Here is a 69,734-nt window from a genome sequence, read left to right as displayed (position 1 = left end):
CAAAGGGATACGGGAGGATTAAAGTCTCACAGCACCTTACTAATGCAAATGTGGCAGCCCACCACATCTTACTTGGAGGCAGCGATTCATTTGCGTACTTGAGCATGTACTTCTGCCCAGATGAGGAGCTTTAGGGCAGATGAGGGTGTGATATTGTTGCTAGCACTACAGCAGGGAAGGGGAGGACTCAAGCAAGAGCCCTGGCTATTCTCACAGCATGGGCACAGAAACAAAGCTGGGGGACAAGCTAGAATGGGGAATAGAGCCACTGAATAAATGGATATTTGCAGCAAAAAACCAACGGTAGCATATATTTTATATTTTAGTGAGCTACTGTCCTGAAAAGCAATGTGTCAAATTTTGGAATTCAGATCATGGATCGGGTTTGGAATTCCTCACCCTTACAAGTGACCAAAGAGTGACCATTTACAAGAGCAACTTTACATTTTCCCTACCAGGCAGCCACAGCAGGCTCAAAGCCCTCCAACCTAAGAAACACAGGTTGTAATTTTGCTATTTAGTAGGTTTTAATAAAAGGCTCTGTCTAGCATGAATGTGGAAGACATTAATATTTATGCCCAACTGTTAGTGCCATTCATCTACTGAACACCTTAATCTCTCTAGTCACTACTGCTCATCTTTCTTTTCTTTAAGTTTAACTGCCTTTCTTGCTGTGACCTATTTTCTAGAGAACATATATTCAGCTAATGCTGGTAGATCAAATCAAAACTGTAGCTATGCTTCCTTTGAACAGAGATACATCCTTTGCATTTGAAATAAAACACGTCAGGTTTTTTCTGGCATTTATTTCTAAATGGAAACACTAGATCTGATGGGTTGCCTAGCTTAATCTGAGAATCAGTTATCCTTATTGCCAAAAGTATTTTTGGATTACAGCAACAAAAGCTCATTGTTTTCCTCAAAAAAGGCTGGGATACCTCTGCAAGTAACTCAATTGCTATCTCTTGTCCACAATACCCAATAAAAAGCAGATGGGAATAGCCCTGCTGATCTGATTTTTGATACATTTGTCCCCTCCTCTGCCTCTGTGGGTTTGCTTGCTGCTTCTGAAGCCTGTTAGACTCTCACCAAATATATTAAACTAAATGATAAAGCTAAACCCAGTGGGAGGAAATACCTTTGTGATTCTTCCTACAGTCAGCTCCGCACAAGACATGCTCAGCTCTGCTTCAGCACCTGGTTACAGCTCAGAGTCTTTCTACCCTTTAACATATCGCAAAAGAGTATTTACCTTCATTGCCCAGCAGCAGCCTGTGGCCTACGCAATGTATATTCCTCTGTCAGTATGTATCCTGGGAGGACCAAGAGTTCATTTCATCCGGCAAGCCCAGCAGAGCACTTTGAGGTGAGGACCGTATGCTGTGCTCCCCCTCACTGCAGGAGAGCTGCTAAACCCTTCCAGAGGAACTGCAGGAGCTCCGCAGGTACCAAACCGTCCTGCACAGGGACAAGGTGCTGCTGATGGGAGCAGTGATTTGCAGAGGCGCCAGCCTGACCCGCAGCAGCTGCAGGAACCTGGAAGCAGCTTGCAGCAACAGGGTGTCCACTTGCAGGGGTCCAACAGAAGCTAGGGTCCATCTTCCCACAGAAACCAGCTTCTCCTGAGGAACACAATCTTGCCTCTCAGATATGACTTGGGGCTTGTCTTTATTTCAACGGCTCCAGGTTAGGTGGTCTAAGTCACACCCTGTGGGGATCCCCAGTCTTCCAGAATACATGCATTGTCCCCGGTTTAAGCCATGACATGGAGGCTGTGTGTTGGAAAGGGAGATCCAGGATGGGTTCTGGCAGGTGAGTAGCGGCAAGGTTCTGTCTGGCAAAGTCAAACCTTTATATCTCTCACTGCTGAGCTTGGCCATATGTTGCAACACCAACAGTACTGATCCTTAATGGCTTTAACAGAGCAGGTTTTCTCATTTAATAGCTGCTCCTTGTGCCTTTAGAAGGCCTATTTCCACTATTTCCCCCTATAGACTGTGCTTTTTATAGGCTTATACACACAGAACTCTCGATCCCTAAAAGTCTGGAGTTATTTTAATAATACCTCTTCCCCATTTCCCCCAAAAGGGCACTGTTGATAACCTGTTAACTGTACACATTAGAAAACAAAGTTATTGTATAGACAAAGAAGTCAGAGCAAACCTAGCTGCTGCAAAAGACTCCATTAAAATCTTTTGTCATGAGCCAAGAGTCACATCTAAAGCTCTTCTCACATTAATGGGCATCTTTCCACTTGCTTCACTAAGAGCTGGACCAAGTCATTGGCTTTCATCCAAGAGCCCCTACACTGAAAACTGCACCGAACTTTTTATCTGCTGCAACTGAATTGACCCTGCAAAAATTTGTAGCCAAGCTTCAGGGCAGAAAGGTAAGCACATTGATGGAACAAGAGCAGTCATGCATTCATATTCTCTTTCTATCAGCTCTAAGTTCTACAGATTATTCTATACACCTAGATATTTTTTCATATTTGCTTTCAGAATTGCAATTTTAAAAATATTTCAATTAGAAAAAAGGAAATTGTGTTTTTATGGGGCTTTGACTCGATTGGGACAATATTCAGCTTGCACACATATACATAAAAATTCAAATGTTTGAAAAAATTTCTGTAAAAAAGACATTTAAAGCATTCAAAAAAATTAACTTTTTTCTGTGCCAGAGGAAAAAGTCAGGTCTTTTATACTAGGCTAGCTGGAAAAGGTGGAATTTCTTCTTGTTTGTACAAAGCAAGATTCAAGTTTTCTAATGCAGTGTTATGCTCTGAATCACAACTGTACATGCTTTAGTACCAATTTTGATGGATTTCCTTCTATTCAATATTGGATGCATCTTAAAAAAGTTTTCTGTAAATTGAAAATAAGGAGCTTTTTCCTCTTTCCACATGATTTCCAGTGCAGACCAGATCACAGCTTGACAGCCTTGAAAAATTTGATGCAATGGATTTACCATACAGCTGCAGACATCCATTGCAATCTTGACCTTCTAGTGCTTCAGTGACCATCTTTCAAGTGAATTATAAGGATCCTCATATTCAAAAAGTAGTAGCACAGAGGAGTGAGGGTCAGTAGGAATGAAAAAAAATAAAGCTATCCTTACTATGTTCTGCAGTTTTGCCTTTAGACAACCATAAGACCTTCTAACAAGACAGTCTTCTGCCACAGGGAATTTGGAACACAGCTTATGAGTGAGAAACTCAAGTACTGCAGGTTCATTTGGGTGGACACTCTTGAAAGGAGGCGGATTTGATTCTGGAACAGTGACTCAGTTTTCAAGTACAATACTTCTCCAGAACAGAGTCATCCGTGTTTCAGAGGAGGGAGCAAGCCCGAAGAAAGGAGCTAGCTGACGGAAACCCATCACATTACCCTGGTGGTAGCCAAACTCATTATAGCAGAATAACACACTTAAGCCACTCCACAGCTCCAGTGCAGCCAGGTCTGTGTCCCAGTTTACAAAAGTAGCCACTGCTACTGCTGTTTGCATGCCATTTCAGTCCAATGAAATGCTTCTCTGGCTCTAAGCTGCTTTTGGAAAAGCAGATGTGAGCTCCTCAGTCACTTAGGTATTACTAAACATTCTACCCTGCTCATATTAATTAAGAGGAGAATAACACTCATTACACATCCTAATTAGCACTAGATTTGGCAGAGGGTTCTGTATCATATATGTGCGATGTTTAATGAGTATGTGGCAGATGTTAGTCATCTCATTTAACATACAGCTGGCAGAGGGTCCTCTCAGAACAGAGTAGGATGGTGAAGAGGAACCAACCACAAATACTGCTTGGACCTAAACTGTCCTTTGCAGAAGTGTTTCTGGGTCCCTTGCTGACCTGCCTATTCTCTGCTCCCCCCCGCCCCGCCCCACCACCACTGATTCCTAGAGGTCCACCTTGATTTTTGTGGAGCTAGCATATCCCCACATTTTTCCAGGGCTGCTACATGTCTCAAAGATGAAAGCAAAGCTGTAAGAGGTTATTTTCATGAAGTAAAAGGGATATAACCCCACAGAGCCAGCCAAATGCTAGTTGACAGAGGCACACATACAATTACTACTGGATATCTCAGAGCAGTCCCAATTCTCTCCAGATTTGGTTTGACTAGAGCTGTGCCCCATGACTGCCAGCAGTGTAAGAAGTGACCACCACAGACACCTCCATCAGGTGAACACCAATAAATATGTGCCAAAAATTCTCCCCATCAAGGGGCCACTGCCTTGTCAGCAGAGCCTCATGACTGGCAGGTGGCTGTTGTGGTGGCCGAGCATCACCAGCAAACTGTGCCCAGCCACATGCTCAGCTGAAACCCATCCATCACAGCAAGTAGTTCCTTAACTCTTCAGCACTGGCAGCATTACAAGAGCACTTTATTAAATATGAATATCCTACAGTGTTAAGCTGCCACCTGCTATAAATAGCGAGGCATTCATTTTAACCATTTTATTGGAATATGGAAGCCTGGAAATGTCTTGCTTTGGGATTTGAATATTTATTGCCTTTTGCAATGTTCTACTGCTCAGTAAGCTCCCCATAATGGTTAGCCGCTTCTTCCATCAAAAACTCATTTTATTTTTCTTGAGTACTGCAGAGCTGTAATGTAGAAATTGCAAACAGAAAGACACCTGCAACTTAAGCTTTATGAGAAAAACACATTTAAAAAATGGGGTGGCTTTTTGTGTATTTAGCCAAAAGGCTCATTTTTAACTGTAGTTAAATTAAGGATCTATAACAATTAATGAAAATAAAACAAATTAGAATAAATCCTGTGACAGCCTTGCCTGGAACATCAGTTAGTCCCCCAAGTGCTTTTATCAGCATCCATGACAGGCACCTTGGAAATTTTGTTGATGCTTGCTCAAATAAACAGTTCTGTGTTAAAGTGGTAAAGAACTACAGTTAAACACTATGGAGGAGGAGAACAAGAGAAGTCACCAAGTTTAATTAGTGATGTAAGATTTTTCTTCTTTTATTGCTTTTTCTTTCCCCATTCTCTTCATTACTGTCAGGACTTGCAGGAGAGCACTAACCAAAGTTACCTGATTGGCAATTACCACTCCAGATTAAATTCTTTTTGTAAAGGGTGGCTTAGTTATTCCCTAGCTCCTCACTCCAGCCTACAAATGTATGCAGAGGCTCTGTGCTGGCCTTTTCAGAAAAGCCTGCTAACTTGCCCTCTGTGTTTGTAGTGAAGGCTTCCTCAAATTTTGTAGCAGAGGCAATGAGTTCTTCAGTAACAGTCATGGGACCAAGGCTTGCTTCAGGTTTACAGCAACCTGTGTGTGACAATACAGCTTCTTATGATTTTTGTGCATAGTAACAGCATGCCCTGCACTCCTGTAGATATGACAAACACTATTCCTGGGTTCAAAAAAGCAAGTGCTGTACAGAGCTGGTCAGAGCCACGAGTACTTGTCAATGCTACCAAGGAGTGTAAAGGCAAGGAGAGAACTATTGCACGTCTCCCCAAACCCTGGACTTCTCCTCCATTTTATTTCGAGGAAAGAACAAAATGGAAGTCTACAATTCTGAATAAGAGGGAGAAAGCACTTTTCTTTCTTACACAAGAAAATTGCACAACTTTGTTTAGTAGCATATTTTGCAACATAGCCTGTTTCCTGCCCTTTAACGCTCAAGAGACCACAGAAATCAGACTGCTTTCAGCAATCTAAGACGACCTAATGGTAAAAGAGCGTGCTACATTTCACAGTAAGACAAAGTGGTTAAGAATAACATCTATTCTCCCAATTTCACATGCTTTTACCTAGGGTGGAACGGCCATTACAGATACAAAGCACATTTCCCCTGTCCCGGATGCACTGGTTTATGTATTTGCTCTCTGCAGATTTCTCACTCCAAGAGCAGCCATATCCTCGTAACCATGGAAACCGCTCGTGGCAAATTCCCTCAAAACACAAAAGCAGAATGATGGAAAGGAACAAACATTTTAAGAAGGTTGTACACAAAGAGCAAGACAGCATCTTATCTTCAGAGAAGTGTTCCCAATGGCTTGGGAAATACCCAGGACAGGAGAAAAGCACAGTTTCTTGGTGCTAGAGGGTCCGCTGTCAGGCTGCTTACCTTCCTCACTGGACAATAAAACAGAGGACTTTGTCTAATGCTTTTCTTTAGCATCACAGTTGTACTCTGTGAAGACTTGCACGCTTGTGATGTCAAAGCTTTTCTGAACATTTGGTGGATCAAAGGACTCAATACTGAATTTTCATGACAGCCTATAACAACCTTGCATAATGCCTAGGACAGATGCACTTTGAATTAAAAAAAGTAACTCAGATTTTTGTCTTCAAAAGTAAAAAATAAAGGTATGCTCCTGTGTAAAATTATAACAACAAAGGAAGAGTCATATCTGAGCAAACCTTGGTCCACCTAGTTCAGTTTTCTGCCTCCAACAGTGCCTGTAAATGAGCAAAAGTAAGTACCACTTGGGAGGCACTTTAACCCAAATACTCTCCCCCTGTCTAACCCTCCTGAGCCTCAGGGGACTCCCTGAGCCTGTTGTAGATTGTCTAGATAGTAAACCCCAAAGAAGCTCTATTCCAAACACTTTTCCAGGCTCCTTTCCAAACCGTCCTTTGGCAGGCAGTACAACAAGCCTCATTCACTCCACGTGAACAACCACCTCCTGTTTGCATTGAGCCTACCACCTACTAGAGTCATTTGATGGCCCCCTGTTCTCCTGCCAGAAGAAATAACAAACAGTCGATCTCTATTCACCCCTCCCATGTCACTCAAGATTTTGTAGATCTCTATCATATCACCCATCCATCCTTGGAAAAGGACAACAAAGTTCAGCCTACTTAACTGTTCCTTGAACAGATCACCCCATACGTTTGCTCACACACACTGCCTTTCTTCAGACTTTCTCCTGCTGTAATACATCTTGAGATGAGAGGACCAGAACTGCATGGAGAGGGTGAATCTTGGAGTCACACAGTGGCTTTTTTATCTCTATTCTCTTTCCACAATGTAATAGTATTTAATCTTTTTTCCATTGCTACAGAGTGCTAAGCTGTTGGTTTCATAGAACTATCATAAACCCACAGACTCACTCTTAACTGACAATAATGAAGTCATAGCTCAGAATATTATATGTGAGGCCAGGATTACTTTTACCCAGGGGTTACATTCACCTCCACTGAATTTCACCTGCAATCTTACTATCCATTTCTCAAGTTCAGCAGATCATTCTTCTGTCTACCCTTGAGCTCCTCCAGAATGCTTGGGTGATTAGCACCAGCCCTGGCAATCAGTTAATTTTCATTTTATTTATTTGTACCTCAGCCTGTTCCATAATTACTTCAAATTTCAGGCTGATCTTTTGCCAAATCACTGCTAAAAAGAATGGCACAGGGAATCTCCCCAGCTCCTACAGCAAAAAGACACAAATAATTATCTTCTCTGCAGTAGTCTTGTCCACATGGCTATCAGATGGCCCCATGAACTTTCTGGTGGACTTTTTGTTCTTGGCGCTAAGCCCTGCAGTCTCTCCTCCCCCTCCCAGGGCCGTGATAGCCATTGCTCAAGGCCAGCTCTGATACGGTGCAGCAGCGTGACCTTGGACCCGACTGCTGGGAGCAGAGCTGGGAGAAGCCTTACTGGGAACCTCTGCTCCTTCCAGGGCATTTAATCTCAAGCCCTGGCCCTTGGTCCCTGCCCAAGCTATGCTGTAGGTGGCCCTGTGCCCACCCTTCCTCCTCACCAACCCAGACCCTGACCCAATGATTTAACTTCCCAGCCTTGGACCTGCTTCTCACTACGGACTCCTCTGGCAAGCTGGACTCCTGGCTGCCCCAGGTCACTGCCACCTGACCCATGCTGCTCTCTCTGCCTGGGCACTGTGGGACCCATCACGAGGACACGGTCCTACCTGCTTTGCTTCACCTTCACTCCTGGCCACCCTTCCCCTATGGAGCAGCCTCAGCCCCATTGCTGCCCAGCATACAGGATAGAAGAAGGATCAGTTCCTTTACCTAGCTGACCCTTGGGTGTGGATTTGCATTATGGTATCACGATATATTTCAAACTCATGATGACCAAAGCGGAGGAATGTTTTTTTGAGAGAAATGTGGAGAGGAGGAGAAACAGGGGCCTCCAGTTTATCCCGATGTTAGCGGAGGAGGCTCGGCAGCTGCGTACCCACACACATTCCCTCTGCACGACCTCGATCTGGTTGCTTAACTGCTCCCTGGTAGTTTCTTTTGCTCTAAAAAGGGATTAAACTTTCCTCCAGAGAACAAAAGAACACTCCTTCCTCCCTCCCTGTAACAAATACCAACGGCAATGGCCCTGACTGGAGCTGGGAAAACTTGGAAGTTTGCCATTAACTTTAGCAAGTTAAGAAAGAGGCTTCATTTACGGAGCAGGGACAAGATGAACTACAGAAAAGTGTTTGGTCCTCCTGTGTTCAACATGTATAAACACTCTAGCACATGAGGCTGGGCATCAGATATCATTCCTAAGCCTTGTAAAAATACAGTTACAAACTTGCAGAAAGCAGCTTTTCATTCTGAAGCACCAAAAATTTACTAGGGAGTGTAATGCATTAAATGGCTTGTGTCAATGTAGCCAGCTTGTAGCCTCAGCTAGCAGGCTTTCCTTTTTAAAAATCTGTATTTTGGCAACAATTTTACTATGCCAAGTTACAAAGGAGATGACCCACAGAGTCTTCCACTCACTATGCTTTAGAAAAAAAAATCTCTCCTACAATACTAATTATCAATATGGCCTTCAACAAGAACACTAATGAAGTTTTTATAACTGTGTGTTGAGGTACACATAGAAGCACAGAAAGTTAGACATAAAACTCAATCTAAGCTCTATAGTCATGTTTCAGCAAGCTGTAAATGAAGTTCTACAGGGGGAACAAAGGCAGAGAGAGCACCTCAGAAAGGCAGCAAGTCAGAACACCAGGTTTTACTGGCATAAAATCCACCTGTGATATTTTAATACCTTGTCATTTTTCCTGATTCCATTTAAGAAAACTATAGCAGTTTTACAGTGCTCTACAATTTAATTGGTATGGTTTTTCCCTTCTCTCCTTACTCTCTCTTGTTGTACCTTACTTAGTGGTAAAGTGACAAGAGAAGAGTAGGGAGAAAAGCAGGGATACAAATATCAGGGGGAGGAAATGGAAAATAAGAATATGTCTTATTATAATGAAACTGTTCAGGGTGAAAGCTGCTTTAAAAAACCCACCTTGCCATAATGGTATAGGAATACATGGAAAACCAGGCCTAGAGGCTGAAACTATTTGTGGGTTGTTTTGTTTTAAACCAATAGATATAGTTGGTAAAATTTTTGGGAACATAGTAGAGCTTACGAAGGAAGTCTGTTCCTAAAAGCTTCACCTTCTCTTCCCTGATTGATATCAGTTGCTCTTAATAAAACATAACTCCCTACAAATTTTGCCTCTTAAAAAAACTTGGCATACCTACATTCACATCTATTTATGTTTAGCTCAGCTGCCTAAAATGTTTATCTTGAATCAGATTCCAGTGTCATCTCTAAGATTAAGCAGCACTGGCATTAACAGGATAAAATGAAAACAAGCATGGTAATTTCCTCACTTTCAATGTTTAACATTTGTCCTGCATTTGAGTGTCCCAACTTGACTTCTGAACAGGGAATTCCATACAGCATCAACCCAGAGTATGGGAAAGGTTATTGATAATAATAATTGCAATGGATCACAAGACACTCCTCAGCTCTGCAGATTAAATGGAATAAGGACTTGGAATCCTGGTCCAAAAGGCTCCCAGAAAGGTCATAATATTTACTACATAAACTTAGGCAACAGGTCATAGTCAAAGGAGAAGGCCTTAAGGAATCAGTATAGTTCATTGCATGCCACATCCTTTCTCCCAGGCCCTTGCTGTTCCAAAGGTTTAAATTGTTGCACTGAATCTAAAGAGAGAGATAAACAGCCTTACCTTAAATCTGCAAGGTGGTGCATGAAAGGCAGTGCATCTACACTGGGTGACTGAGTAGCAGACCTTGCTACAAGCCCTGTTGCTGACACTAATTCAGAGGTGGCTTATTTGGGAATAGCTTGGTTATTTAAATAGCATGCAGTAGTGTGCAGAGGCAGAGATATCAAGTCCTGATCTAAGCAGAAATTCAATTTCACCACTTTTTGAAGTGTGGCAACAGCCAGGTGGGAAGCTGGCTTTTCCCACCTGGGGAAATTATTCCTACACTCTGGAAAGCTCGCTACAGGTTTCAATTGCTCAGAGTACCACTTCCAAATGCATGCTGCATACATCTCCTTTAAGCAAGAATTCAACATTCATAAGTGCTGTCGGTGTCAATGTTTCTAGGCTGTAACCATAGCCTCTGCTGCAGTTGTAAGCAGTAGGCAGCTATTTTTAGCACAGCAGCCTGGAGTCCCATTTGTGTGTTATGTTGGAGGCTGCTTCATCAACCAGAATGATAACAGTACCATACACAGGGAGCATATTTTCCCTCTTCAGGCTAATTAAATGTATTAGGGGAGGTTCCTGAGTGAGAGCATCTAACTGCATATAAAATATGAAAGATATCCATCGTCCTTTGCAGCTCTTAATGAATCACTGTTTAGATGCCTAATAAACTTGCACATTAAATTCTAATCGCATCCTGCTTCCCTCATTAACCTGAAGCACTCTATTGGTGAAGAACCTATTGTTCTAGGAGGCACTACAGTGCCCGATACTCCCTGATCAGGCTAAAGCCCTGAATCTGGATCTGCAATCTCAGAGCCACCTAAAGTTTTAATTCCATCTTTGCTATTTATCATGGCCATGCAACTACTCTGCAACTCTCTTCTTTCTCACTGAGCTATATATTTCTCTGCCCTGTTCCTTGCTTCATAAAAATCCTGTCTGGCCCTGTAGCTCTGTGGAAAATAATGTCTGTTTTCCATGTAAATACTTCAGACATCTTAAGTCAAAGCCCAGGAAGTTCATTATATATTGCTATAGTACCTGTTACTATATCCCTTGACTGGCATTCTTGCTCCCATTTCACTAACATCTGCTTACAGCCATTAGCAGCCAGCTTTTTCTCCTCTCAGTCATGTATCTAATCACCCATCCTCCACAGCTGGCTTGTCTCCTTCATCATTTCTCAGGTTGTTAAGCACAAAGGAGACAAATTTAATCACAAGTCTTCTTACAGCTTAGAAACTTGAGTTCTGCACGTTTCAGTACAGATTGATTAAATGACCCTGTTGTCTCCTCAACTGGAGGAGTGGGACTCCCAGCCCCCTTAACCTGTTCACAACCAAACCCCAGGGTGCTATGATATTTTCCCATCTGCACTTCAGTAGTGATTAAGTAGAAAGGAGATCAAAATTGTTCTTCCTGAAAAGCATACTGCTTGCACATTCAACACGACCAGCACCAGCAGTGTTTGTGGAGACTCCATAGTGACATCCCACCTATCAAAACCCTGACCTTTATGGACCACTTGCCAGGGGACACCTCCACTCTTCCTCCTGCAATGATCATATTTACCACCGGGAGCCACAGAATACATGGCCAATACGGGTTCAAATTTGTGATTACTATAATGCCAACTTGTTTGCTGGATTGGATATTTGCTCAGTCTACAGAGAGAAGATGCCAATAAACCATTTCAAGTGAACTGCCCATTGATAAAGTTTCTACCAATACAGGCTAGAATCAGAATTGAAGCACAAGCAAAGGTCCCAATCATCAAAGCCTATAAATTGATTATTTCTGGAAGTTACATGTGAACAGATTTTGTCATTTTATTCTAAAAGCCAGAGCATCATTAATTCATCATAAATATCAATGTCACATCTATTGTTTTCTAGCAGCTGAGCCATCAAGCAGCTATACGCTCCAAAACAAGCTAACTACACTATTAACTCATGTGTTGTACAAAGACTATATTCCCAAGCACGTAGTCTTTTTAGACATCTCTGGGAAGTGCTCCCTTATAACAGGAAAGCTCATGCTCGTATCAGGAAATGCTTGTAAAGATGAGGTTTGTTACAATAAGTGGAACAGGGAAACTCACTGTGAGCAGAGCAGGGTGGTGACAGTGATGGGTCCCATCAGTCATCCCATGAGCATCAGGCAACACACACGTCACGTCATAGAGCAGCCTAGGAAATCCCCCAAATGACTCAGAAGCAGGGCTAAGGGCAACCACTCTTGTAGCCCATCTTAGGAGAGGACTAAAGGCCCTGGGCTGAGCTGAAGTAGAGCGGCTGGTGAGAGGGTGTGGGTGGGCTCCCAGGTGAGGATGGTCAGGGCAATTAAAGCTTGTTAGTGCCCTCACATCCTCACACCTGCAACCATGCACATTTTTAGTCCTAAAATATGGAAATGGAGCATGCAGTGTAAGATGCATGGGGGACTAATTGAAACAGAAGCTGAATTGCTAAACCCTTTACATTAGCTGTGTGGTGCTTTAAAGGGAGAATCACAATAAATTTTGTCACTTAAAAATGTTTGTTTCCAAAAAGTTCAGCATGCTCATTTTATACAAGGGCTCCTGATCAGACACAGCTATCTCTTCCTTTCAACAAAACCAATCAGGACTCATACCGTTCCTTGCAGGGTAACGGGTGAGGAACAGCGTGATTCAGTGCCCAGACACTGCCAGTACAAGAGCACACAAACCCACCCTCACTCTGACAAAGATGACTTATTGCAGCCTCAAAACTGAAACTATCCCTGGAGATCTCCTCTGTTTGCACTACAATCCTTCCCTTATTTCTCCATCCCTCTCCCTCCAAGCCATCCCTGTGCCTCCTGCCCCCCCTTACACATACACCCACTGCTTGCTTTTCTATCTGAAGGTCACTTCAAGACAGCTGAATGCAGCATGTGGTATCACTGCGCTCGACCGCTGAAGCCAGCTCCCATGAGACAAAAGGAAACTTGGCAAAATTTGGGAAATTTCTGTTTTGAAAAGAGCGTATGTTCATTCAGAAGTCATGGATTCTGTTCAACTTAATTTTAACAGCTACAAGGGAAAATAATGAACAATGGTTGTTTTGCTAGTGGTGCTGCTGATGGTTTTTTTTCTCATTTTACATAACAAAGTTGGCTTCTGGTACATGTAATTATTTCTATCTCCAGCCTGCCTGGTACAAGGTGATACATCTAAACAAGAGGTTGTGATTACTTGCAGATGGTTTCCAAACTAAACTGCAATGCTAAACGAAGCTAACTTACTAAAATGGAAATTACTAAAGCTGCTTGGAACCCCCGCAGAATGCTGGAGGCATTTTAAGGTTACGGCACAGAGCTTTGTATAGAGGGCCAGCGCCTCCGTAGAGTTGAGAGCCTCCTGGGAGATGCCAGAGGAGCCGAAGGAAGCCCAGTGGCTCACAGACCTTATAAACACACATGCTGCAACTGGGGCCAAGTATTTATTTTTGCCAGGTTGTGTCAGAAATAGCTGTACCAGAGGGACATGCAAGGTCTTATGTGGAGCGCCAACATACGCTATAAACGATTTGAGAGAAGACTCCTCTATTTTTTGAAGTTCACTTGAAAAAACACACATGGAGCTGGGATGCTTTTAATCAAGATGCAGTGTTCACATTTGAGTTTTTTTCTTGCCAGTATATCAGCTGTCATTTCTACCTAAAAGTTTCTGAAAATTGTTTAGCAGAATTTGAGGACTAGAAGATGGGTGTTGAAGGCATCTCTGCAGCCCAGGATGGGGCTGGGGTCTAATCCAGTCCTTTCTGGCAGTAGCAGGCCCTCGTCCAGCTGAGAGCTGATCTGGAACCAGCCAGCTCTTCAGTTCAGACATGTAGGTAGCCTCAGCAGACAGCAGAAAATGAATTTTACTACTATGCAAGGTTTGACACGGCATATTTAGAGAACAAGGAGCTTTCCTCTAAATCCTTACCTGAGCAGGTTCCCTTAATAGCAGCCTTTGTAGTGAAGAACAACCACCTAAACCTCTGTAGCAACTCCCATCCTATGGTGTAAGGCACCCGTCTGCTAGATGTCCTGCTAGGACAAAAACCTAAGCACTGCAAAATTCTGTCTCAGTCACCTCTTGGTGTCCCATCTCCCCTTCTGTGATATGAAAGTTCAAGCTGTTCTCTCTCTCACCAGAGCATGGTGGGTTTATATACATTAACTGTAAGAGACACAGACATGATAACAGGGATTGGGAAACGCCAAGCAATTTCTACATCTTCACTGCTGCTATGGACTTTAAGGTGAATGCAAATTCCCTGTTTATTAAATCTAGATATATTATGTATAATACTACCTTGGTATTTTTCCCTTACATAAATCCCCTAGTGTATGTATGACTAGCAATGTTAATTATAACGAGAATGGTTTTAGAACAAGAAGAAATTACCTGACAATGCTGAAAATGGGAATGCTCTGTGTGCTATAAAACTTGGGAACTGCACTTCAGGGTGTGAATATTTCCATAAGAAAGCAATTACATTGATGAAAGCTGACTAGTAAAATAGCCTGAATAATTTGTGTATGTGTGGGGAAGGGAGTTCAGAGATAGCTGACAGGAAAAGGAATGGACATTATTATAGGAAGCAATTAGAAAACATTTATGTATTTTTTTTAAAGAAAAAGTATGTGCTATAACAAAAAAATAACAAAAAGACTGGTGGACAAGACATGGCACAGTGTGATACCCTTTCTCTTCCCTAACTCTCTTAAGATTTGGCAACGTTAGAATGCCAGCGTATTTCATGACTTGAAAAATAAAAACCAAATGATTTTGTCATCGCTATTCCTCCCAAGAGACACATACCGCTTGCTCCTTCACTAGATACCAGCATACTTCAACTCTATTCCGCTCATGCAGCTAATAGCAAGGACTGGTACACACAATCCCCATGCAGTGTGCTAAAGGCAGAAGACAAAGTTGCAGAAAAAGTAAACCCCAGCTTTTTAACAACACGGCTTACGTAGGAATTGGCTTTGCATTGCAGAAAGGGGTTTGGGGAAAAAATCCTTGTGCCGCTCATTTCTGTTAGAATCATCAGTAGGTTATCTAATGAATAATGCTGAAAACTACATGTTCATTGTTAGGTTCCTGAAGAAACGCACCACTGAGATGGATGGCAGCACTTGACATCCCCCGAGGTATTTTTCGCAGGGTTCTGCAGACCTGGGCATGGGGGATTTTACCAGCTACAATGTGTTCACAGGGGAGATGTCTTGTTTAGAAATCTGAGATGGAATTTTATTTCAGCTACATTTTTCTTAAATGATGAAAGACCGGTGGTTGTTTGTCTGGGGTGGTTTTTGCATGCAAGAACCGCACCATGTTTCATGTCCCCAGAATACCAGGGTACCTGTTTAACTGCGGCAAAAATAAACGTACCTCCGAAACACCCAAGACAAAAATCCTGAGCATCCAGCATCTGGGCCCCAAGGGCACCCACAGGCCTGGCTGTCCCTGCCTGCCCCTGGGCTTCCCCCACCTGCCCACAGCCCACGTCAGCCCCCCCCCGACCATCAGCCCCTGGCCCAGCTCCCCACAGCAGACCCCCGTCCTGGCCCATCCCCAGGGAGATGCCCGGCGCCTGCGGCTGCCCCGGTGCCCCCAGTGCCGCCCCCAGTTTGGAAGAAAACCGAACATGTCCAAACAATGAGAGGGAAAAACAGTTACCATAGCGTATGTTAAGCCCGTAAGCAAAGGACCGCAAGGGGTGTTTGATCCCTGATTGATTTATAAATTGTTTTGCTGGCAGCAGCCGCAGAGACCCTTTCCGTGCAAACCTGGCCAGGCTAGGCACGAGGTCCTCCCTCAGGCACGGAGCCCGGCGTTAGTTCGGGCCCCACATGCCCTTCCCGGGAGCCAGGACACTGGGGCACTGGTAAAAACCAGGCACAAGGCAGCTGTGGCAGCCGCCACGGCCCCGGCAAGCCCACGGAGGGAAGCCCCGCACGCTCAGCCTGCTTTTGAGATGTTCCTTTCCAGTTAACACGGCAGCTGCTGAGCAGCAACACTGGCACTGTGCCTTCCCAATAGCTTTTGCCCGTGTGTTTATGCCCTCTGTACGTCGAGAGGATAGTTTATATACAATGATATAAATGGGCAGAGCATCCCCAAACAGGCAGATGCGCATGAACTGTCCACCACCACGGCTACAAGCCCTGTATAAACAGACCCCCTTATTCCTTTTCGGCAGGACTGGCTGATGGAAATGGCCACGTCCCCACCAGCTACCGTGAAACAGGGGAGGGGAGAGCCTGCCTGTGCTCCAGGACCCCCTGCCCCTGCCTGGGCATCGGTTTGTGCCTGGCAACCCAGCCAAGGATCTCTGTAGACACACGCTTTTTCCAACAGATGGGATCCACAAAGGAGTGCCGGCAGCCCAGTGACAACCAGCCATGGACAAAAATTAAGGCAAATCCCCGAAGCAGAGAGATTTCAGGAGGAATCCCTATTTGTCCAGACCTTTTTTTTTTTTATGCCCCCAACACAGAAGCAGCTGCAAGAAGATAGGAGCATTTTTTTGCAGTTGCAAAGGTGAAAGAAGAGGAAGTAGCTAAGATGTGGTTTAGGTATTTGCTTTGTTGAAAAATAATTTTCTTCTGTGAGGGGCTCTGTTGTGACACAAATCCTCTGGCTTAAAAATTTCCCAAAAGGTCTCTGTGGAAGGAAAAAATGCATGAAACCCTTCTACCCCTCAACAGATGTTTGAAAGGCTTTTTTGGAAGAGAGTCACTCCAAAAGAAGAAACACATTTGACCCACAGACTGAGCACTTGGGGTTCTGCTTTGCCATCTTTTACTTGCTTCTGAGCACTCGATGCTTCAGCTGAGGCAGGTCCAGGTCTCCTGGCACTCCTGTGCAATGCCAAGGACATTACCGGGAAGCCAAAAAGAGTGGCCCAACCCTCGGTGAAGGGCTGGCAGGACACAGCAGAAGGTACGTGTCTGCTCTGCAGCGCTCTTGTGCTCCCTGGCATGGTGGGCGAACCGCGTGCCAGTCCAGCCCCACAGAGTAATTCAGAGTATTATAAAAAGTGAGCTGGAGAACTGCTGGCCCAGAACAGAAGAGGGACAATACCAGTACATGGCAAGGGTGAACATTTCAGCTGGAGCATTCCTTTTCTCAGCAGAGGAAGAACTGCTCGTACAGGCTCCCTGGTCCCCCAAAAACTCTCCAGGAGGGCCAGGTCTACTTTCTCATCACTAACACATAAGCTTAGGGCTATTTTATCTTTAATGAGCAATAGGGTTACATCTTAGTACACTATTTACAACTCACATGCATTTGTAGTTGTTCATACATTTTTACCTCATACCTGTTAGCCCTTTATCACACTATATTGACTGAGAAATATCTTTACTCCTCAGCACTGGCTTAACCAATCACATTTTTAACCATAAGCTTTACACCAAGGCCTTATTCTGACTCGATGGCAAAACATTCTCTTCTGACTGCAGGTTTTTCATAACTACCTACGTTTAAACTGCTACACTACAGGCCTATCCTCTGGATCCAACATCCCATTCACACCTAAAGCATTTGGAATTACTAACCCATATGGTGTTGTAAGGATTGCTCTCTTTATAAAATTGCCATGATATTCTACCAAACAGAATGGAAACTGAAGCACAGTTGGAAAAGTTGACCATTCTGCTACATCAAAAGACAAAATTTAATGGAATGATATCTGGACAATGAGTTTAGACTATCTCCTTGGAGGATATTACTAGTCTAACTAAACCTGGTTGAAAAGAAAAAGAAAAAAAAAAAGAAACCTTTCTATGTTCTTTTTCAATCATGTGTTCAAACTAAGATTTTTTTTTTGATCAACAGTAAGGTATCTGTACGTATGAATTGACCATACGCATAATTCATACTTTGAACCTCTCACAGTTCTAGAGACCTGATCCACATAAGAAAGTTGCAGTGATTTAACCAAAGAATGGTTTTTAAATTGACTCTATGGACAAAGTAATACACATAGACATTTGCATTCCTTTGATTTATCAAATAAACATATTTCAGCTAAGAGAAATAAAACGTATGACATCATCTCTGGAAAATACTTAATCAAAATGGCTTTTGAAAAGTCCAAGTAAAATGGGTGCACCTTCTGTTTGTAGATTAGTTTCTATGCATTAGACTCCCCTTTCCTGTGCATGCAGCTTAGCTGGTTTTCATATGAGGAATGTGGTTGTACATTTTAAAAATTAGCAATACTTCTCTATTTAGTTTTTAATCCATGTATTTTAAAGTGCTTTAAAAAAGATAAGTAGTTATCATGTGGTTAAAAATTCATAGGAAAATTCAAATGAATCAGGGACAATAATGCATCAAAAGCCAATGACACTTGGTGCTTTTCAAAATATTACTCAAGGAAAAATCAGGGATAGGGAGATGAAGTAGAATTACCCAAAGTAACATGGTAGGCTGACAGCAGGGCCCAGAATTTAAATCAAATGTTCCAATTCCCAGTTCAATGCACATGTTTACTAGATGTTATTTCTACCTCATCAAGGTTAACTAAAAGCACTGACTGAAGAGTTAAAACTAATCAAAAAGTAAAGCAAACAAACAAACAAAAAACCTTCCCAATTCTAATTCAAGAGGCTGCTCAGAAAGCCTTTGTGTGAGTAAGAACATATCCCTTTCTATTCCAGAAGCTGCTTTATCTTCAAAAGAATAACTGCCAGATTTGATTTCAGTTACTGTCTTGAAAATGCAGAATTCCTCCACCAAACTTAGTGGATTAAACCACATACACCTAGACACAAGATCAACAGTTAGGCAGAGAGGTTTCACATGGTATACACCATATCTACAGTATGGGCAACACATGGAGCACAGACAGACTTGCCAAAACTCAGCATATTTCCAAAACTAATAGAAAAAGAAAGAGGATTTTACATGGCTGGGAAAGAATCCTCAAATGAAAAAAAAAAAAAAAAAAAAAAAAAGAAGCCACTTTTTTAAGCTGCAAAAGTGTACTGAAGGTGAGTTATATTTTATTTAATTAAAATATATTTTAAAAACATACTGTGTAAAAGAATTAGGATTCTCAATAATTTATTATTTACATTAGCAAATTCTGTTTGACTGTTACTCTGTAGATAGAAATGAAAAGTCTGCAGAAGGGAGTTGTATCAACTTCTTCAGGACCAAGCAAGCCCCTTTACCAAGAAACAAGTCCAAAATGCATTCCTTCCCATTTCGATCCCTTCAAATTCATGTTTGCAAACAGATCGCAAAAAGCTCAATGAAAGGTCACATTGGCGAGTGTTGAGCACTCACAGTGAGAGCCGGGATTTTGGAGCACTCTGCAAGAGAGAAAGCCCGAGGAGATTTTAATGTTGCACTTCTCAGTAGTCAAGAGGCTGCATGGTCCAATCCCACTCTTGCTCCCACTATCCTACCTCCACCGAAATCCATGGCATTACATGACAACGAGGCCTGCACCTGGCCCTGCAGGCAGATCTTGGAAAGCTAGACAGACCCCTTGAGCCAGGCTGGCAGTAGAGAGAGTGTTTTTCCTACCACTGTAGACACACTGTAGCTTATCATTCTTTTTCAGTCCAAACAGAACATAAATCTCATCGTCTTCCTCTCCATCCTCTGGAGAGAAATATGCATAGGGAATTATCTCTCTGATGTAAACTACTGTAAGCACCATTCACATTTGCTGGTCCACGTGAAAAAAAAATCATATCCAAGTCCCTGCCACAGCCTTGACCCTTTTCTCAGCAGGGCAGCTCAGCTTTCCACGAGCTTTCCCGATCTCTGAAATCACACGGGTACCCAAACATCATGCACAGTCCATTGCAACGCCAGCTGCTGTCTGCTTTACTATTACAGGAAAGAGTAGTCGCCTCTTCAGTGATTATGTAAAAACTCATGATTAAAAGAAGTAAAGCTGTCAGCTCATGTGTTTTGTTTCCTGGAGGCACTCAGTGGTATTTCTGACATCTCGTGTAAGGCACCAGTCATCCGGTAGCTGAGCAAAAAGTGACTCACAAGACCTCCATTAAGCAACTGCAGAGGGAACCGACGAAATTCAGCTGGTTTGCTCACCTTCTCACTTACATGGCATAAAAAGTGTGGTCACGCCATTTGGGGAAGTTTCTGGTGGTATCCTAAAAGAGGAAGCCTCAACTTGCACTGCAAGCCAAAGAGCATGGGCTACAGCACAAGTTTCCGATGGCTGCGTCAGAGTGGCAATTCCCACAGACATAGCAGAGATTTCCTTGAGCCCCAAGAGGCCTCTGCTGCCTTGCTTTCACAGAAAATGAATTTGTTGTCAACAGCAAAGCAGTCACCTCCTTACAAGATGTCTCCATAACACCCAGCGGAAGGCCAGACTACAAAACCAGCTTTGTGGTATACTTGCTGCAACTTCTCTGCTGTTGGTCTTGCCCACACAGCCTTATTCACAGAGATGCAACGCCGGAGATAGCAGAGCCTATGGACGAAGAGGTCGGCTGGATGCTGGCTGACTGCATCACTGAGCAGCCTCAGTCCAGAATATCAGTCTCAAATGGGACCAGGTGGTAGTATGTCAAATTGGTGACATAAGCTGTTGGATCATCACTGTCTTCTAGCTCTGAGGTAAAGTCACTAACACTTTCGAACCTACGGAGAAATAAAAAAACAAAAAACACCAAAAGGCATTAAGTCATTAATGTTCATTTAGGAAATCAAAGTCAAAGGAATTGGAAGAAAAGTACTGAGGAAGAGAAAGAAGGCTAGGATATCTGAAGACTGACCCCTGTAAATTTTGAGAAAAGATGTGAGGGGATTACTTGGAAAAAAGGCTGCAGGCAAGAATGCTTCCGCTCGTACTGCAAGTTAAAGTTCTGAGTAAATGTAATATGTGGACTTGCTTCACACCAGAGCTGTGTTGCATTAGAACTGTTTCTAATGCTGGTTTGCAGCTTAGCTTTGTGAAGCTCAGTTTGCAGGACAAAGATCTAGAGTCCCAACTCTTTTTCCAAAGTGTCAGTACCTCTCTCCCTCTCTTGGCAGCCTGAAATTTGAATTCATACTAGAAGCTGTCAAGGAATGTCCATGCAGATCAACTATGAATCATGAAGCTATAGTTTCTCTGAGATCAGCCTATGTATCATTATGCTAGCATAACCTACTGGAGACACCAGCAATGGCATCTACTGTCACTTTCATAAACCAAGATTCAACACTTCCTAGTCAGAGTTGAGAGTAAATGGAAACCGTTGCTCTCCATGTCCTTAAATAAACAGAAAGCCTGCTTCTTTATAACCTATGGAAATGAATGGGCTGAAGGTTCTGCTTTCAGTACACCTGGATGGCTATTCCTTTTAGAACTGCTAAAACACAGCTGTGCAGCACACTAGGAGAGCAAGTTCTCATTTCTTTAGATAGCAGTCTTCAGCAAAAGGGACTTTCATGACTCCTCTCCAGTATGACACTGTCTCTTCACAGCACTTGTCATTATAATACCCGAACTTCATATCTCAAGACACCTGGCTACCACACTGCATTTAAGATGAGCTGGATCAAAAACATTGTTTTTGTGGTTTTTTTTCAGGCCCCAGGCCTCCCCTCCTACTAACAAATGAATGATTTGGTGGGACACAGCCTTTCTTGTCAGGCAGTTCTGGATACCTCTACAAAGAGATTTTTATGAGTCTAGAAGAGCTTTCACTGTGGTATGGAAAATCTTCACAGAAAGTACTCGGAGCTGATCCCATCCACACGTCCTCCTCCCCACACCCATGTGTATATGAATAAATCACAGGCCAATGAGAACCATGGTGAGTGCAAGCAAATCATCGTTACCGCTGACTTTCAAAGCTGCTAGTGAGGAAGGAAGGAAGGAAGCAGCAAGTGAGCTCTGGAAGAGTGAATCGTGCAGCTGAGGTCCACATCCTTCCATTTTGTTCTCACAGCATGTGGCAGCAACATGAAATGCCTCAGTTCCTACACAAAAGTGGAAAGGAAACTGCCTTTGTTTCCCGTCTGAACTTGGACTCTCACCCTTTCACTTCACAGGTACCTTCTCCGGGTTTGCCTTTTGTATGAGGCCAAATGTCCAACAGAAATAGAAAACAATGACTACAGTGTCCTTTCTCTGGATTCCTCCCTATGGCACAAGATTTAGGTTTTGACAAGAAGAGAATATCTGAATATAAAGAGATTCCTAAATTTAGTTTCATTTGTTTTGGTATTTTCCTTACCACTTCTAACTCCTGTGTTATAACCTGAGCTTTTGCAAGAACTACCTGCTGTCTCACGCCTACTCTCAATGAGAAGGCATCAACTTGTTAAAATCTACACTTTCTTCAGTTACACACATTCTTGTTCCAAGGAGGCTTGAATTTCTGCCGTAAGAAAACATTTTACTTCTTTCCAGACAGCCTAGCAGTTAAAGGCAGTCACTGCAGGCCAAGGATTAAATCTCATTTCAGTTCAAGCAAGGGACTTGAAGAACTATCAAGTTTCTTTTTCTCACACTGTTTCTTTAAAATTTTGAAAGAACTTGCATTCATTCTTATAAAGTGAGAAAAAAATGAAATAGAAACTGAAAAATTGCACAAGATGGAAAAAGAAATCCTAACCTAGCTCTTGACTATAGGACGTGTCTTTATCAACTTTTTAGGCTGGCATAGTTCAGCTCTCTGAATAGCAGATAAGCAGATGAAGCTAGAAAATAATTTGGTTTAAAACTGCATCTCACCTACACATGAACTACTTAGGCTCCTTTAGTTAAGTGAGGCAACTGCAGACATCCCTCTAACCTCACCCTAGAGAGCCCTAAGAGTCAGGTATTTCAGAGTACCTGAATAAGCGTGGTAGGGTAAACAAACAGATAAATCTCCCACTCCCATCTCTCCCCAAAACTTTCTTTAGAAGCATCACAGATTATTGGATAGCATAGTCTATACATCCTGCAATGCACGGACACAGCTCTGTCTTTTCCACACTCCCACCTGGTCCTTCTCATCTCTTTTTTAACTGAGGACCACAACATTTTTTGAGCAGAAACTCATGGGTTTTCTCCTGCAGTGCTGTTGCTATGCTCTTTACTTACAACGAAACAGAAATGAGACTGAACTTTGAATGTTTATTACCCTCATTCCTCTACTCCCTCCAGGCTGTTTGCTTGCCTGCATGTGTGGGAACATGTGCAGAAGGGAGTTGACTTGGTATCTTGCAAACACTTCACAGATCACATTGTGCTGTCTTACAGACTGCTAGTGATCCAGAAACAACAGATTATGAAATACCAGTGGGACAGACAGAATGGAGCAGAAGAGGAGTCAAGAAGGCTATTCAGATTCTGCTCTCCTTCTCTTGTCAATTGTATAAAACTAGATTTTTGCAACTGGAAGGCCCCACAGATTTTGTGGTTCTTCAGCCTCACTGATAGGGTACTACAAGCAGTATGTGAGGTACAAAGCAGTGGCATTCACATGCTGTGGTTACACAGAAAGCTTTCCTTGCCACTAAAAAGGAAGCATGGGCACAGAAGTCTGCAAGGCACTGCTCTAGAGCGCTCATACGAAACCAAACCCAGTAAACCAGGACTGTTTACTACAGCTAGCAGCTGTATAGGACACCCAACAGTCAAAATGCTTTTGTGCTGTTACCAACAGGTCTTTTTTCCAAAATAAACGCTGCAAACTACTATGGACATGCAGATTCCTAAATGCCCAAACTGCCGCCCTTGCTATTTTTCCCTCAAAGTACCTTGACAGATACACCATCCTTCACAAGGGCCTACTTCTTGTGCTATAAGACAACCTTCTTTATCATTTTAACCTCTGTTAACCCATTAGAGTTTCTGCTCACATTTGCCAGAAGAAGAGGGAAACAAGGTACATAGAAGCTGATGCCTTGGACAGGCATACTCTTCACTAGGTAAAAAACTGGCTGGATGGCTGGGCCCAAAGAGTGGTGGTGAATGGAGTTAAATCCAGTTGGTGACCAGTCACAAGTGGTGTTCCCTGGGGCTCAGTAGGGGGGGCCAGTTCTGTTTAATATCTTTATTAATGATCTGGATGAGATCAAGTGCACCCTCAGCAAGTTTGCGGATGATGCCAAGTTGGGAGGGAGGGTTGATCTGCTGGAGGGTAGGAAGGCTCTACAGAGAGATCTGGACAGGCTGGATCGATGGGCTGAGGCCAATTGTATGAGGTTCAACAAGGCCAAGTGCCGGGTCCTGCACTTGGGTCACAGCAACCCCATGGAGCGCTACAGGCTTGGGGAAGAGTGGCTGGAAAGCTGCCTGGTGGAAAAGGACCTGGCGGCATTGGTCAACTGCCAGCTGAATATGAGACAGTTTAGATTGGATATTAGGAAAAATTTCTTCATGGAAAAGGTGCCCAGCACTAGAACAGGTTGCCCGGAAAAGTGGTTGAGTCACCATCCCTGGAGGTATTTAAAAGATGTGTAGATGTGGTGCTTAGGGACATAGTTTAGTGGTGGACTTGGTAGTGTTAGGTTTACTCAGTTAGGTTGGACTCGATGATCTTAGAGGTCTTTTCCAACCTAAATGGTTCTATAATGCTTCTCGTTAACTCACAGGAGTAACCCCAGTGTAAACATGGTGTGAGGCAACAGCCCAGCTCCTCTCATCACCTTATGTACAAGTAGTACCTGAACAGATGTCCTCCCATCTAAGACTAAAAAGCACAAGGGAAGAATTTTCTTTTCCTGTCAAGAGTAGGATTTTGTTTTCCTGGAAAAATGCTGTATCTAGTTTCACCATCTCTGTGCTGCTTTTGCATCACTACCTGTAGAGAGTCTCTCCCATGGACCACAAGATGCTTGTGACAATGGTAGCACTGTCCAGAAAACGCACATCTAGTACTGGAGTGAATTTGCCAAAAAGGCAGCAGGTCCAATGCCACAGCTTCTGCTGCTGGCCTGAAAGACTGAAGTGCAAACAGTCCTGGCAGGGGAAGGCACCTCTGTAATAAAACCAAAGCATAAGCTAGAATGCATTTATTTACCATCTTTCCTTTCAAAAGGACTGCAGAGTATTCCAAGAACCACGTATAAAAGGACTATTTATGCCACATGGATGCTGAGGACACTGGGTTCACCACATTTTGCAATAGTATGGTGTACTGCCAGCTCGAATTAGAGAGAAAATGAAGGAAGCAGAAAGCAACTACTTCAGAGTAAGCAACTCCAACTTGCAAAAATGCTATAGTTTCTTTTGCAACAAGTATGAGTCTTTTCAGCTGTTGGACCACTGGGTAGGTAGCACTGCAGGCTACAACAGCTAACCAGTGCAGTGGGACCTTGGGGACTGAATGCTACCTGCTGAAGCTCCAAGTGCTTCTATCCAAAAAATAGAAGTTTTCTTCACAAAATGTCTGATTCAAGTACATCAGCAGCCAAAATCCAGAAGTCATACAGAGTTTAATGTTGCTGAAAGGAAAAGAGTTCCCATCTGAGGATATACAAGTCCACAAGGAATTAACTCTGATTTCAGAATAGAAAAGACCAATCCCATTAATCCAATTTTACAGAGACCAAAAAGGAACTGCATAGCATTTTGAAAGATTTTAAAGCATCCTTTCTGGGCTACTAACCTACATTTAAAGCAAAAGTATAGAAATGCTTTTAAAAAAAGATCAATTTTTACAAAACAGCTGTGCTACACAAGTGCCATTATCTCCTAGCTATTACCTCTCAGCTATAAAATACAGCCACAGGATGGGCAAATTTAGGGTACCATGTAAAACAGCCATTTGAAATTTATTAACTTCTTGACTCTTCGTTTAACTTTCTTCATGGAAGTTAAAATACAAATGCACAGCAGGCTGTTATCCTAGATTTATTTCTTCCACCACAGTTTCTGGGAAACCATGCCTACCATACAGTTTTTATCATATTTGTATTTTCTGGCCTTAACAGTCTCTGACTTCAATGGGATGACAGTTAGATGGTGGCAGTTTCTGATCCTAGACCAGTAAGTTTTGCTTGGGCTCCAGTACATTTTTAAAATTGAAGTTAGATTTTAATATTTTTTTATCAGTTTTTTTCAAATTATCACAATAATGCAGGAAAAGGCTTTTTTAGTAATTTGCTCCTATTGATTTGTCACTCTCAGTACTAAAGAGTGATCTACTATGAACTATGACAACTTTAATTTCCAGACATTGGCCTTACAGAATCACCTCCAGTGTGTCACTTCAGCCTCATTAATACAAGCTTACAAGCTTAAATGCTGTTAGCAAGGTCAATGTTCAAAACACTAAGTGGTAAGTTAATAGAAATTACTCTGGAGCCAGAGATACACTCCAGCCCCTGACAAAAGCTTGTCAAGCTCTAAACCTTTCCACAGACCGGCAATAACCACATTTCAAATGTGGGAAGACAGAGTACTGCATTCAAAGATAAAGTCTCCATAACGCTTTTAGTATTCTGTTTCCATCATTTTGACTGCTCTAATGAAAAACTGGGTCAATGTTTCTCATTAAAAATATTTAAGTGCTTCACTACCTGAAGCTCATTGAAATATCAATCACTTGCCATGACAGAAATCTGTAGGAGCAGATTTCCATCAACACCCATCTGTCAATACAGTCGCTGACTTAAGACATACATGAAAGGCCTCCTGGTTACAGGTCTCTGACCCCAGAATACCTACATGCATTAGGAGGCAGAATTTACAAATTAGACTAGTCTAACTTCCCTCTCCCCTAATGAAATGCACGTGCTTCACCAAGACCTAGCATGCCACAGCACCTAAGCAGCTGCTGAGCTTCCTTCGATTACGTTCAGGGGTGTGTTCCCCTCCGAGGGTGGCGTTTTGCTTCCCAAATAAAGCATACCATTTATAGTAGGATATTCCATTTGTAAGGGTGTTGGAGTTTCCAAATTTGGGCTCAAACCAGCTCTCATCACAGTCATGAGAGAAAACAAAAACTCTTCTATTCTCACCTGGCAGGACCCCATGACAACCACAGCTTTTTTTCTTCCACAGAGCACTAAGCTCCTTGGGGTCAATCATTCTCACTGACAGCCATTTTATCCATTTTAATAGGAAGAGCTGTGAAGCGTTAGCAATCAGGCCCAGTAATCCTTAACGAGTCAGAATGACAGCTGTACTAGTCTTGCTCCTAGACAGAGGATAACATTTTGCTGGGGGGGGCAGGAAAGCTACAGTTTATCCAAAGCTGACAGCGTTACTCATTCACACGCGCCACTTACAAGTGTTCTGCTGAATCTACGTCCAGGTGCTTCTCTTTTCCATTGGGTATACTGTGGTCAATGACTATTGTTTCAGTGTTGGCTAAACAAAATCCATTTGATCGCATGATTTCTGTTGGGAGAAGAAAGAAAACAAGATGAAAATCCAAAAAAAGCTGGAAAACCACTGCATATCATATGTAATTGACACAGTTATGAACTGAGATGTGTGCGTGACATTGAAAATCTGCACATGAAAGCACGAATGAAGAGTTGGTTTCATAGCTTCTTACATCTGCTAACTGCCAGTGCTTAAGCAGTTTTATTCATACAATCAATTCATGACACAGAGCATTTGAAGCAAGGCCCACATTTCAGCCCTGTTACTGCCAGTGGCAAAATTCCCATCACCCTTAGCAGAATGGCAGCCCATCCATATATTGCAACCTACCACTACTAAAACATAATTGTATTTTCCTAGACAGTCCCAGGCTTAAGCCAGTTAAGCAAAAATCAAAAAGACAGGAAAAAGAAAATTAAGAGTGCGCTTCCAAGTTAATTCAACCACCATCTTTAAGTCATGTAAAGCAATACCATCTTCTACACTGCCTTCAACTCTGCTTATTTGTTTCTCACTGTGTAAGAAGCCTCCAATCCATAATAGCTAAAATTTACACCCAATTCCACTGACTTACTACCATAGGGAGAATTTATAATTAAAGAATAGTATTTGATGTGAATGAGAAGTTAATCCATGTCTGTGCTACACAGAAAGGCAAACTAGGCAAGTCACAAGGATTTCTTTCAGTCACACAATCTTAGATGAAGCTAGGGCCACCACAAAATGAACATACATCTCTATATAAATCTGCATTGACTTAAGTGGGATGACTCATGATATGCCTCAAGGTATGAGGACCCCGTGTTACAGCCTTGTATTATCAGGACAAGCAAAAGGAAATTAGTCTGTGGCAGAAAATATGGTAGGAACAAAACATACATACAGGGAAACCTCAAACAAATTTCAACTATACATACAGTTCAAGTAATGAGCAGGAGATGAGACAGGAGAAAGAAGGGAGGTAATTTTTTAAAGTGTACATTTACAAGTTCCTACATTAAGGTAAAGCCAGAACTCACTTCCGTATTTTTCTTGAGAAAGTCATCTTTGACTTTCAGTCTATATTTTACTGCGACTCACTTTAGCAGAATACATTTGGGAGTGGCAAAAACACCGAATTCCAGCAGAATCACACTTCAATCGTGACTCATCTTGAACCAACATTGTACTGCAGAATCAGATTTATACCATAAATTCAAATTCAGCTTTCACCTAAGAGGGCAGCCCTTTCCCTCTTCTCCATCACCTTCCACTCTGAACAGGACCATGTGGGGACAGTTTGTTTTTTCAGATAATATAAGACATTTTCGCTAACTTTTCTAACTGCAAGCCATGTAGAAAGCTGCACTACGACTAACATGAATGCCACAGTGTTTTCCTAGCGTCCTTGACATGACCTAAGAGTTACAGCGTTTCATTGCTGTGTGAACTGCTTTAGATGTTAACATTTACTGCCATCTACTGACAATGCTGCCAGACACTGAGACCATTGCCAGTGTGCAACATTCAGACGAGGAAAACACCAGTTACCATCAAATTTCCACCTATGCGCTTGAATTCTTTGCTGCAGTCACTTAAATGATAAAACTAATTACCACAACATGCTTTTGGATAGCTGCATAGGTAGGAAAATCTTCCTCCAATTAATTAGGTATGACTCGTCTCTACCAAAATTAATTTAGAATTAAAACAAAACATGTTACTATTCAGCTAATGTGGTTTCCACAGCTCCTCTACGTGGAGGCTAGCAGGAGGGTTCCCTTTGCTGCTAGTCTCTGTCCATCAGCCAGGCACCCTCACTCTGAATTTACGTTCATCTTGCCCATCTCTTTGTCGTACCCACTGTGTGACATATTCAGTCATGCACACACAGGGTACGTGTGCCCTAAGGGGGCACAAACTCTCACAAAAATTATACAAAACCCTTCCAAACAGCAAAAAGTCCCAAGCCAGAGCAACACTGCAGTTTCTAAACAGCGCAATTCCGAAGACATTTATTCTTGATATTTGCCTGTTGGAAAAAGAACAAGGTATCACTGACTGCAGCCACACTTGGAAAAATCTTTACAGCATATAGTTTGAGGATCCTTCATTTCATAATGGACCCACTTGGCAGGAATTTTACCTGAGGCTTCCACATTGACTCAAGGCACCATCCAAACCTCCCTAGCCACAGATGGGGTGTGAGACACACACGTTGACTCCCATCTCTTGCCCCCAGGAAGCCAGACCTGCATCACCCTCCTTTGCAGTGTGGCCCCAGGGACTCTTTACAGTCCCTGTGCTGCACCGCAGCCTGGGCTCGGGGCCCTACAAGAAGGCACCAGACCAGATGGGCTGGCAAGACCACGCTTCTCACTGAGGCTCCGTGTTACACGGTACACTTCTGAAGAGTTACTGATGGGCTCGTAAACCATCTACCATTTAATTAAAAGAATATTTCTTTAACAGAGGACTAGTTTGCTTAGAACCAGAGCTCAGGATCAATTACAAAAAATCTACCCTGTGTATAAGATCGATCCGTAAGACACACTGTTTACACTTTTAGCATATTGAGATGCTGACTGGCCATTAACCGATACACTGTTAGTACCTCAGAAAACCGGTACCAGTTTCATGCTAAACACTTTATGCACCTTGGAGGACTATGTAGTCTTTCACTTTTATTTCACTCTCTGAAATAAACTCTTCTGGCAACACAAAAACAGCAGTTCCCACTAGGCTCACACGAGCTATTTCAGTATAGAAACACGAAGCCAGACACACCAAAAGTCCACAAACCTTTTAACAACGGTCAGTAGCAGATGCAGAGGGGAAAGGGTGAAAGAATAGGCAAGGATAGAGTAATACTGCTCTCCATTTAGCCACTAGCAATCTGTGGCTTAGAAACCTCCTATGTCTCCACCTGTAACAGGTTTCAATGTACTCTTCCTCCACCTGCTTGTTTAATTCCTTTTTGAAGTCATTTATGCTTTCAGTTCCACCATATCGTATGACAATGAGTTCCACTCCTCAACTGTGCTCCGTATGGAAACAAAACAATATTATAACCTTTCTTTTGTTTGTTTAAAACGTGTTGTCTGTCAACATTATTGGATAACCTATAGTTCTTGTTTCATGAGAAGTACAGGGTAATTGACCTTCTTCTATTCATAGCTTCGTAGACTTCCATCATATTCCCCAATCTGTCATCTCTTCTCAAAATTAAGTGTCCTTCTTTATTTAACCTTCTTCTTAGAGAAGCTGCTTAACAATTTGAATCCTTGTCCTTTATTTGTATGCTTTTAAATTCTATTATATCCTTTCTGAGATGGAGAAACCAGAAGTGCGCACACTGCATTCAAGACGGGGTGGTGCTCCTTTCTTCTCCCCTCCTTTCCTAATAATATCTAATATTCTCACTGCTGGTTTTGCTCACTGCTTGACACTGAGCTTCCATTTTCACAGAACTGTATCAATAGCCTCAAAATCTCCTTCCTAAGTGGTAATAGCACTATCATATGTGACGATAGTGAGGACTGTATTTTCCTCACATCCACTTCTTTGCATTTACCAGCCTCCAATTTCACCTGCCACTTTACTGCCTGAATGCATGTTGCATATTATGTCAAGGCTAATTCTATGTTCTATATTATAAGCAGACTATGAAGAACTATCTGCTGAACTGCTGATGGAGAAAGAATAAGGGCAACAGCAAATAAAGTAATTTTCATTTTGTAATTCTTGTGTCAAACGTAGCAAGCTAACAACTCTTACCTGATATTTTAACTGGACTTTGAAAGCTTGGCTGAATCTTATGGACGTTGTCATTTTTTAGAACTTGGTCCAAAGGAGATCTCTCAAAGAATGTGAGGACAACTTCAGATCTTGAATACTTAAAAAAAGAAACAAGACATCTGTTTTCACCAGTAGTTTGCTTTGTCCCTCTTCTCCCTTTCCACCCCTTCGTAGTGCAACAGGAATACTTATTACAAGCAACAGCCTGGAGACGTCATTACATCATTCTGGCACTCAGCACTTCTCCAAATACTGAATAAATTGCTGCTTCTTTTAGAGTTTGGCAAAGCCCATCCCTTTCTGATCTGCATGAGAGTGCGTGTCACCATCAAGGAGGAGTCAGGCTGGGCTAAATGTGGAACTTGGCTTACTCACCTTCCAGGGCATGTTTATAATAGTCTTCAGAAGCTTTTCCACTTCATTAAGTCTGGCTTCTATATCATGGGCTTCTTTTATTGTGATGAGCCCTAGAAACAAAGTAAACAGATTGTGAGCACAGACAAAAGCACACTTCCATGTGCACATGCGCTTCAGCAGCCAGAAGCAGCCACTCAAGAAGATGTGGAGCAACCTCAGATATCATGCCTCCCAGGAATGTCTTTTAACTCACACTGATGATAAAGCATGTACCCCAAACTCAGGTGGGTGTAGTTACAAGCAGAGTTGCAAGCCTGACACAAATTCAGCTGTTTATGATCTTATTTAGGAGTTGCCAGACAAGCAGAAGTAGAACCACCTACTCCCTCACCCACAGTTTCACTACACAGCATTCCCAGCAGCAATAATCAAACAGCCTGTTTTCTGCTTCCAAGAACCATGATTCATCCTTTTTTCCGTCAATAAAAAGCAAAATAAAAATCAAGAAAACCAAAACCCACAACCCACAGATAAGAGGAAAAGACTAAACATGAGCTAAACAAAAGGCTTTGAGGGCAGTCTTGTATTTCTCTGAATGTAAGCCCCAGTGAGTGGCCCAAGGAAGATTGTTCAGTATCATGTTCTTCAAGTGCAAAACAACATTTTGGGATTTATTTTATTTTTTTTTAATCACCGAATTATCACAGTGCTGCAGAAGGGATTAAAATGGAAATTTTGCTGTCTGGTGTCCAGAATGGTGCATTACAATGCTTCTAATTTTGAATTGCTTGGTGTGGGGATCTTCAGCTATAATACCATATTTCATATGTATAACCTGCAGGACATCTGTAACTTCCCTCTCCTCTGGCAGACTCAGGAAAATATCGCATAGATTATATGTACATACAGGGGATATGAGGACAAGTAAACGCCATATCTTGCATCCTTCTAGCAGCCCTTTTATTTCTGATCTTTGTAACCTACTTTTTCTAACCCAATCATCGTTTCACCTCTGCATTTGGGCAGATTTTCCAAGGAACAGAATACATGTATGAAAATGAAATACCTAAGAGACTATTAAATTTAACAAGCTTCACTGGTAAAAAAAATACAAAAAGCTGGAGGAGAGAAAGACCCAATAAATCAAAACCATCTAAATAAAAATCAAAACTAAAAATCTGCGAAGCACTCTGTGAGAAACCACTTCAATATACTAAAATTGTAAGTGCTAAACTCTAAGTACATCTCCATCTCCCTATTCAAAAGGCAAACGTACAGAAGAAGTTGTGAGACATGCACAGTGTAGGGACAACATCCACAGTTTCAGGCTGTATCAGTCCTTGTTATTTGTTACCGACAAGATATGATCCCATACAAACTTTCCAGACAAAAGTGTGACTTTGAAGCTGTCAGCTCTCCTCCAATTACAGCTCTAAATAAAACAGATTGTCTCCAGAGCAACACGGTTTACTTGATGGTTGTCGCACAAAAGTAGCCTGGTTGCATAAGCCTTTCTATTGCTTGAGAGTCCCTCATTTTGCCTGTTTTTGTCAGCACCACAACCACCTCACCCTGGTACAGCTCGCTCCCTCCTCTGACAGCGGAGCAGAGCGTACCAGCAGGCATGTAAGGAAGGCAGCCGTGTATGCTGCTCTGACCGGTGTATACTACAGTCAGGTAGATTTGCATGGAAATTCTCTGAAAGGTTGTAGACGCGAATTAACTCATCTGCATGGGTCCACAGACTGTGTATTAGCTGGGTTGTGCTTGATGTTACAGACCTGAATTGCAGACCAGCACCCTTCATCTTCCTAACTACCGGGTGTGAGCAGGCTTGGGTGGATCTGCTTCACCCCTCCACAAATATGTTCCCCTCCCACATCTGAATGAAGTTCAAACCTTTCAAAAAAAGTGTTTTCATCTTCCCTAAAAAAAAAGCTGCCATGGCTCAGGCACTCACCTATGATGTTAGAAACACACTGTCGCCCTGCTGTAGCCCACATCAGAGAAAACAGAGCTACCTACCCTGGTGCCAGCTATCGTGGGGTGCCTCCACTTCTCCTGCTGGTCTTACTCCAGTCTGCATAAATACTGAGACAGAGTAGAGACTGCCCAACTGCGGCTCCCACCTCGCAGGCAAACCCCTCATCACTGACCCACCCGGGATTCAGCATTCAACTGCTCTCTCTCCAATCTGCCCTCGACCTCGGACCCTTTCCCAAATAGGCATTTACTATTGAAACTAGTATTTTACCAGGAAGAGGGATATGACAAATTAAGATATTCAGACCAGGGGAAAACAAGGAAAAAAAAAAAAAAGTAAAAAAAAAAAAACTCACCAACAACACTGAGCATTCATCCTGTGAGGAAAACCAGCCAAGCAGTTAGGATTTTCTCTCATTAATAATCAGGGAAAGCATCTGCAGCTCCACACAGCCTTTTTATGTTTCAGCAAGGGAAGTTGGACAAGGCCGTCAGCCTGTTGCACTGTCACAGATCACCCAGTGGGAGGTTTTACAGCTTCTTGCATTCACCAGGAATTTCCAGCCCTGGTATATTCCTCCTTCCAGATCTTGGAAAGGCACCAGCCATGCAAACCCACACTCTGACTTGGAAACTGGCACAGATGACTTGTAACATCTGACATGATAAAAACCATTTCTTTCTGAAGGTTTTACTAATATCAAAACCAAAAGGCAGACAGCGTAGGAAGGAGAGTAAGAGATACATCTGGCTGGATAGCTTCCTATATTCTTGCTTAATGATTACAGACCCACAGCTTTGGGATGTAAAGCTGCTGACCTTACATGAATTCCCTGTAGAGGGAATTCAGTTCGGCTGGGCTAAAGCCTTCCTTTTCATACGTCTACAGTCCAAATACACAGAAACCACTTGACTGGCTATATATATATATATAGAACCCCGTAATTTCTTCTGCAGTAGCCACGAAGTTTGTAAGGCCCTCATTTATCTTAATTCTACAAGTCTCTGTTTTTAAGAGTTAACAGATGCCCTTGTGGTTTTCAGTTAGTCGTAGCCCATGATCCCACAACCCAAGGGATTGCTCACAACCTGACAGCCGCGCTAACCAGAGCAAGGCACTGCCTGCCCAAGGAGCGGGGAGGAGCAGAGGCCCCGGTCCCCCCTTTCGCCCCCTTTCAGCGCTCGCTAACTGCCTGCTGTCATCAACCACAGCACATACGTGCGTGAGGAACACTGTGGTTTAGCGAGGTGAAGTCTCCGGTGGCAACACTGGTTTAAGGTGCTCTCGCCCTCCCCTGCAACTCATTTGCTCTCCCACACCGCGACGCAGGGCTGCCTCTGCTTTGCCAGCACAATTATGCGAGCAGTGGGGAATACCTCGAACCGCTCTTGTCGAAGGCTTCTCCTCAGGAAACCCCAGCCTTCGCAGAAGAAGCAAGAGACTGCAGGCTAGGATGCCCCATTCAAGCTCCTTTCTTAACTAGGCACTAGACTGAGTTTGAGCAGGAGTCAGGACTTGTGTAAAGAAGGGTCACAGAACTGCACCCAAGCTTTCCATCTCTATTCTTCACTTAGTGGGGGTTTCTCCCCTGCCTGTCTTCTTTTTCCTGTTCAGAAGCTTTAACAAGGCAGAGAGAAAGAAAAAAAACAAAAACAACAAAAAAAAAAAGCCAGAGACTGGTATAGGATCTCCAGACGCTGGGAAGGCCTGAACAAACACATGCACATGCCAGCTGACTCTGCAGACAGAGCCCAGCAACTCCACCATTCAGTTACCCTGACACAAACCCACCACAAGCTGGATGCATCTGGAGCGCATGGGACTCACTGGCCACGTATGCAGCATCCGTATGGCAGCTACAGCATGTCCTGAGGCTGTTGTCTCTCTGCCCATGGACCATAAATACATTCCTATCTTTCCATCTGGGGCTTTTAGATCCCAAGAACCCTTATTCAGAGAGTTTGCTGTAAAATAAAAATAAGACACCAGTAAAGCAACCAGTAGCCTGGAATCAGTTGCGCCTTCTTCCACTTGTTCGATCATGCTACAGAGCTGAGCTTAGAGCTGGGAAATCTCTTAGTGAGGTCATGGTGAAAGGCTGTTCTCATGCCTTTTCCTCTGCCCTGGCCCCGTCTGACTGCTAATGGAAAACATGCGCAAACTCCTCCCAGGAAAACTTTGCTCTCTGTTTTCTTACCCGTACTGTGCTTGGACAATTAACTATCATTTCAAGTGATTTAAATGCTATAAACACCTATGTTTATAGGGCTTGAGGTAAACTGAAGCCCCACTGGCTCCTTTTTTTACCACAAACCCTGTTGCCAAATACCACAAACCTCTAAGATTTCTTTACCCTGCGCACAAGGGAGCCCACTCGCTGGGTGACAGGAGGGACGATACGGGCACACTGCCTAACCCTGGGTAGCACTCACCTGTACCAGGGAGGTTTGCTTTTAGCCCGGTTCTGCTGTGTGCCCGTGGTCAGCGACCTCATTCAGTCCCTTTGACACCTTCTCTGCTCCTTTCCAGACCAAGAGCCCCAGGCTGAGTCCTTAAGACTGGGTGAAAAGGATTCGCCTGCCGTTTGAGACCAAGCGTAAAGAGCAACTTTACGCATAGCAACACGTCTCTGCAAAAACACGGCAGGAACAGCAGCGGAGGCCTGCGGCATCCTTCCTGCTCGGGGACCCTGGTGCCGGCGCAGCTGCAGAGGCTGAGAGCGCGGACCAGCAGCTGCGGAGCTGGCACGCTGGCTCACGGCGTGGGAGAGGGGCCCAGAGCTGCAAACCAGGAGGAAACGAGCTCCGCAGAGGAGGGGAACGCACTGGGAGCCAATTCCTGATGTCAACACGCAAGCCTTGGTGGGCCTGTCCTGCTACTGCCATGTAAGCCACCAAATCTGCAGCTAATGACATTTTGACAGCAGCAGATAACGCACTGCACGCTTCCACCTAACGAAGCAGGACAGGAATCGCAGCGTGTCCTCCATGGCTCACAATGAAATCGCAATGCAGTCCTGACGGTCAGTGTCCACAATGAGCACGTTGTCTCAACAATCCTCTAGTGCCTTCCGAGGAGGAGTAAGTTCGTGCCTAGGTCAAGTATGTCTCATATGCCATCTCTCAATGATGACACATAGAAGACTGTTTTTCTGGAGAGGTGTTGCTATGTACAAGTTGCTATGCATACGTGATCTCTAACTGTGGGCAAACCCTATTTCTCCAGTCTGAAGGACTCCACTTCAGGCTTCTGGTGAGGCGAGGAACAAAGAACGTCCAAGAGATCTCCTACTTTCTCAAAATCAGTTCAATATGCATAGGAGGCTGAGCAAGAGCAGAAGCCAAGGTGTACTTTCTGAAGATGTGTGCAAGATCAAATGGCAATATGCCTAAATGCTGTGTATTTTAGTATGTACATGAAGATTAAAATAATGCATTGAGCCCTTTTCACCTAATCCTCTCTCCATCCCCTATGGGAAGACTGCAGAGTAGATACCAAAGTGAAAAAAGTAGTAGCGAATAAATCCAGGGAGAAATCTTATTGTGTTCTGCTAACCTACACTGCAAGAAAGATTTAAGGCCTATAGATTCAGATCTTGAGCCCATCCTTCTCTCTCTGCATGAGCCCATGAGCAGCAGTTAGGGATTTCAAATCTTTAGGGAAGACACATAAGCTGCCTTGCACAGGGGACTGCTACTCTGCTTTCTCTCCTGACCAGACTGCACGGTGTCAAGAGGACATATGCCCCTTTTCCCCAGTTACAGTATTCATCAACACTGCAGTGCTCAATCTTTTTTATCCCGTATCCTCATTCCTCCTTTCCCTCAGATATGTTCTAACCCATGTGCACACACACAGAATTCAGGATGTAGATAGAGCCATAGCAGAAAGGTCTCAGCCACAAGAGGAGGTGTACAAAAATCACAGAATAATGTCCCATAGAAGAGTTCAGTCCAGTTCACCCAAAGAAGGGCCAAGTCCAAAGTCAGATCAGGCTGCTGGGGACCATGTCCAGTCAACTTCTGAATATCCCCATGGACAGATATTCCACAGAATCATGCAGGAACTGAAGCTCCTCAGCTGGGACATGGATCAGGGCTGAAAGGTGGCAACTCAGCCCAGAGTTTTCTGCTATTTTGCTCCTTTGCACTGCTTCCCATTTCCTCCCTCTGCTGAATCGGGCTCTTCTCAATACCACTTCAGCTGGCATCTTTCCCTGCTTCATGGCCACGATGCCTCCCTCTTCCCAGCAGCTGCCCTGCTAGCATCCCTCCTCCCCGCAGACACACTTTCCCTCAACCCCACTGCCTGGGAACTCTGGCAGTAGCCACCTCAGACTGGACTCTGAAGAGGCCAAAACAGCTCCCGCTTACGGCTGCCTCCCGTCTGACACAGGAGAATAGGATAAAAGGTTGTTAGAAGGACAAAGGAATACTCAGTGGTATGTAAAGGCAGGAAACTCAAAAAACCAGCAGATGGGAAAGCTTGTTTCACACAACTTTTCTTCACTAATGCTGCAGAAATAACACCACAGGAATCCCTGAAGTCCAAAGACTTAAGATCCAGAGAAGGGCAGATAATTACAGGCAGTCAGGGATATCAGATCTTCAATTACTAAAGACCAGGACTGTCACTTTTCTGTTCTCTGCCGATTAGTTATGCTGTCTTCTGCAGCATCTGGTTCTCATCACTAGGGACAGGACCCCAGAGCTAGCTATGGCACTGGTCTGACTTAGTCTGGCAGCTCTGGCAGCAACTCTTTGATGCCTCTTGCCTAATTCTACAGCACCCCTCTCTTGGGGTAGACACACTTGCCCCTTCCCCTCATGGGGACATTCATTCATCTCACATGACAGGAGTCACTACAGTCTCTGAAGCCTTTACAAAGGGTTTACTATCTATGCAGTTATCACTGACAAGATCCATCCTTGTAGCATTACTCAGAGAGCAGCTAAGAGGATACAATGGAGTTGAAAAGAGGGGTGCAAGGAGGTGGATTTTTGAAATTTGTTACATGTTGTGCTGCTCTTCTTAAACTTGATGTTCAGGAACAGAATAGGGACAGATTTTTTTAAAAGTATGAGTACACAAAGTGCATGTAAGTCACTCCATACTTTTAGAAGTCCCACTAGGTAGCAACAAGCATATTGAAGATACTGAGAGAAATCTGTTTGATGCAGAAAGACAGAGAGCTTTCAAACCCCTGCCTGAACTGCACACACCTAGCTCTAACACGCCATTTCTTCTTTTGCAGTTCATATGCAGCAGATGTAAAAATACGGATGGAGCAAAGTCCTATCCAAACAACTGTCCAGCTGAAATCGCCCAGAGCAGAGGTTGTGATCGTGACCACCTGAGGGCCCTGGCACACTTGAATACCCATGCAAAGCAAGGAGGCAAGTTAAAAGCTGAGAAGTCCAGACCCTCCAGCTGATGGGTTTTCCACACATGTATTGTTAGTTATGGGATCACCCAGGATCTCTGGAGGGGAGACGGCACCTCCTGGTGACAGAACTCAGCAGACTGGCTTTCCCCACAGAGCTTCCCCTCTTGATGCCCGATAAGCCACAAGAAAGAAAAAGATGTCAAAGAAGCACGAGATAAAAGCGAACAAAGCAGTCAAAGCCTGATGAAAAATGCAAGCCCCTACAACCATTTCTAGTGCTGAATTCTTATCAGGTGAGAACTGTCATGAAAAAAACAACCTCATTTCCATTCCTTTCCACCAAAATCCTCCCAGACACATTGCCTCGGTCCACCACAAAAAGGCAACTTGTGCCTAGCTTTATAACAACACAGCCAGCTTCATTTATCTCCATCATTACTGATGAACCATGAAATTCAGCTAATAAAAAACAAGCCCAGAAGCCCCAAACTTAATTTTGGTTATACAGCACTGCTAGAGCCTGATAACCAAGAGCTGCATTCTTTGTCTGCCAGACAGAAGCTCTGAGCAAGCTCCACTAATGAACTGTTGACAATGTCAACAATGAAAAGAGCACAATAGATGCAGTGTATTTATCTGTATTGTCACAGCACCGAAACAGCTGCTGTCTGTGGAAACCACTATGCTGCTCTGTAGAGCTCCCTCTTCTCATAAATCACACTCCCAGATGGTCTTGTAAACAACAACAACATTATAATGCAGCATATAGAAAACCGTAAGTTATGAATGCGACATTTGCAAGCAAACATAATGTTCCTGGGCTGGCTCTTCAGGAACTGCCTTCTGCTTTGCGGAAGTCCTTCCAATGGCAGCCTTGGAGGAGCTTCCCGTGTGCTTCCCGGCGCACAGCCGCTGGGACACAGAAGACAGCTGATCATCTGCTTCCTGCATGAGGCAACCACGCCGGAGGGCAGGCACAAGCCTCAGAGCTAGAGCTCTGCCTTAGTCATCTGGGAGAGACTGCTCAGGGTCTGCTGCAGGTCAAGTGACTACCTCTATGCTACCAGGCAAGCTACAGACACAAAGTCTCTACAGGGAATCTCCACCGCTACTGGAGAACTTCTGCGGATGGACAGAGGTTGAGCGCCAGCAAGGCAGAAAGGAACAGAAAAGGTCTGGAGAGCCACAAATAGCCATGGATGGCAGCAAGCCGGTGAGGGGAACCTGAAGGCAAAGAAAGGGAACAGAAAGCAGCTCAGGGAAAGCGACTTGGAGAAGCAGAGAGAAAATAACAGAAAAGAGAGCAAGGGGAAAAAAGGCCACGACAGAGCCGAATGAGTCAGAGGAGGGATGGAAAGAAAGAAGGGGGAGGAAAATGAGCACTTTGGGAAGAGAGAGCCCAGCTAGCAAAAAAAAAACCAACAACTCTAAGACTGAAGAGAGTTTCTGACTTGATGGCTCAGAGTATCAGAGTAGAACCAGGCGCTACACGTAGGCGCAACATGAACAGCGACATTGGAAGAGCATCTGAGCCTCTGTTCTGATGACAAAGGCAACAAAACAGTGGCAGAGGAGGACTGCCAGAAACCAACCTGCCACTCCAAGGGGAAAACAAATCCCAACTTCGAAAGGCTGCTAACGTGCTCTTCTGGCTTCCTGGTCCAGGACTTAAGGGGTTGATCCTGCCCTCACTGAAGTCAGAGGCAGCTGTCTGACTGCTGACTGCACTAACCTGGGTCAGGTTCTAGAATAAATCTTAGATGACTACCCCTCAGAAGTAATATTTACAGAAAAAAGGAGAGAAAAAAAAGAGTACTTTTCCAGGTTTATACTTCACTTCCAGTGTCTATTGGGACATTGCAACTATTTCTAAATTATCAGTTTTAAGTCAGCTTCTCAGTCCACAGGGCTACCTTTCTCACGAAGAGGGATTTAAATAGAAAAGTTGTTTATTTTACATATAGAAACAGCCAGTTTAGTAACATTAGGCTGTGTTCTAGCTCTGCTAAGAGAGAACTAGCCTGTGTTTTTCTGTGTTCCTCTTTTGTGTATTTGCCTAGAGCAAGGGTCGGGCACATTTCAGACACATATAAAATACTACCAAGTTACTGGTAACATCACAGTGAATCATATTTAGTCACCCTGCAGGTATGCACATATCTAACCTTGTTTACCAGCTTGCTAGTAAGATACCTTGTGTGTTGTTGAACGTCCTTGGCCCTTAGCATCATAGTACACTCCAGATGCCGAGAGTGCACTTTGCCACGTGTTGTTATTAGTTATCAAAGACAAGACCAGATTGTGTGAATGCCATACTCCCCCCCGGGACCTCCCCTCTCCTCATATCAAAGAAAGGGGAAGATGAACAGCCAGTGCAGAAAACTATAGCTCCCGTCCCCTCCTCTGTCATCTCAAAGCGCTCTGCAGATCTGAGAAATATGTGGAGAGGGAGAGCGTTGTGGAAGTCAGTCCAAGGGGACGGGGGTGGAGAAAGGACAGGGCCATTTGCTGTTGCTGGGCAAGAAAAGGAGCACACTCCTGTTCAGTACTAGTTCTTTGCTGAAACCAGCAATAATGGTAACAGCCAATTCTTTCTAATATTGCTGACGTTTTTAAAAAAAAAATCTTCTTTTAAAAAGTTAATAACATCAAATAGCTCAAGCTTTCACTCCTCAACCATACCCCTTAAATGTAAGGTACTGCAGCTTGACTGAGCTGTAGGATAATGTAGTCCTTTTAATGCTCCTTAGGCAAATCTGTAGGAACTTTGGAGTCCTTCAATGCCATGCAAATTTGGTTTGCAACATTTTACCACTTCCTCCAGATAAAAGGCACAGCTAATATTCACCTTCTCTCAGAAAGCCTAAGATAAACACACACACATATACAACCTCACATACATATGCATACACATTTGTATGTATATAAAACCACTCACACACAAATGTATATGACTGAATGCTAACACACACAAGAGTGTGCTTTTGTCAGGTGTTCTTTTTGGGTTAAGTATATTGAGCTTCACTGTAGGTGGCAGGACATCTGCTTTTAAACAGGACATTAAGAAACCATGCTTACCCCAGGAGTTTTGTAAAGACCGGACATGCACCGTGCAATGTCTTCTCACATCCAAAGCTTTGCGTCAGTGTTACTTAGTTAAATGAGATTTTTATGTTTCAACTTGGTGAATTTACACAAGGCTGTGGCCGGTCACTTTAAAATGCTGGTATGATTTAGTGTTCTTTATGCAGAGAAGCACCCTCTGCAAAGTAATTTTTTTTAGAGCAGAAGCAGTGTAATTTCAAACAGTATTACTGAAATTGTGAAGTGTGCTATGATTGCTTAGAAAGTAATCCTGATTTTTACTCCATCTCTGTTGCAGAGTTAACCCCCACCTCCTTACCAAGCTGAGCAGATCACGATCTGCTTATATTGAGTTTCGATTTTTCAAATCCTGGACTGATGCTTTGCTCATTCCCGATTCTACTGAAGTCAGTGCGCCCGTTTCTGAGATAAGGGTAAGTGAAGGTTGCTGGCTCCAGGTCTTAGGCAGGAACTGAGCATCGCAGGCTGAGGATGCTTACTTTTTCCCAGCTGTTCATGCGCTAATGGTGTATGTTACCTGGGACTGTCAAGTAAAGCCAGTGCAAGGGACTATAATCCCATCTGGCTCTAACTGCACAAACGGTGCCTCAGAGAGATGTGAAAACAGCGTAGTATTTTGCAAAAGCTGTGATAGGTCTTGAGGCAGGAAAGGAACCACGCTCACTTAAGGCAGGCGCTGAGGAATGAGAACGGCTTTGGGATGTGCAGGGGCTCCTGTGCCAAAGCGATGGGGAGGGAGCGTGCTGGGAGGGGCGGGAGGCCAGGGCCGGCAAGGACCCACTCTGTCTCCAGCCAACCCAGCACACGCCCCAGCCTGGCTGCCAGGCTGCTCTTCAGAGCCCCATAAAGCCAACAAGTACAAAGACAACTGGCACGCTGGGAAGTCAAATTTTAGTGACAGTGACCCTGGCAGGTGCTGTGCCCTGCAGGCCACAGGCAGATTCTCTCCAGACCTACCCAGCATCCTCAAAAGCTGGGGCTGAGGTGCCACATACACGTAAAGGCCGTGTTATTTAGAATTTACTGCCGCTCAGCACTGCTAAAAATCACGCTCGGAGGACTTTAGGTAGGGCACCCGCAACGGATAATACATTTTCGCAATATTTTAGATCCCTGGTCAGCAACCTCATCGCGTGAGACACTATAAGCATGCTGTGCCGGGCACACAGCGGGGGTGTGTGGGGGGGGATACAACATAGGGATTTGCAGGAACAGCCAGCGGACTCCCCCATTCCCAACCTGCACCTAAATAGAGGGACACAGCCCCCCCCCCTCCGGCACCGAGCCCCCGTAAGCCTCTCCCACCCCGCATGGGGCTGCAAAGGGGACGGGGTGGGGGGGGACTGCCGCCAGCCCGGCAGCCCTGCTCCCATCCCCGCCGTCTGCAGAGGGCACCCGGGACCCGCCGGTGGCGGCGGAGCCGAGCTCCCGCCTCCCGGTTGCGGGAAGGGGAAAAGCTCCAGCGCCGGGGGACACCCGCCGGGGAGCGGGCTGCGGCTCCCGCCACCCGAAAAAGACGAGGAGAGGGAAAGGTGTCAGCATTTTTAAAAGGGATCAGCATTTTAAAAGGTATAAGCATTTTTAAATGAGGCACGAACACACGCAGCGCCCCGCCCCAACCCCCCCCCCCGCAGAGGTTAGGGATCTGGCAGGACGGTGGAAAAAGCCCTGTCTCGCCTTAAACACCCCTCACAAAACATCCCTGGCGAGTCAGCCCGGGGGAGACCCGCTGGGGCTGCTCCCCCCTGGCAGGGAACAGAGCCCCCCCCGTCACACAGGTAGGGCCCAGAAATAAGTCCGGTGGATTTATACCGCTGTGCAGCGCGGAGAACCAGCCCCGAGAATGTCAAAGCGCAGACCCTCTGCAAGGGGAGGGTCACACAAGGTGAGAGGCGCAGTGAGAGCAGGGGAGAACTTTTCCATCCTCTCAGAGAGGAAAACATTCACAAAATACCAGCTCGTCCCCGTTTCTGGTCAATCGAATCATTTATGTAGTTACTCAAACAACTGGGGAGTGGAAGTGCTACGCACACGTCCATTTTCAGACGAGCGGATGCTCCGCACCGCTCTCCACACTTGAAATATTTTAGAGTAAACCACGTAACTGTATCTAAAAAATACCCCGAGCGTTAAACAAATTAAAATCAACCCCCAAGACAGCTTAACAGGTCCATTCTGCTTCTGCACAGTCAGGCCTGAGCATGGGCAACATCCCCCGACCTGGCTTAATCCACTTCAGAAACGAAAAGAGAAAACATGGATCTAACCGCTGGTGCAATTCCCCTGTTTTGCAGAAGTTATGCGAGGAATTATGCCAGCTCCCAGAGTCGCTCCGTCCACTGGCAAGCGCCGCTGCCTCTCCCCCCCCCCCCCGCCCCACTCTCCTTGTGGCAAACAACATACCAACACGCGGAGATTTTTCAGCTACAGCTCTTCTCCTGCCAACAACCCCCGAGGGGAGGCCGGAGACAGCGGGGAGGGGGGCAGCGCGAACAAGGACCCCTCTGCTCCCCCAGCCCAGCCCGGAGCCCCCGTTGCGGCGGGGCTGGGGGCTCCCTCCTGCCAGAGCCCCGAGCCCGCGGGGCTTCCCCCCCTCCCCGGCTGCGGGGCAGCCCCTCACCCCCACCGTTTATTTACCCCCAAAAACCAGAACTCAACAGCCCGGGCGGAGTTTCCGACCGCAAAACGCCCCCGCAGCTTTCCTGCCTTCCCCCCCTCCCCGCCCCGTCCGGTCCCGCAGCGGCTCCAGCTCCTCATCCCCCCCCCCCCCGTTCCCTCCGCCGGGGGGGGACCGCCCGCCCCGCCACCGCCACCGCCGGGGCAGCGGCGGAAAGCCAGCCCGGCCGGCCGGCAGCGGGGGCCGATGCCGCGGAGGCTGCTCAAACCTTGGAGCAAGGGGGAGCGGGACAGCTCGGGCCGGTCCTCGGGGAAGGAGTCGAGGAGCCGCTTGAAGAGGCGGCCGAGGTCGGAGTAGCTGCGGTGCAGGTAGAGGACGTTGCGGTCCGACCACTCGGTGCGGATCTCGTAAAACTCCTCCTCGTCGCCCCGCCGGCTGATGATGAGCCGCCGGATCCCGTTCACCCAGCAGCCCCGCACGTACATGTTCACCAGCGAGGTGCCCTCAAACACGGCCGAGGCCATCCCGCCGCCGCCCGCGCATCCCCCGCCGCCGGCGGAGGGCGAAGCGCACCGCCCCGCGCCGCCGCGGCCAAGTTAAGAGGAGGAGGAGGAAGAGGAGGAGGAAGAGAGAAGGGGGGTGCCACCCGCCGCACGGCCACCCCCCCCCCCCCCCGGCCCGGCCCTGCCCGCCGGGGCTGTGCCGCCTCCCGGCGCTGGAGGGAGGACCCGCCGGAGAGGGGCCGGCCCGGGCACCCCTGGTCCTTGCTCCGCCGACCCCCCCCGGCACGGAGCGGGGCGGTTCTCACCCCCGAGCGGGGCGGGGAGCGGGGCGGCTCGGCCCCTTCTTCCCCGGGGCGGCGGGGGGGGGGGGAGCGGGGCTGCCCGCGGCCGCTGTGACCCCCCCCCCCCGGTCCCGGCCCCGCAGCCAGCGCCCACCCCCTCCGCCAAACACCCGCGGTCCCGGCGGCGGGATCCTCCTCCTCTTCCTTCTCGGGACGATTTCGCAGACGCCACAGACACGACAAGGACATTTTTTTCCCCTCCCAGGGACCCCAGAAGTTTTTTTTTCTTTTTTTTTTTTTTTCCTTAAAAAAAAAAACCCAAAAAAACCCAAACTTCCAGCCCGGCCAGCGGACGGAGGAAAAGGGGGAATTGCTCACACCGCCTCCAGCTGCGGCATGCGAGGCTGCCAGCCCTCGGCAGCGCGCACACGGTTGAAAAGCGGCCCTGGGAGCCCTCGAAGCCTAAACGGGGACCCCGGCAGCCGTGCCGGCACCTCCGGGGAGAGGGAGGTCCCTCACAGAAAGGAGAAGCAGGAGAAAAGGAGTACCCGGCTGGTCCTGGGACCCCCCTCAGCCTTTTCTTAATAGTCCGGTGGGACACCATCCCTGAGGGAGCCTCCGGCAGCATCCCTTACGGGAGATGGGGAGATGGATGGGGACGCACTGTAAGGCAAGGAAGAGTGTGTGGGACATACCTGGATGCCTGAAAATGCCTAAGAAGCCGCAGGGTTAAGACATACATAGCGAAGGTCAAGAGAATGACAGCGTGGTGACGTGGGATGCATCATCCGGGACGGGCCTCTGCTTGAAGGCAGTGGCCTCCGGCACCCGGCTTTCTGCTGCGGGGGGGGCTCGGCGGGGCGCAGGGAGGTGGTGGGCGACTTCTCAGGGTCACGCCGTGGCCTGGGGCTGGAGAGACCCTTCCTGTTGGTGTGATTTGGGGAGGTCGGAGGTCGTTGCACTCACACTACGTATTATCAAATTTAAGCCAGTTTTTGCCAGCGTGATGTCTGTGGCTCAGGAGGCCAGGAATTCACACGGCAACAATTCCGGTGCTGTTTAATCGCTCCGAAAAATCAGCAGAGCCCAGAGACAAGACCACGGTTACAGGTATCAGCCAAAAAGTGGTGCTTGGAGAACATCGCAGCTGGATCAGCTTGGGACAGTACAAATAAGCATGGCGAGGGGGGCACAGGAGTGAAGGATACTGAGTAGTTTTCTGTAAAGTGCGTAATTAAATAACTAAATCACACTCTTTTCAACAGATAGCATGTTGCTAGCAACTGCCTAAATCATTCAAGTTCCACATGCCTCTATGGTAAACCAACTCCAAACCAACAAATGCAGTGGTGTCCCAATCTCCCTATTCAAATACATCATTGTATATTTTCTCAATTTAACTTCTACATAACAAAACTGGTTTTAGTTCACTCTGAAGCACAGTCATATGTAAAGAATGCAAACAACTGAGCCCCATCTCTCCAAACAGAAAGGCACGTGCCTGTTTACTGCAGTCTCACTCTACAGCACCTGCAGACATTTCTTTAGAGAAATCTGCAGTTTTGAAAACAGGACGGGCGATACTCAAGATGTCAGAGTGGATCCTGAGGTGCTCAGCACCGATTCCTACCAAACCAACTTCACTGAGAACGGCGCTGGGCCCACAGCTGCAATACAAAACCAGGCAAAGCAAACAACCTGGAGGCACACGCTTTCCACGGAGAGCTGTGTACCCCTGCCTGGAGCAAAGCGTGTGGCAGAAGCCCACCCACTTCACCTTGGGTCACCACAAAAAGGGTTTTCCTGTCGCTGTCGGGCTAGACATCTCCTGAGTGCCCCGTATTAGCTGTTCAGAGTATTCAGTGGGGCTTCACAGGCAAGGAATTGTCGCAAACCTTTGTACTGTAGGAAGATCTCCACACAGCTCCTTTTGTTTGGGGCAGGCTTTTGTGATCCCTCCTCTTGTTCCAGTACACGGTGGTCTTCCCAGTTCTTCCGTGTAAAAACAAAACAAGAAAATAAAATGCCTTTTCTTCTGACAGTTGCTGTGGTAACCTGAAATAACCACATATCCTAAGGAAGTGAAACTTCTAGGAAGAGAACTGTGAGAGTAACCCCCCTTTTTTAAAGATGTCAGCCTTGCATTGCTTCTATTTAAGCAAGGAAAGCACTTGACTTCTGCTCATTCTGACTGGTATTTTCTGCCTTTGCAACAGAATGGTTCCTGCCGTTGTCGGCCTGCCCACAAACTGCGTGTCACTCGATAGACCTCCGAGGGTCTCAGCACTTTGTCAGAGCTCCAGCTTCAGCTGGATTCTGCAAGGTCTTGGTTGGGGGTCCTCGACTTCTGCTGGGCTAAGGGTGCCGTGCACCATCCTGTAGGCGTGAGCGTTAAATGCTTGGTTCTATTTCTCTCTTTCAGTCTGGCTGGTGCCATGCTTCTGAATTAATTAAAATATTCAAATCACACAAAACCCTATGTGCCTGTCACTGCCTGCTCATGGAAAATGAGCCTATGCTGGAAATTCTACATCTAAAGGGCTTGAAGCTGACATACTGATGCCAGATCCTGAATTTTAGGAGTATGAACAGTAGAAGTAATCCTATGCCTAAAGCTGCACATACAGGATCAGTTCGTTATTCCCCCATGAGGACAATCCTGTTCCAGAAAAAGGAATCTTAATCCAGTAAAGTATAGAAGTGGAACATCCCCTTTTTGGAGTGGAAAGTAAAACTGTGGCATAGCTTTAAATCCTGCCACAGAGCACTTCTGGTGTGGCCACCCATTGCTTGTGGGGTGGGTCGGTAGCCCACCACAATTTAATCTCATTCTCAGCTCAAGCGGCAGGACATGTATATATAAGTCCTCTCACCTCCCTGGTATGCTCCTGAGCGTCCCTATTACAGCAGTGTAATGCTAGCCAGCCATTAAATCTGGGCACAACTGCCATTCATCAAATTTGGGTTAGTAATAGTCATCTGTTACTGTGTGGCTCTAGAAGTTTTGCCAGAAAATGGCTCACACAGAAAAGAAATGTTTGCATTAGAGTGGTGGAGTGCCAGGGAGGACGGCAGGACTCACGAGATTATCTGCAGCGTGGAATGTAAAGTGGATGTGCAGGAAGGACAGATAGTCCCAAAGGACACAGACATTTTCCAGATGAAAGTATCTTTTATTATCAGCACCTTTTATTGTTGCTCTACAAATTGTATCTGTCATGCACTTTTGAAAGTACATAGAGGGTGGGCATTTGCATTTGACAAGTTTTGCATGTGGATGCAGCAGGGGCAGGACACTGCACAGCAGCTGCTCTTCAGCAGAAAATGGGAAACATGCATTTGCCTTTCTTTAAAGAAAGGCTTTTACTGAATCACATTTTATTCCTTCTTGTGTGACTTGGAGGGTTACTATTTTCCATAGTTTGATCCATTTTTGACACAAAAGTAATTAGTGGCAATTGCGCCTTAGAGAATAAAGATGCTGACTGACTATGTGTTTTATCCCCTTGCATTTTTGTGATCTTACTGTCTCATTGGAGTCATAAAGTATTATGGGAATTCATGCATTTTCTTGGCCACTTATTAATTTGATTTCTACCTAACAGTTTTCCAGTCTTGCATTGTACTTTCACAAACTGGTAAACAATATAATTCATATAAAATACATGCAGAGTACCTACCACATACTGTTAATCAGCTTGCTGAAAGGACTCAGGCCCTGTGAAGGTTATTCTGGCCAAAAATTCACTCTCAAGTCTTCGACTGATGCAAACACAACCAAAGTGATGATGCAAAATTGTCTGAATTTGAGAAGAGGCCAGGGCCAAATCACAGGGCTTAAGAAGCCCAAGGGCAAGTAACTCCTGCCTCTTACGCTTGCGATGTGAACCATGCCTAGAAACACAAATGAAGTTGAATGAGCCTGTGGCTCTAACCTTGTGCTGTGCCGTGACATCTGTCAGCCCTGGTTTTTTTCAGGTTTCTTCATTGGTGTAGTGGAAATGATAGGGATACTTGCCTTCTGTCCTATACAAGCAAGCTATGAAGACTTCTGAAAGCTATTTCCATACTATCTACATTTTCTTCATGTGTCCTACACCCTCCAGTCCACTGCAGCACCTTCTTCTGCTCTCGCCAGTTATAGTCTCCAACAATTATCATCTCCCAGACTGCATCTGTGTTTGGGAGGAACTTCATCTAAATGTCTAAGAAGATCTCTCCCTGTTATTGTTTGAAAGTCATTTTAGGGCTCCCTTTTGCAATTACGCCTTCAACCCCCTCAGCAGAGAGGCATGATGATTCACCCTCTTTCTCTCCACATCCATGAACTTTATACTTCGCAGGGTAGGAAGAGGCTTTTGTACTATATTAGTAGTTAAAGTCCTAATTTTGGCAGTAGGCTTTATAGTAAGTAATAAGGAGTATCCACTACTGCAAACAAGGGATAAAGAAAGTAGTTTTCACCCTAAGGAAAAAAATAGATGGTATCTTTTGTGAGCACGACCAGTGAAGCTGGCAGGTTTTACTACTTCAGTTTACATCATTAACCTCTTTAAAGGAAATAGGTTATTGAAATAGCAGCAGCCACTAACCAGCCAACACGCATCTCCACCTCAAACAGAGGTGAGAGGTGTTGCAGAGTGTCTCTGGGGCAGGAACACCTAAAGGCGATGATTCTCATGGAAAAGCCAAGTCAGAGCTCAAGGACAGAGGCAGGCTGTGATCTGAAAGCAGCCTGGCTCTGGCAGCACTGTCAAAGGGTTATGTTTTCTGCACTGCAGTGACTACTCCTGCCAGGTGATCTGGGTTAAAACCACAGTACTGAGGTATGGAGCAGGAAGAACCAGCCAGGGGCAGAGAGGGGAGGTATTTCCCTCAGCTGATACTGCCACCAAAACTCAAGCGATGGCAAACGCTGATCTGAGGAAGGAGTCTGAATGGCTTTGGTGCATCACCCTGGAAAGAGTCTGAGAGGGGCAGGAGGGGCACAGTGCCCGCCTTGGGGGAAGAGGCCCTCTGGTTGTTCAAGACTTCCTTTGCTCAAGGAACCTGACTTTCTACATTCTTGTAAATAAGCAAAAATTGCATCCAAGGTGCCTGGCTCCATTAATAATTTCTCCTTCTAACTGGAACAAGTGTTCAAAGATTTCAGCAAGCCACTTAGCGAGTCAAAAAGCAGTCACAGCTCCCAAGCCTGGAGTCACCAAAGACCTCTCTTGCCTGGTGACTTTAAAAAATCATTCCTGCTGTGAAAACATGGACGGTCTGGTCTCAACAGTGAGGGAGAGAGTCACATTTCCAGCCTCAGCTAGCAGATTTGTAAACATGGGAGACCAGAGCCTTTGCAAAAAGACGTTCAGTTAGCTCATTCTGCTCTGTTGCCAGCGCAGTGTTGGAATAAATAAAATGCTCACTTATTGCTCAACAGTAACAAAAATAATTTGGAAAGCAAGAGGGATTGAAGCTTTATCCACTTACACAAACAATATAAAGAAGATAATGAGATTTAAAAAGCAGCCCACAGCTCTGTAATACCTGCAAACAATGTGGAGTGGGCACCTTTTTCTGTTCTCCCTCGATGTGCACCCTTCTGTTAAAAGGGGTTGTTTTAATGTGCAGTCCAAAGGCAAACCAGCTCCTCCTGTTTTAGTCTTTAGTTCATATGACAAGATCATCCCTCCTGAACACCTCTGGTGAGAGGGAGCCCTCGATGAAATGAGCTACTGACTGAAAATTCCTTTCATGCTCCTGTGGGGTGGTTTGACTGCAAAAGGTTTGCATGCACAGCCAGAGCACTGCTGGGACTGTGTTCTTTGTTCTCCTCCTCTCTCCCCCAGGCTGATTCTGTGAAGTACTGAGCCCTCCTGGAGCCAATGGGAGTTAAAAAAGTGCTCAACATCCTTCCAGCTTTGGCTACCTCATAATATAGCCATTAATATATGCACAACCTATTTTTAGAATCTGTAACATGTTTTCTGGGTAAAAAACTACTTGAAAGACCCCTTCCTCTCCCTCAGAGTTGACATTGAATTTGATTTAATAGAAGAGCCTGAAATTCTTTCCATTAAAAAGTGTATTATAAATGCTCAAGGAGCTGTAACTGCAGTTGAAAGCTAGGTATATTCCTGCCAAAGGGTAAACTAGCTTAATCTAATAGGAGAATATTTCTAGTGGAACAATTTACCCTTTATGAGCCTTTTTCCTGGAGACAACATAGAAAGTATATCTTCACTATGTTTTCAGCAGAGCAAAATAAATTAAATATACATACTTGCAGGTTACTAAAAAAATACTGGCATAAAAATATGCAAGACAAAATTTATCTGCGTTTTTAGACTCTTAGCCTAGTGCAGTCAGCCAGTTGGGCAATAAAAGGTCCACAGTACTGGCCTTCAGTATGGTTTGTAATGATCCTTTGTATGGCCTAACACTGCAAATTTGTATTGCGCATCAAAATAGAAAGCCCTAAAGTGTTCAAAAAGACGAGCATTATTATTCTGAGTCTGCAGAAGGGGAGACAGCCACGAAGCAGAGAAAGCAGCTTGCCTAGGACTGCAGAAAGAGGTTGTCCTAAAGGTTGAAATATTTGTAGCACTTGGCACATGGACTTGTACACAACCCTTAGAGAACATACTGTTTTGCAGGGGAAAAAAAAATCACATTGCATATGCCCACTAGAGCCATAAATGCACAACAGAGCCATTTGCACGTGCTAAGAAATCTTAGCTTTTTTTTTTTTAAAGGATGAAGCTGCTCTAATGTTCTTCCTTTCTTTTTCTCATTATTGTGAAGAAAAATTATTCACTTTAAAAATGGTAGGTGGAGGATAATAACTTCAAGTTGGGTGTTTTTTGCTACTGTTGTTAGTAACTGGAACAAATTCTTCCTCTGCTCTTGCTACACTACCCCAGGGTAAGCAATTGGCCTTGTTTTAGATGCTGAAAACTCTGATTGTATCCTAACCAGTGGTAACTCTCCCTTAAAACATACGAGCAGTCCAGCTGACCTGCAGTAGACTACTCATGCTCTCAAAATTAAGGGCATGCTAAGTGCTTAGCTATGACAATATGGAACCCTTCACCATCTGCTCAAGGCAAGAAGTTCTCAGTGAAAGAAATACATAAGGAAGTCACAGCAACAGGAATGCTGAGTATGAAAGACATGCAGGATTGGACCCTGAGCCTGATGAACAAGTATTACTGAATTGCATTCATTCACATAGCAGCATCCATAAGATACAGCTCATCAGTGTTTGCTGCTTCAAATACTTCAAGTCAAAACAAGCGTGAGTGATTTGATGTGTCTACATGGCATAATTAGAGATGTAAACAATGACTGCCATTGCAGAAACTAGAGCAATATGCTAAGTAATTACCTGAGTTATTTCAGTCTGGCTATATTCTGCATCATTAGTATAATTACGGGAATTAAATTCAAGCCCATCATACATTTGGTAGTTCTGTTTGTGCACAACAACCTCATCCTCAATTTTTATGATGTTTCCTTGATCGTCAGGGTGGCCCATACTCTCCCCTATTTTTCGTTATCTGAGCCACAGAGGAAAGACCCATTAACGAAAACAAGGTTAATTATGTTTTCATCAGAATGGCTTCAGAAGGGATTCCTTCTGAGAAACAGCAGAGTGGGGAGTCCATTCGTTCTGTTCCTTTCCTCCTTAAAAAATAAAGTAAAACCACACAATGAATGTCTCTATTTACATTTCAGAGTTCTTTTCATGCCTAATATGCCCATGTGAATGTACCAAACACGAGTGAAGCGTGAATAATATGTGACTATTTTTCCTTTTTTTTCCTATATTGCTCAGCACTCTATTTTTCTAACTCTTCCCAAGAGCAAGAAGGAAACCATTTCCCTGCCCCCTCCCTCTTTGTTTCTTTTTCTTCTTATTCAGGACGAGGCTTGTAGTGAATCTGTTAGGACTATTGTGCTATATTCATCAGTTCTACTTGGCGCAGCTCATGTGTGAATCAAGGCTCTTTTCTCTATGAGAAAAGATATTTCCCTTTATAGTGTTCTAAGTCAATTACTGTGTTGGCCTTACGTATTTTTTCCCTTCCAGACAGACATATGATAAGTATTTTCCCTAAAGCCCTTTTTATTATTTGTGTATTATAAAGACCAGCGTATCTTCAACATACATATGCTTTGGTTCATGCATGCTTAACGCATGCTGAAAAAGGTCATGAAAGGTAACATAGCACCTTGTTCTTACAAATAAAGGACAAGATCTGATGGACAACTCTTATCACTCTCAATATAAGGAGGTTAACAAAGAACCTACAAAATTTTTGTGTTTGCATAGGACAGTGACTGTTTTTCCCTTAAACAAATCAGGTCAGTTACTTCAACCAAGGGTTGACTCTCAGCTGAACACACTGTGAAGCCTCAGAGGAACATGAAGAATGAAGCAAAAGACATACAGTTGTTTTAGTACAGATTGCTGGAAAAACAACCTCTACCCATGTTAAAAACCTTTGGGCTTGATTGCATAGATGCTCCAAGCACAAAAATCGATCAGGTTTCAGCATTAATGATATTTTGTTTGTTTTATTCAGGAGAAGATGGAACGCAAAGCCAGTGGGAGTTGTCTGGTTCTTGTTTCTATACAGCACAGTTATAAAGCTCATTGTATTCCAGTGCTAATCCCACTGGACAGCAGCCTAAGTTTCAAGTGCAGTCAGGCCCAAATTAGACCGGTTAAAAAATCTACAGAAGCCTCCTGGTTTCAGCACACAATGTTGTCATGTCCCATGGGGCAGAGCCAACAAACACTGCAACATGGTGCACCAACCCAACTCATCTTGTGCGAGAGGGAGGGTCTTTACCATCAATGTCAAAAGTACAAGTCCTCAATTTCTGCTGCAAGCTGAGGCTATGCAGCAGAAATTGTTGTAATATCCTACTGCAAGATTACTGTAAATGCAATGCATGTTTTCTTTAGGCCTCCCCAGCACGGTTTTGCCCCTAGTCATCACGATATGAGCCCAATGCAGTCCTTAGTCCAAGACCATCTCTTCTGTTGCTTCAGTGAAACCAATACAAATAGAAATTAATTGTATTAGAAGTTGGCAGTTGTGCATACAATCACTGACCCCAGAAAACAACTGGAAATTAAGAGAGTTCAAGAAGCCCTGCCCTAGAAGAACTAGGTTTTATGGGAATACTTAAAAAGAATTTGACTTAATAAAATTAAAGATGCAATACAATGAGTAAGCAAAGAATTATTTAATACAGTCTTCTTATGGAAAATGTATACTGTCTAAGCAGAGCCAAAGATAACAAAAGAAATCATAAATATCTAAAGAGAAAAGAAAAAGGTTTCTGAAGAACTCTAGTAGGGAATTTACCAATGAGGGCTGAAAACCTTACTTAACTTCAATTCAGGGACTAACTGTCAAAGAGATTTTCACAACCTCTGTAGATGGGAACCTCTGCATGAACAGGGGTTCCCTGCTGCAGGAACACCAGCTTGGTGCCAGACTCTTCTTTTATGCCAGACCCTAGCAGTGTCATCACTAACAGTGAATGATTTAATTATATAAGGCAAAGAGACATGATAATACAATCTTATCTTAATCTAAGTATGGTAAAAATTGCATCTACTGGCTAGTTTGTTGATCAAGCTGCTTCTCTTCAGTTGTTGCCTGCAAAACACTAAGGCTTGTTTTTCCTCTCCTACCACTTAGGTTTCTCAGTTGTCTTTTTTCCCATTGCCCTAACTCAAGCTGAGGTGACAAACACTGCCTAGAATTGTTACTTGTAGCTGCTAAACTAGTACTCATATTTTTTTTCCTCTAATCTTTAGTGAACATCCTATGTTAGTTCTTATCTTATTTCATGGTAGCTACTGCACTTAAGCCTACTAAAAAAGTTAAGATTAAATGAGAGGTACATACAGTTAGCTAGATGTTTCTTATCCAAACAAGAGATGCACATTCCACTATTATGTGCAATTTTCTTTGAATTGTATTTACTTTTGGAAACCCATTTGACAGTGTATATTCCCACTGTATGCTCTGTTTGAAAAAAAAATAATACCGTAATGTTTTTTGTGAGGATCTGTTTTCTTTGCATTTCAATTGCTTTCTCATAGCATTTGTGATCAAAAACCCATAATGCTGCTTGTGCAGTGAACCTTCTGAAGAAAAAGATCTAGAATTAAAAGTGCTGTTAATATTATAAGGATACTGTTTGCTCACAGGGTCCCAAATGCAAAGCAAGATTTGTTAGTTGCTGCAAGAAATTTCTAATAATTCAGCTTGCAGGACTGGATGGGAATAGAGGGGGAACAGTCTTTGTGAGGACTAAAGGCAACAGGGGACGCCTTCTCCCTCAGCCCTAAAGATATTCCCCATAAGAATTGGAAGTTTTTCTGTCTCTGAACATTTTGGAGTCATGTAACTACACAAACGCAGCTTCATTGGTGCAAATCACCAGGGAGCTCTGATCACTCCCATGTACAACTATGTGTCAGCACAATTAAACACAGATGCCAATTAAGCCCATGCAGAATTAAGCACAGAATAGGAACTTTATAGCAAAATGCTTCAATGGGACCATAATTTCAGTTTTCTTTTCCTTCCTAAAAGGAGCCACCAGGAAGGATCTAGAGAAGACAGAGGCATCTGCATAGATGAAAAAGAGATGAGAGGCCTTGGGAAGACCTACAGGGAATAAGAAAACCGACAGTCTAAAGCTTCAAAAGCACAGCAGCTTTCTCATCTTTTTAGCTGCACAGAAAAATCAATGCTAGGACCTTGTATCCTCCTATCCTGAAAGGAAGCAAGAAACACAAAGGCAAAACAGCGTAAATATCAGCCATCTGCTTGGGGGGAGCTGCCAGTCTCATGGTTTCCAATAGGCGACGGACGGACACAAGCCCGTCCTTCTGGCAGGTGGGGCAGCGGCAAGCTTTTGTTCCTGCCTTGCCTCGACTCACAAATGCCACCTTCTTTCGAGCAAGAAGTTGAGCAACTTCTCTCTTTAGAGTGACTTGATTCCACCACATGCCAGAAGAAACCCTGTCTCCAGTGTAGTTAACAACATAACTATTTTATATAAGCCAGCTCCTTGCGCAACAGCTAAGTAAAACAAGGGGAACTCTTTCAACTTCCTCTTCTCCACAGTTTTCATTTTAAAAAAGCTCATCTGTGTGTGTGTGTGTCTGTGTGTGTGTGTGTGGAGAGATTCAGCTGCCTCCTAATTGTTCCCTGGCTTCCCGTCAAAAAGGTCTGGACCTAAATCCCAGGAAACTTCTCACTCCCTGTCTGAGGCAGGACTCAGGAGAACAATAGCTGGCTACAATCAATGGTGCTGCAGCAGAGACTTGTTAAAATACATGCTTGCATTGCTATCTTCTACTGAGAAGTGCCAGTATATTAGAGAAACACATAACAGTTACAGCAGCAAAGTGTTAGTAATTCTAAGTGCCGAAAATCACCAGCTAATTTATCTTTTAGCTTCTCTGACCATTGCTAGCAATAATTATTTCCCTTTAAAAAAACCAAAACAGATGGATGGAATAAAAAGGTCTACAAAGAAATTTACCACAGTACAACTCAAAACCATGGCACGGTGTGGTTTAAAACAGAAGAGCTCATTTTTCCCAATGCCATCATTTTTCATCTTGATTTCAGTTCCAAGGATTGGTGATGCCATAACACCTGAGATTGTGAAACAGAGTGGCCCTAGAATCATTATTCTTCATATCCTACTCAACGCTATATCACAACCTTCAAAACTGATAGGCAGTTTCTTTCGGTGCAAGCCCAAAGGCTATGTATCCCATAGTAGTTTTCCAAAACCACATTTGGTACTTGAGTTTGCCTAATTTTCCCAGAAAAAACAACTCTTCTTTGCCTCCTGGAGCAATAACAAAGTTGTCCAGCATGGAAGACAGCACCTGAGTAGCTACCTTCACGTGGTTGCCACTACCAGACAAGAGACCCCAGCACATGACTGAGGGAAATAAATATCAGAATACATAACAGGCTGTGTCATTCTGTAAAGTTGCCATTGTCTCCAGCTTGCTTCCCACCATTGTCAGCTTAAAACTATTAAAAATACATAATGCTTTCCAGGTTGCTTCAATACATGTGATAAGATCTCCCCTATAAAGGTCTTCCTCTTCAAATCTTGCTCAGATTTCCTCTGATAGCAGGGGACATAAAAAAAAAAAAGTAGTAGATTTGAGGCTGACTTCTTTGAGAAGAAGGTGAAGTGTCATCTCTTACTTTTCTCTCGCATTGCTGACACTCAGTTGAGTCTCCCACTCAGCACTGGGATCATTGCCTGTTCCCACTGATTCGGAAACTTGAAAAACCAATTCTGAAAACAGCAAGCAGGACTGGAGGGGCAAATCCTGTTTATCTGGCTTTAAGGCAGAACCGCACATTGAATCAGTCCTTCTTTCTGCAAGAAAGCACAAAGCACAGGTGTGGCTGTATAAGCATCAGCAGCTTACTTAGGGAGATCCAGTCAGATCGCAGCATATCAGACAGATTAAGAGGCCAAGCAGAGCACAATGTCCTCTGTCCTGTTGAGAACTGGTAGGTTTGATGATCAAACTCTCTCAAAGTTAGACTGCTTACTAGAAGCATCTCTGCATATGAATGTCTGGTGCCTACCCACAGGCGCTCAAGCTTGACCAAGTCACACAGCTTAAAAATGTCAAGATCACCAAGGAAATTCTGTGAAAAAACAGGAATAAACCCCTTATTGTCCTATCACTACAAGGCTTGCTTTCTTCCTTTGTTACAGTAATTCATTTTGTACAGATTTAACAAGCTAAATCTTCAAGTCCTTCCTAAACCAGATTTGGATCCAAGCTACCCTGCATACTGGCTGGCATAACTGAGGTCAGAATTCAGACTTCCATTCTTCTCCATTCCTTTCCAGGCAGCCCTCCCGCTTCTTTAAAATAAAATGTAGATGCCAGTTACATAATTAAGAGTTCATGTCTTCGTAACTAACTAGAAGTGCATTCTTTTTGCCGTACTTTTTGCCTTAATAGCATCATGGTATTTCTGGAAATTAATGGTGGCTTTAACAACTAATGATCATTTTAGAAATAGAAGTAACATTTTGCTTTGGTTTCCCTAATAGGATTCGAGAAACACAGTGTGCAGTAGAAACCCCTGTTGTGCATCTCAGTCTCCCACAGAGATCATTACCGGGGCGCACACGTTTAACAGAAGAGCCATCACCACCTTTGTATTCCCGAGGAGAGGAAAGACCACTGGAAGGAATTCATCTGAGTTATAAGGCCACAGGGTTCTTGTGCTCAGAAAGGATCACCGAGCCCTTAACTCTTTCAAGAAATGGTCTTGAGAAAGCTCAAGGGCTTGCTTCTGCGGCAGGGAGGAATACTCTGAGGAACAACCCCTGACTTGAGTGCCAGCTGGGGGCTGCCTGGCTGGGGAGCAGCACTGCTGAGAAGGACCTCAGGGTGCTGGTGAGCAGCAACCCGGGTACCAGCCACAGCCTGCCTGGCAGCCAGGAGTGCCAGCAGCATCCCGGGCTGTACCAGCAGTGTCACGGGCAGCAGATCAAGGACAGTGATTGTTTCCTTTTACTTAGCATTCATGAGACTTCACCTAGAATATGGCATCCAGTTCTGGCCCCAGGGCTGGCACACAGGTCTGAGGAGACACTGGGGGACCAAGGCTTGTTCAGCCTTGAGAAGGGACAGCTTTGGGCACCTGACAGCAGATATCCAGCACCTTTGAGAAGAGATAAGGAGGGAGGTGCACAGCAGAGAGACAATGGCCACAAGCTGACACAGGGATAGAAGGGGGAAAACTTCCCATTGGGACAGTCAGGCAGTGGCTCAGGTTGCTGAGAGAGGTTGTGCAACCTCGGTCCTTGGAGGATTTCAGGACCTGACTGGATAAAGCCCTGAGCAACCTGGTCTGATGTCATCTCTAACCTTGCTTTGGGCAGGAGTTGGACTAGGGACCTCCTGAGGTCCCTTCTAACCGAAATGGTTTTATAAAAAATTACAAAGCAATAAAAGTTGCAAGATATCTACACAAACAAGTAAGAAAAATCCACCCCTTGTCACAGTAGAACTGCAAAGTTTTAAGAAGCAGGATTTTTCAGATGCAATGTATAAAACCAAAACCAAACACACACACCCCTTCCTCAACAACATGTAATATTGAGACATTATACTAAAATCTACTCCAGATATCATTATCTGACACCTAAACTTTGTCCTGCCCAGTTACTTCAGAGATTAATGCATTTGGGATTCAGAAGAAAGAAATCCTTTCCTTTCTTCTGGCAGGTATTCATAGCAAAGCAAAGAAGGGAGTGTATTATTAAAGCTTAACTGCTGTTCAAGCTTTTGACATAGGACTTCTGCCTGTTTCTTCCAAGAAAATCCCTGCTCCCCTGCTCTACAAACATAAAACCAGACTAAATTCACTAGTGTCATCTAGGGAGATTCTTATCATGTTTACACTGGCCCGAGTCTGAACAACTCCCCAAGAAAGAAATTCTTCTTGATCTACTCCACGGGGACTGAGAAATGCACACCCCACTGAATTTCAGCATGAACGACTGTACAAGAAAAAAAAAATAATCAAGCTAGGTATTGCTCAAGAAGAATGAAAAGGCATCAAAAGAAAGCAGTTACTGCATATCACTCTTTGTTGGCATAGGTAGGAAGCTGCGTAACACTCTCAGCTCCTAAATTTACGTGCCACGTAAGTTGGCCAAAGGGGCCCGCGGGACCTGAGCAGGGAAGGCTGCTCTCCACTGTCTGCACAAGGACTTCTAAAGTCCCCTCAGCTCTACCGGGATATGCATGAATGTCCAGAGTGCTTATTGCAGGTCCCACCAAAGGGCCAGACAGGGTACTGCCTTCCCACAGAAATTAAAGGAGTCAGAAACCACTTGCAGCTCATACTGCTGCTTTAGCTCTTTTAACATCAAGAACCACGGGCCTGGATTAATTCTTCAGAATTACCTACATCAGCAATGATCAAATTGAGAAAGATGTGCAGGATCAGGTTCCACATGAAGAAGAGTTTTTAACTGGATCCTGAGTGTATTATAGGTTTTTGATCTGGAAAGACCATCTCTATGGCGACTTATAGGGTGAAGAGTAAGCTCTGTGCTGAAAACTTACCTCATTCCGTACTTTGAAATGCTACACTCTGTTTTCAGATTAACTCCCTTTCCTGCTTGGGTAATGCAAGTTTAAATACTCCTTCATATACATCTGTATTTTAAAAAGCATTCCAGAATGAGCCCCCTTCACCCCGCAAGAAAAATGCTTTGGGGAATTTGTAGGAGGATTAGAGCTTTAACAACAACACGCAGAATAAAATATTAAAATCATATAATGCTTTTTCAGAAACCAGCCTTTCAAAAAGTGGCATTTTCTTTGGCTGTTCTGTGGTAGAAAGCCCTGCCCATGAATCTCCTCTGCTTTGAAGTCTTAGAACTTTTGCAAAATAGGAAATATTGAATCTGGAGCATAGGGACTGTAATTATAGTCCATCATTCAAAATAAGGGGGAATAAAAAGCACATGCTTCCTTGAGTCTTAAAGCTGCAATGGTCATGACCATGAAGGAGATGGTAAAGCCTCAGGATAAAATTCCAGCTTTGCTGAAGTGGGCTCTACCATAAGATTTCACACTTAGGATTTCACTCCAAGGGCTTGAACCTGGCCTTGTGCTGGTGTAGGTCTCATTTTAATGTTGGCGTGCAATGACACACAACTCCCACATTTCAAAGGGAAAAGCCCTGGGTGCAAAATTCTTCTTTTCCTCTGCCTCACCCACACAAAAAGAAGCATTCAAGTCTTTAGTTAAGTAAACAATATGGGAATTTTCAATAAACAGAATATAAATTTTAGTATATTCAAGAAAAACAAATTTCAGTTTTAGGTAATATTTAGCAGCCTGTAATTACAAGAAGTTTACAAAGATTTCCTTGCAAAACACAAGGGATAATTAAACTTTTTCCTTCAGAGCAAATACAATATCATTCACTATAACCAAAGTTACAAGTGTGGCTAATGAAGAATTTTATTATGTGTATTTCTTTTCAGGAGGGTGCTGTGTGTCTCCAACATATCCCTCTAGACAGGGAAAGATGTTCCAGAAACAAATCTAGTGTTTATAATGGGGAAGAAGGCCAATGATCATGAACAATTGTGTGAAACAAAGACTAAAAATAGTATTTTTACATTGCAAATATATCTTAGTAAAAGTAAGAAGGAACTATTAGCACTCAGAGGATTTAATTCTTCCCTTTTTTGTAACATTTCCAGTGTGAATTTTTGGGGTTCCTACTAACAATCAGTGACAGAAAGAAAAATAAAGAATAACATTTAAAAAGGGAAAACCCATTGCTCGATTTTGCTTCTTTGCAAAGAATGTGTTGCACACAAAGGAAGACAAAGGAATTCAAAAGAGAAAGCAAGTTTCTCTCATGGTGGGAAGCAGAAGAAAACCTATGATGTATTTGCTGGCAACCCCTCGCATACTGTCCTAAAGTATGAGGTAATAGCAGCTCTCAATTGCATTTAGGAGCAATTTCACCTTCACTATACTTGCAGTGAAAACTTCCATGAACGGTGCCTCATTACAACGTATTGTCATGCCTTTGCAGCATCATGTGTCATGCTGTATAGGCGTGATACTCTAAAGATCAGTGATACATGTCAGACATGATAAGTATTTACCACTTGGTTCAAAAGGGAGCACATTTTAGCGCTACTACTATCTAGTCTTATCGCATATATTTTGTTAAGTATTCATACCTTGCTTGCAAATTATGTTTTGCATCATGCCTGTAACCCTGTAATTCTGGTTGGATCAGATCATCTGCCACAGATTGTTACCAGGTCTTGCCCAGAAGTAATACAGTTTTGGAAAAGCTTTTTTAGAAGTCTCTCAGGTCATTCCTTCTTATCTCTCATCAGTTCTGGTACAGGACTATAGCTAGAACCCAAGAACACCTGTTAGTACAGTACATTGCGCTTGGCATATAATTTATGTACTCTTTTGCAACAGGTAATATTATGTTGTTGTTATGTTTGATTGTGCCTTGAGTAAATCTCAGCAAGATATTAAAAACGTTTCAGTTTTAGATCTATTCCCAAAGACATTTTCCTTGGGTAGTTCTCACGCCCCATAATTTATCTTCATTTTAATCTACTTTCAAGGATTAAACCTCAAATGTCCTTGTTGTACCCAAAGAGAATCAAAGGTACCGGAAATGCTAAAGCCTGTAATATCATCATCTTCTTTTCTGCCATGTTTATGGTCATTCCCTGTCCTGTGATACATGGTGGAGTCATTCCCCTGAAAGCCAAGATGGAACAGTATAAAAGGAAACAGGTTCTTCTAAACTATTGCCATGGTTTAAATGACGCATAACTCTTATGGTCGTTGACTGTGAGTAACAAAGTAGTCAGTTAAGTGACAATAGGTCCTGGTTTCAGACTATGTTAACTCCTCTGCGGTCATTTGGACTAATAAATGAGGTAAGATCTTTCCCTGACATCTATTCCGCCCCACAAAAGAAAGATCAAATTATTTCAGACAAGCACAATGTAATGGTATTACAGCATGTTGCACTGGATCACCTAATGCTTCCAGACTCATGCTGACCTCTTCCTTTGCTGCTCCAGTCCCCTCAGAAGTAAAGGGACCAAAAGGCTTGGGTGCAAGATCTTCCACATAGAATACATCCACATAGTCTTAAAGCTGATCTCTGACAAAGCGTCAGAACTCAAGAACTTCAATAATTTACTGTAGTTCAAAATTAAATAGTCCTTATACCACATAGCAGCAGAAAAATGTGGTCGAAAAGAAGGGAAGAACAGTATCTTCTGCATGCTCCGTGTTGTCATTTTCATTAAGATCATGATGATCCACTATTTGCCTTACTGTAGGTTTAGACATTCTAGAAAAAAAAATAAACCAACAAACGATCAGGGCCTAAAGAAAGAAAGAATAGTCCTCATTTGGTGTGCCTATTTAAAGATAAACAAAACCCCTGCTTACGCATGCTCTTTCCTCATCTTTCTGACACTACTGGGGTTTGGCTTATGTGCTTTTTAAATCCTGCCTGAAGAAAACACTTTCCTAATTGGGGCCTAAATAGTTCAGAACGCAAAACTGAGGGCTAAAACACAATGACAGGATCATCAGCATTTTGCAGTTAAGGAAACAAGAGAAAAGGAGAGGAGAGCAGCAAGGCTGAAGGTGCTCTGGAGCCCCAAAGCCCTCTTGGTGTTATCTTGGACCTCCACTGTGGTGTGCCCCCTGCAAATACAACTAGGAACAGTATTTTTAGACCACGGGAACAGGAGAGCTTTTCTTCACTCCACTTATTGAGTCTGGTCAGCTTATTTGCCCTTCTTAACTTAGTCATAAATGCTGGAGTGGAAGATGACATCTGACTCACTTCTACAGTAATTGAGTGTGATTTCATAAAAGCGTTGTTATGTCATTGATTCAGACAGAAGGAAATTGAAATAGGTAAATAATAGTTAACAATTACACATATACCAACTATAATCATACTATGTACTGGTAAAACCCTTCATTTAAAGAATTACACCACAACTGATTAAATATGATGGAAGATACATGGAAAGCACATGTAATAATGTTTTTTAGCAGTGGAAAGTGTTCCTACTCGCTAAGTAGTTCGAGTATAACACAGACAGACACTCTAAAAGGTTAATTCAGAACAAAACACCAAACTAGGATCAAGGAGATCCACCTCCAAATCTTGCCAGCAACAGAAGTTTCTCCTGAAACTTTTAACGAGTCTCTTCTAATCCGCATTATCTGTGAAATGATTTTCTCTAGTCTAAGAAACTCCAGTATTTCAGTAACTTTCCTCAGTTTGTGTCAGTGCCACAGGCTCTTCACTGGGTTAGCAGAGACCAAGCCTGAATGCCTTGATACAGATCCAGAATTCAAATGTGATGTTCTAAATTTCAGGATGTTTTGTGGGGATGGAAATGACCAGTTTGGCTATAGGACTTTGCCTTTGAGAATTCTCTTCCATAATCAAAATTCTCACCCAATAACAGATTTCCATTCCTAACATTTCAGAAGCATGGATAGTGAGAAGTTACTCTTCAGTTCAATTCCTCCAGATGCAGGCAACATTTCCCTTGGTGTCTTTACAACCCACAACACCATGAAGTATGCATTTAGCTTTGCTAAGGCAAAACATCCCAGAAAATGACATATTCAGGACCCCAGGAATAAAGCTTCCTTCAGCTGCCTGCAGAACAGAGGTGAAAATCCTCGTGAGACCAATCCAGAGTGCATACTGGACCAGGTAAAAGAAGAAAGCCTTGGGTTTGTTTAAAAAAAAAAAAAAAGTGGTTTCACCTTTCTGGTTGCATAGCATGGCCCCACAAGCAATTGCTCAGGCTCCTGTTTGGAAGAGGAGGGCAGCAGAAACAAACCACACACTAATTTAGCTGGTCCTGTATTTTAGTTATGTTTTAGTCAGCAGCAAATCTCACTTTTACTTTATCAGATCTTAAGTTTATACATGTTTGCTTCTATTTGTCACTTCAAAAACTCAGTTTGTCATAACTGGTTCCTACTCCGAGTTTCCCCTTAAGCACTTCCAATGCTCTCTGTCTAGACACTACTTCTACATCTCAGGTCAAAATTACTTTCTCAGTTGTGCTCAGCTCTGGCAATAACTCCCTCCTGTGTGGTAAATGCTGCAAAGACCTTCCCCTTCAAAAACTGAAAGAAGGATAAAAGAGGTATTTTCCTCACATAGAAGTAGCCCTCCCCTCCCTTTGTAGACCCTAAGAAAAATGTTTACAAATGAGTTTTCATTGAAACTCTTCCCACTTTCATTTGCCTGTGTTTTCATTTTGAGATGTGTACAAAAAGGAGCAGAAAAACAAGTTTCTGTATTTGGTTGGTTGTTTTGAAATCCATCAATTTTTTCCCCTCAATTTCATATCCAAAATGTTTTCCATGAAAAAAACATAAAAAGTAATAGAAAGCAATACCAGCTTCTCTTCTCTCCACTAGGAATTTAAAAAAAAAAAGAAAAAGAGGAAATTATGGTCTCTCTACACACATATATACACTGACTCTTTTATCTTCTCCATTAGAAATCTAGGATATTTAAGAGCATTTAACTACCCTATTCATTTCCCTTCATTATTTTATTCATGTTTGCAGAAAATGAAGTCTATTTTCAGTCGGCACTCCATAAGAGCATAAGCATTTTAAGAGCTCGTTTGGCAGAACACCTTATCAGAAGTTGCTCCTGTTCATAGCAGTCAGACACAGCATTCCCAGGCACAGCGCAGCCCTGCTCTGTAAGCAGCTCCATAAAGAAAGAGAGATTCAACTTTGCCCATTACTTCTTTCTTCAGTAAAATTAACTGAAGGGTTGACATTTCAAGGGTTGGTATGTGTTCAGCCAAGACTGGTGGGTGACTTCTGCCTTCAGCAGCAAGGAGGTAACTCCACCCTCGCCAAGCGTGATAGCTGCTAACATCAGAAAGGAGCCTGGAACACCTTCAAAGTCAGGCTCAGCCTTTACTTCACGGATGCAAATCCAGAGGAATGCCTTGTATCCCTGGAATTGCATTAACATCCCATGTTGGATGTTGGGTTTGGTCCACGTACATCAATAAAACTATTCTCAAGTCGAATCTTGGTTACTGGGGACAACAGAGGTATTTGGGTACACCAGGAGCCCAGCACAGAACCAACCTGGGCATGCTGAAATGTAATGAATGCCTCTGTGTGGAGGAGAGGAAAAGGAAATTCTTCACACACAGAGAAACCAGATTTTTATCATTTGAAAGGGGTTCTTTTAAGGACACTCCACAAGGACAGGTTTGGGAGGTTTTTTTGATAGCTGTTATGTCACTTCCTTCTTGTCTAGCAAAAGATGAATTGATGCTTTTTGACAAACTCCTACTCACAACTGAAGTAATTCCTAGCCAGCCATCACATACCATACAATTTAAAACAGCATAAAAATAAAATAATGTGGAAAGTTTGGAGTTTGTAAAAGCAACCTTTTAGAATTTCAGCTCAAACTTGCTGTCACCAAAGACAATTGGTGCTCTGGGGCTTGCAACAGTGACAGACTTGGCTTTCAGCTCCGGACACTTGATCCAAAAAGAGCTTATTTTCAGGTCAGTTCTTCTGAAAGTCTAAGCCTAATGGTAGAGGACACTACCACTATAGCATCATGTAAAGACCATTTGCGGTTATAAGCTTAAGCTATTTTTTAATAGGAAATACTGGACAATATGTACAGTAGGCTTACTGGTGTATACATTTGGGAATTGGAACAAGGAAAGATAAGAAAGATCTCATTGTACTACTGGATATTGGTCTACTGCTTTTGGAGGGTTCTGCAAGCTGCAGAACTGCAAACCCCATCCACTGCAAACCTGGCCTTGGTGAATTTAGTAATGCAAGGAAGCATCAGAGCTTACAATGTAAGAAAGAGCAGACTCCTAGAACACAAGGCATGGAAGGTTAACACAAGCCAATGAGAAAGCATTTTTGGTACCTGAACATTCACAGACACTTTTGTTGCAAACATAAATGGGACAGTTTAGTTGTAGGGTACAAGAGGAAGACCATAGAAATGCCTTCTCTGAAAACTTTACTAACAGCAAAGCATTTATTCTAGTGCATTCAGCATGTCTTTTTGAGACCTATTATCCATACGCATTAAGTTCTTATTGCTGCTTTAAAAGCAAAAGTGTCTCCGTGAAGGCCCTGGATACCTTAAGTAATGGAGACTGACTAAGAGCTACCAATGCAGAAGGGCCCGCAGAAACAATCTTCTCATCTTCAAATTGATGTTCTTGGGCACTCTGTAACTTCTGTCACTGCTGAATGTGATCAGCCCTAACACTGTAAGGAAAGCTGGAGATATCTATGGGCAGAAACCTATTGATCTGAGTTGGAATGGGTTTAAGGTCCCCTCCCAACAAGATGGTGAGATAAAGAACGGCTAGTACCTTGTTGGCAGCCTGGGCCACATCTGCAGTTGATCAGATCACACAACGGCAGGCATTAATACTCCAGTCTGCTGCTGCTCCCTCCCTCACCTGAGCTCTGCTTGTCTCCTGGCATGCTTTACAAGGAGACACGCTGAAAGGCCAAATGGCACAGGGGAGAACTGGGCAGTCTGGAGCACATCAGAAACCCCTGGTGGGATGGAGCAGGGAGGGGAGGAAAGGAGCGGTGAGAGGCACACGCAGTCCCCGCAGTGAGAGCAGAGAGGAGGCTGCCGAACAGCAAAGGGCAGCGCTCAGAGCCCCTGCCAGGCAGCTGTGGGACGCGCACTCTGAAAAGGAGGATGGTAAGACACACAGAAAGTTTCTAGTCGCAAGATGTACTGCAACGCAAAAATCCTCCCAAGTGCCATGAAATACAGCCTATGGGAGAAACAAAGCATGTAACCTTGTAGTTCAAATGCAAAACCAAGTTATGCCAGTTCTTAGTAGGTGACCTCTTAGATGTATGTATGCATGCATAACAAGATGAGACAGTTGTGCGCAAAGGAAGAGCCAGCGCCAGTGATCAGATATAAAATGACAAGCCTTTTCGAAATAAGGGTTAGATTAACAGGCTTTTAGGGTAGGCCATTGCAGTCCATCTAATCTCACAAAGGCCACAGAGCTGTAGAGCTGGAAACCAAGGATTAAATCTGAAAATGGTTCTAAATCAGTTTTGACAAAAAATTCCAGAAAACTCTTCCAACATGGCAACAGCCACTGTGCAAAGATTTCCAGGGCTGTGTCAAGGCTCTTCTCAGGTCAGACCCCAGCTCCAAGAGGAGGTGGACCATCTTCTTAGTTTCAGATCCTACCTAGAACCACCATCTGCACCTGGGGACTGACATCTGGAAAATACATGCATAAATGCAACAGGGAAGAAGCACAATGTGCAACCTGAATTTCTCTCCAGGGGAAAAGAAAATAGCAGGAGGCAAGAAAAATAAGAGATTCCATATAAAATAGGGAGGAGGTGGTTGCAATAAATGTATCAGCCCATGAACAGCACTTTCTAGTTTGGAGGCAATAGAAGTGCAGTCATGAACAAGATTCAAGGCGTGACAGAAAAAGTCAGAGAGGTTAATAGCCAAGAAGAAAAACACCAGATGTGAAGCACTAGCTCACAAAATCATATGAGTTTTGCCACTGATTTCAGTGCAACCAAGCCTTTGCTGCAGGTTTCTTTAGGTCAAGCTGTGGTAATTTCCTTGCGCTGCAAAGGAAAGTGTGGAATTTCCTCTCTTTTCCTCCCTTAAGACATTTTCAAGTTTACTGAATAAGGCACAATGAGGATTTTGCACATGCCAGGGTAAATCACAGCCTTTGTGTAACTTCCCCTGTATGTCCTGGAACAGTATTCACACCAGGGTTAACTTTGGCTTGGTAACCTCTGCAGATGTCTCGCTCGTGGTGGCAGTCCCTCACAGAGTTTGTTCCTGCTGCAATGCATTACCTGGAAATCTCAGGTCTCTGTTAAAGATTGATTTCTAAACATCTCTTATGTCAAATTCATTATGCTGCACCACAGTCCAGGAGAAAAGACAAAGGCAGCAGACTTCATTAGAATGACTAGATGTTACAGAATATGGTACAGGCATTAATATCTAGGATGGCTGCTCTCCCAAACCCATGCCAAATTTACTTTTACATTATGTGGAAACCCTCAAAACAGAACCCAATAGATGCTACAGAAATAACTGTGCTCATTTGAAGCCTCAACTCCATGCATCTAGAATATGCAGCTCTCTTTCTGCACTGAGGCAGAAAAGGAAAGAGAAACTTTCACGTTTCACTTGAGATCCTAGTTTGGAGTCTCTGAAACAGCACTAGTGCCTGCACCAGCATTTGTCTTTGTTATACTAGCTTTTCCTCTCTGCAGGTTTTACATTGCCTTAGGGTTCTTTCCCTTCCCCTCCTCCTCTGGTTTGCAGCCAGCTCACTCAGATAATTTCACTATTATCACCCCTTGGGTCAAGAGCTGCAACATGTCTCTTCAGCAAGTCCCACAGAGAAAGCCAAAAGAAACATGCATTGCACAGTCTTGCAAGCAGCAGCCTTTGCCATATGCCCTCTGTCATGAATCTCTGATCAGGCAGTCAAGATTATATCCTTCTCACACCCTTTGCTCTGGGCTTGCTGAGGTGGTTCCTGTCTTGTGGACTCCCCAACGAGAGCCAGACACCAGCCTGTTGACATCCTCATGATTCATTTGTAAGCACATTCAAATCAATACAGTTAACATTCAGGTAGTATGAACTTGTGTAAAGAAGTTTACAAAAAATTCAGATTTTTTATGAAACAAAATCAATAAACAGATACCTGAGAACTAACCTCTGGAAAAAACGTGATTTTGTTATTTGTTCTTCCCTTGGGTTTTT

General features: G+C 43.9%; 1 protein-coding gene across 1 annotated transcript; it reads right to left on the bottom strand.

Moving 5' to 3' along the window:
* Positions 1-18,039: 18,039 nt before the first annotated feature.
* PXDC1 (PX domain containing 1) lies at positions 18,040-45,351 on the bottom strand. The gene is made up of 5 exons (XM_075052499.1): positions 44,779-45,351; positions 31,437-31,528; positions 31,041-31,158; positions 27,185-27,296; positions 18,040-20,611 (listed from the first exon to the last, which is right to left on the bottom strand). The coding sequence occupies exons 1-5, from the start codon at positions 45,032-45,034 to the stop codon at positions 20,494-20,496; spliced, it is 696 nt and encodes a 231-aa protein (XP_074908600.1). The 5' UTR covers positions 45,035-45,351; the 3' UTR covers positions 18,040-20,493.
* Between the last annotated feature and the right edge of the window lie 24,383 nt (positions 45,352-69,734).

The sequence above is a fragment of the Buteo buteo genome, chromosome 20 (genome assembly GCF_964188355.1).
Source record: "Buteo buteo chromosome 20, bButBut1.hap1.1, whole genome shotgun sequence".
Classification (NCBI taxonomy): Eukaryota; Metazoa; Chordata; class Aves; order Accipitriformes; family Accipitridae; genus Buteo; species Buteo buteo.
The sequence above is the reverse complement of the archived record's forward strand: the minus strand, read 5'-3'. Positions and strand labels throughout refer to the sequence as shown.

Coding starts and splice junctions, on each gene's coding strand:
- PXDC1 (XM_075052499.1), bottom strand. CDS start 45,034: ATGGCCTCGGCCGTGTTTGAGGGCACCTCGCTGGTGAACATGTACGTG. Junction 31,529..44,778: donor CCGCTCCCCCTTGCTCCAAG/GTTTGAGCAGCC, acceptor CTTTGTTTCTAG/GGCTCATCACAATAAAAGAA. Junction 20,612..27,184: donor GTAGATTCAGCAGAACACTT/GTAAGTGGCGCG, acceptor ATTTCTCCGTAG/GTTCGAAAGTGTTAGTGACT.